The sequence below is a fragment of the Chlorocebus sabaeus genome, chromosome 13, assembly GCF_047675955.1.
Source record: "Chlorocebus sabaeus isolate Y175 chromosome 13, mChlSab1.0.hap1, whole genome shotgun sequence".
Taxonomy (NCBI): Eukaryota; Metazoa; Chordata; class Mammalia; order Primates; family Cercopithecidae; genus Chlorocebus; species Chlorocebus sabaeus.
Window position 1 is genome coordinate 57,161,325 of NC_132916.1, and position 71,518 is coordinate 57,232,842.

The 71,518-nt window shown below is 40.0% G+C and overlaps 2 protein-coding genes, 1 long non-coding RNA gene and 3 other non-coding genes across 14 annotated transcripts; 5 read left to right on the forward strand and 1 right to left on the reverse strand.

The window, feature by feature from the left end:
* Positions 1-553: 553 nt before the first annotated feature.
* Positions 554-30,628, reverse strand: SLC18B1 (solute carrier family 18 member B1). 9 transcript variants are annotated; one of them, XM_008007000.3, is made up of 14 exons: positions 30,428-30,626; positions 28,766-28,905; positions 21,415-21,510; positions 21,002-21,075; positions 19,300-19,447; positions 15,427-15,583; positions 10,716-10,852; positions 8,122-8,223; positions 5,745-5,836; positions 4,509-4,604; positions 3,652-3,726; positions 2,547-2,640; positions 2,401-2,450; positions 554-1,851 (listed from the first exon to the last, which is right to left on the reverse strand). In XM_008007000.3, the coding sequence occupies exons 1-14, from the start codon at positions 30,468-30,470 to the stop codon at positions 1,785-1,787; spliced, it is 1,371 nt and encodes a 456-aa protein (XP_008005191.3). In that variant the 5' UTR covers positions 30,471-30,626; the 3' UTR covers positions 554-1,784. The 9 variants fall into 9 exon arrangements, 8 of the variants coding, with proteins under 8 accessions (XP_008005191.3, XP_072878584.1, XP_072878583.1 ...); XM_073022483.1 differs by lacking the exon at positions 30,428-30,626 and adding exons at positions 22,027-22,107; positions 27,225-27,365 and having other exon boundaries at positions 554-2,450; positions 28,766-28,874; XM_073022482.1 differs by lacking the exon at positions 30,428-30,626 and adding exons at positions 22,027-22,107; positions 27,225-27,361 and having other exon boundaries at positions 554-2,450; positions 28,766-28,871.
* A 153-nt stretch (positions 30,629-30,781) lies between these two features.
* Positions 30,782-41,457, forward strand: LOC103240350 (uncharacterized). The gene is made up of 3 exons (XR_499935.3): positions 30,782-31,145; positions 35,789-35,892; positions 39,397-41,457. It is a non-coding gene; the product is annotated as an uncharacterized lncRNA (long non-coding RNA).
* A 3,860-nt stretch (positions 41,458-45,317) lies between these two features.
* Positions 45,318-48,485, forward strand: RPS12 (ribosomal protein S12). The gene is made up of 6 exons (XM_008006998.3): positions 45,318-45,579; positions 45,696-45,746; positions 45,937-46,053; positions 47,371-47,473; positions 47,875-47,976; positions 48,405-48,485. The coding sequence occupies exons 2-6, from the start codon at positions 45,733-45,735 to the stop codon at positions 48,465-48,467; spliced, it is 399 nt and encodes a 132-aa protein (XP_008005189.1). The 5' UTR covers positions 45,318-45,579; positions 45,696-45,732; the 3' UTR covers positions 48,468-48,485.
* LOC119625501 (small nucleolar RNA SNORD101) lies at positions 46,271-46,343 on the forward strand. Its single transcript, XR_005241693.2, has one exon. It is a non-coding gene; the product is annotated as a small nucleolar RNA SNORD101 (small nucleolar RNA).
* On the forward strand, positions 47,712-47,787 carry LOC119625530 (small nucleolar RNA SNORD100). Its single transcript, XR_005241723.1, has one exon. It is a non-coding gene; the product is annotated as a small nucleolar RNA SNORD100 (small nucleolar RNA).
* LOC119625519 (small nucleolar RNA SNORA33) lies at positions 48,135-48,264 on the forward strand. The gene has a single exon (XR_005241712.2). It is a non-coding gene; the product is annotated as a small nucleolar RNA SNORA33 (small nucleolar RNA).
* Positions 48,486-71,518: the final 23,033 nt, after the last annotated feature.

The window sequence follows — 71,518 nt, forward strand, 5'->3', positions numbered from 1 at the left end:
CCATTTACCATCCCTATCCCCACCCACTCACTGTCCACATGCAGACAGAATCAGATTCTGGCATCACCTCCAGTTTACTAGACTCCAGCCAGCAGACCAAGCCTCATCTTTGACCATGTCAAGCCCTTGTGCACATACTACGGACTGTCCTCTGTCAGAATGAATGAATGGTGGCTACATTCTCCTCCTTCAGATCTCAACTCAAAGGTTGCACTTCCATGGACTTTTTCAAATTAGGCACCCACATCTAAACAACCCTAGCCAACCACTCTATCACATCACCATGTTTTTTTTTTTTTTTCTTCCTAGCATTTCTGTAAGATAACTGGAGAGTCTGATATTTACTTGTTGTTTGTTTCTTTCACCAGTATAAGTTACATAAAAGCAGAAATTGTGTTTATCTTGATCACAGCCAAATCCCTAGCATCTGGCTCAGTGTCAGCCCAGAGAAGACATTCAAAAGATATTTTTGAATGAATACATAAAAGCATTTCTTCTTTTAAAACATTACTGTAAATGTGGCTACTACACCATGAAAATAGGTCAAGAAGCATGAGAGTTACACAATAGACATTTATTCACTTTAACAACATCACGGATTTCACACGAAGTTGGAGGAAGCCCTTCCCTAATAAAACAAGCATTTGCATTAGGGGAAGGAGGCTGACCTGCTCTAGGGATGAAATACATCTACCAAGAATATGGATAAAAACAAAAACAAAACAGATGGCAGAACCAAAAAACAGAGACATTAAAGGAAACGAACAACGTTATACCAAGGAATGTTTATAAATCCAGATCATAAGTGAACGTAAGTTACAAAAATGGAAGTTGTAAGTATTGTTATTCTTGTACTTTTCACACAAACAGAATTTTTTTTTTTTTTTTTTTTTTTTTTTTTGAGACAGAGTCTGGCTCTGTCGCCCAGGCTGGAGTGCAGTGGCCGGATCTCAGCTCACTGCAAGCTCCGCCTCCCGGGTTTACGCCATTCTCCTGCCTCAGCCTCCGGAGTAGCTGGGACTACAGGCGCCCGCCACCTCGCCCGGCTAGTTTTTTGTATTTTTAGTAGAGACGGGGTTTCACCGTGTTCGCCAGGATGGTCTCGATCTCCTGACCTCGTGATCCGCCCGTCTCGGCCTCCCAAAGTGCTGGGATTACAGGCTTGAGCCACCGCGCCCGGCCCACAAACAGAATTTTTAGAAAAGCTTAAAGCCAGGGAGTGCTAGAGAGTTTCTGTATGGCAGGCAAGAATTCTTCCTTTTGAACAAGACTGAAAAACCTCAGGACAAAGAGAACGTATATCTTTTAAAAACTGATTTCATAGTAATGTTTCTATATATTTTGAAGCACCTTTATACATTTAGAGCATATCAAATTAGTTCATTTATTTCCCTGTTCATAAAAAAGTACATTCACAGAATTAGTGTACTCAGACTAAAAAATAAACAGAGGAAATGAGAACTAACTCAAGTTAATAACAACATCTTCAAGGACAAGTTTGGTCACTTAAAAACTAAGTTTTGTTTTGTTTTGTTTTGCTTGTTTTTAATTACCCTTTTCATACTTAATATTTCAAATATAGCTAGTTCAGCAGGACTGCTTTTCAGTATCACAGTAAGTACAACCCCAATACAAGATCATCCAAAAACACGTTGACACTTCCAAGACACTGGCATGGGGTCCACGGAGTTTTGTGCGTAAAATTTTAGAAACCCTTCCTACAGTGATGTTTAAGGCCAGAAGCATTTATTTCTCAACCTTGTATCAATCCAGGATCCATCAGACTAGGTTTCATTAGGCAAGAGAGTAGTTCGTTCCTCCTCTGTGCTGAGGATGTTTTGAGATTTAGACCTACATTGAAGGAAAGAGATGAATATCAATATTTCTCATCTTAAAAACAAACAAACAAACATAAAACCAGTACCTGTATCTCCATCCAACTATCTTTTTAAAAAAGTATCTACTGCCTGGGCGCAGTGGCTCACGCCTGTAATCCTAGCATTTTGGGAGGCCAAGGTGGGCAGATCACTTGAGGTCAGTAGTTTGAGACCAGCCTGGCCAACATGGTGAAATCCTGTCTCTACTAAAAATACAAAAATTAACAGGGCATAGTGGCCCACGCCTGTAATCTCAGCTACGCAGGAGGCTGAGGCAGGAGAACTGCTTGAACCCAGGAGACAGAGGTTGCAGTGAGCTGAGATTGTGTCACTGCATGCCAGTCTGGGTGACAGAGCAAGTCAACATCTCAAAAAATAAAAATTAAAAGAATATCTACCAACTGATAAGCCTCAGAATGCCTAGAAATCCACGGACTGGAAGAATAAATGTAAAATGTTATTTATTTTCCACTTGCACTGGCTAACTTTTAAAGAGAGAAAAAAGCCCCCAAATTGACCATACCTTCTTCTCCTTGAATACTCCAGTAGATAAAACAAGCCCATGGCTAATCCCTTAAATACAATTAAAAGTACTGATTAATGTGAATTTTCCAAGTCAAGTTTTTCCACAAATATAAGGAAAATGAAAATAAAAGACTGATTACTCACACTTATCAGAGCCCATAGACCTTGTATAGCTGCTGCCCATTCAAAACCAATTTTCTCATACAGAAATCCACCTAGCGTTGGTCCTAAAAAAGCACTAACAACAGAAAGAAGAAAAAGTATTCAGTAGTGCAAAAAATAAATAATTACTTCATAAAAAGCTACATGATCCTTCAATTGTAAGTATTCATAAAATTGGAAGATAAGTACCAAAGAAAAAACTAATTCCTGGACACAGTATTCAGTAAAAGAAAATAATTCTACCTGATAATGACATTCAAAATTTTTTAACAATTGTGAAATTATTACTGCTTCTGAAAAGTAGATGGCTTATATAAAAATAAAAAAGATGAAACTGGTTTAAAAAATTCTTTATATTATTCTATTCTCAGTATTTGCAACTAATATAACTCAATTCAAAACAATATATTACATTGGTTAGCATAGTTACCCTTCTGGTAGAAGGTAAAAATAAACAAATGAATGAATAAATGAATAAACTGTAAAAATCAGAGACATGTTTCTATTAAAGGAACTTATAAATATCACTTAAATAAGATAAACTATATGAAAGCATTTTGACTAAGTATTAAACTGTTGGTATACGCATTGATTGTTGAGTGACAGGGTATGGATTAGAACTCTGGCTTTCCCCTAGAGGAACTGTTTGTCTTTGAGAAACTCATCTGATCTCTCAGTGTTTCAATTTCTTCATCAACTAAAATAGGGATAGTATTAATATTTTCCATCTTGCAAGTATGAATGAATTAAATGATGCTGGGCACAGTGGCTCATGCCTGTAAGCCCAGCACTTTGGGAGGCCAAGGCAGGCAGATCACCTGAGGTCAGGAGTTCAAGACCAGCCTGGCCAACATGTTGAAACCCTGTCTCTACTAAAAATACAAAAATTAGCCAGATGTGGTGGCGGGCACCTGTAATCTGAGCTACTCAGGATGCTGAGTCAGAAGAATCTCTTGAACCCAGGAGGCGGAGGTTGCAGTGAGCCAAGATCGTACCATTGCACTCCAGCCTGGGTGATGAGAGTGAAACTCTATCTCAAAAAAAAAAAAAAAAAAAAAAGAAAGAAAGAAATTAAATGACTACTCACCCGATTGACCACATTGCACTGAAAAGACCTGATACAAGTCCCAATGTACTTAATCCCTCTTCAAACCCATTTTCACTGCAAAAAGAGACATGAGTGTATCCATTATTAAAAGGAAAACCTGTGTGAAAGAAAAATTGTATGATAGATCAATTAAGATAAACCAAGGATAATCTGGAAAAAACCAACAGCAAGAACACTCCACTTCTAAGATAAAAAGCAAATCTAATTTAAAAGAATTTTCATAGTTACATTTACTCCATGGTTTTCTAGAAATAATTTTTCTACATATATATGATATTAAGAAGCATGGCTTGTTTGCATTAAATACTTATAAAAATATACAATTAAGAAATTCTTAAAATGAGATGAAGATGGAAAGAGAACAAAGACAACTTTAAAAAAACCGAGATAGCTCCTTATTCCCATGAGAACTATTGAACTGACCCAGCACAGCCATAGTACTTAGTGTTCTTCATCATCACACCTATTAAACAAAAGAACGATGACCAGGTGACACATGCTGGTCACTCTAGGCTCTCTCATGGACCCCCTCCATGAAAGAGGAACAATGCTGAGACCTATCTATTTTGCTTTAGCTTTTCAAAATTACATACATACTGAGGCATACATCAAGCCAGATATCTGTCCACAACCCATTTTAGCTATTAATGTACTATTATCATTTCTATTAGCATATTATTACTATTTATATCATGATATCATATGCTACAGAATCATGAAGATTTGACATTGGGGCAAAAATATCCAACATGCTGCAAAATTGAGAAATTCAAGAAAGCCTGTGATACTTACTACTTATTCACAATACAGCTCTTCAAGCAATGGAAGTAACTTACTGTGCACAACTGAGAATTTCCGGGAAAGTTGGAATTATACTCATTCCGGCAGAGATGCCATTTACAACTAGTATCAGCACCAGCAGCCAAAGCTGACTGCAAAAGGGTTTTGGAGAAAACAAATACAAAAAGAAAAACATTAGCATTTTAAGAAACACAAAGCTTAATGCTAAGGAAGTGAGGATCCCAGATACATTATTTTCACTGATTATGTGCCTAGTCTCATTCCCATTCCCATCTAACCCATTTCATTCAGTTGGAGTGCCTTTTAGCTCCTTACAGTATTTGTGGGGGCTGGGGGGAATTCATCCTGATATCTCCATCTTTTTGGTCCTTTGGTTATATATATCACATGTCTGGAGCCAACCTGGCTTCTTCTCACCAGACAAAATCCCTTCAAAATTAGTGAAAATGTCAGTACTAATACTCTTCTTTCAATCACTTGGCTTTGAACTTCAATTAATTTAAAAATGGCATAGAAGGAAAGAGGTAAAAGAAGAGTCAGGAAACACATTTGTTCCATATGAGGAGACTATGCCAGTTACTTAATATATGTTACCAGATTTAATCCTTGTAATGTAAGTACTATTATCAGCTCCTTTTTGTAGATGAGAAAACTGAGGCTCTTGGAAGTTAAGTGGTTTGCTTACTAGTACATGGCAAAGCCAAAACCTAAACTCAAGTCTGAAGGACTCTGAAACCCCTTCCTTTCCATATTACTATGTTTTATCCCAGAAGTACCTGAAAAGGTCTAAGAAGTTCAGTTTATTTTAGCAACTAAATTACATTAAGCAATTTAGTTGTAATTACATTAAGCAAGGTTTAATAGGCAGCTACTACATGCTAAGGATGATACAGAAACAAAAACAGATTTGGTCCCTGCCTCAAGGAAAAAGAATAGAAAAAAACAAAAATATATTCTAAGAACTATCAAGTAAAGGTAAGTAGCAACAAAATCTATTTTAAAAATAAAGTATAAACAAGTAGGTACAATTGAAATACAGGAGAATATGCATTTTTGTCATTTGAGACAGATTTTATGCATTTTTTTCTGCTTCTCCCACTGCTAGCTTCTAGTAGGGTAAAATATTGTCAGCCTAACAATTCAATAGAGTACTACAGTTAATTATTTAAATATTAATGTTCCAAATACTAACCTATACCAGTGTTAAAACAAAATTTTTTGAAATAATTCCTAATGTTATTTAGCCAAACATACAGAAGAAAAAAAACTACCTTTTAATATGCAAGACTGGGACAGGCCCTAAGAGTATGTAGCACCCAGCTGTGATTAAATTGCCAAACACCAGAAGCCATTTCCTTAGAGGCTGATAAGGAGAAAGAGAGTCAAAATGAGTCTTAGAGCCAAAGACCCTCCATAATCAAACAATATAAAACATTAGTAAAAAACACAAATCATGATATTAAAAAACCCAAATACAATGAAGAAAACAAAACTTTACATTTATTTATTTATTATTTATTTATTTTTTATTTTATTTTTTATGTTTTTGAGACGGAGTCTTGCTTTGTCACCCAGGCTGGAGTGCAGTGGCGCGATCTCGGCTCATTGCAAGCTCCGCCTCCCGGGTTCACGACATTCTCCTGACTCAGCCTCCGGGGTAGCTGGGACTACAGGTGCCCGCCACAACGCTTGGCTAATTTTTTTTGTATTTTTTTAGTAGAGACGGGGTTTTACCATGTTAGCCAGGATGGTCTCAATCTCCTGACCTCGTGATCCGCCTGCCTTGACCTCCCAAAGTGCTGGGATTACAGCAGTGAGAAAATAAGGAGATGATAAACTCGCAAGCAAGGACGATATATAACAAGACAGAAAGTGAACAAAGGACAAAGATTTCTTAGCAGGGGAGTGTATTGCAGATCAGATTTTGCACATGATGAACTATTACAAATATAACAACAAAAAAACTAACTCTAAAATGCAATGACCAGCCAGGCGCGGTGGCTCACATCTATAATCCCAACAGTCTGGGAGGCCGATGTCGGAATATTGCTTGAGCTCACAAGTTTGAGACCAGCCTAGCCAACATGGTAAAACCCAGTCTCTACTAAAAAAGCACAAAAATTAGCCAGGTGTGGTGGTAGACATCTGTAATCCCAGCTACTCAGGAGGCTGAGGCAGGAAAATTGCTTGAACCTGGGAGGCGGAGATTGCAGTGAGCCAAGATCATACCACTATACTCCATTCTGGGCAACAGAGCAAGATTCTGTCCAAAAAAAAAAAAAACCAGTGACTACAAAAAAACCCCTACCAGGTATTAATAGTTACAATACCTAGAAAAATCACATCATTAAATTACCTGCTAGAGACTGAATGCTTATATCCCCCCAAAATTTATACATTAAATCTTAACACCAATGTGCTGGTATCTGGAGGTGAGCCTTTGGGAGGTGATTAGGTAATGAAGGTGTAGCCTTCATGAATAGGATTAGTATCTCTATACAAGAGGCCACAGAGAGCTCCCTTGCCTGTTCCATCGTGGTGAGGTTACAGTGAAAGAAGACAATCTGTGCGCCAGGCAACAGGCCCTCATCAGACATCAGATCTACCAGTGCCTTAATCTTGGACATTTTGGTCTCCACAATTGTGAGAAATAAATTTCTATTGTTTATAAATCCTCTCAGTTTATGGTATTTTGTTACAGTATCCTGAATGGACTAAGATTGTATCCAGTAAAATTATCCCTTATAAACTACTTGAATCAGGACAAAAATTACAGGGGTACCATATCTGCTCAGTTATGTAAGATTATATCTGAAAACCAAGCTCCAAACACTGTTTAAGATACTTGCTTTTTGACATCTGGGTTACTAAGTATTCCACAAGTAAATCAGTTCTTGATAAATAAATATGCAAATGAAATGAAGGGAAATGCAAAATATAAGCCCTAAAATCACAGAAGTTTAAGATTTGACTAGCAGTGCTCTCATCATCTGTACTGAATGGTTTAAACCTGGTTGAAAGAGAACAGAAGGGTATTTTTTTTTTTAAACAGAAAGGCTATGAGATAACCAGTGCATATTTGTGTGGTCAATTTTTTCACTCACACAGAAAATCTAAATTATCTCCTCCTAAAGAAGAAATCTCTCAATTCGATCAAGTCTGTCTAAGACTTTGCCCTATTTATTAAGATCAATCCATTTTTTTTACATCAAGAGAGTTTTTTCCTTTGGAGAGTCTAATCCAGGAGCTGGATGTGGTGGCACATGCCTATAATCCCTGCTACCTAGGAGGCTGATGCAGGAGGATCACTTGAGACCAAGAGTTCAAGGCTGCAGTAAGCTATGATCGCGCCACTGCCCTCCAGTCTGGATGACAATGTTGGGGGAAGAAATTAGAAAAAGAAAGTCTAATCCAATTTTTTTTTTTAAGCATAAGACTCTTCCTCTTTTCCCAAGTGAAGCAATTTAAAGTGAATTGGTTTAGTATGATAGCTGACCCTTAGGGTGATAGAAGATACTGCAACCTCTCCCTAGTCCAATTGAATATATCAAGTCTAACCAGTGGACCCCTAGAGTTCCAAAGGAACAATTGGAAAACCACTGCTCTAAACATGCAAAAGTGACTCAAGTATAAATTAAGTGTACGTACTGGCATTTTATCACTTAGGAGACCAAATAGCGGTGAAGAGATGGCATACGACAGTGCCAGACCCAGGAATACTAGTCCCACATATCCAGCTGGTAAATTAAACTGTAAAAGAAATCCTATATTAAAGTTACATAATTAAGTCATTTTTAAGTAAACATCCCTCTTTTCCTTCTACCATTTCTTTAGCTCTTGTTATTACCATAAGTCTACTAATAATATTCTGCACTGTCCTAATTTTCATCTTACCTTTGAAAATGCGTTACTTTTTCTCTATGGGAGGACAACCTAACCAGAAGTCAGAAGAGTAGATTTTTTGCTTTGTAGCCTTTGGCATTAAACATACTTTGCTTCCATAACTCAGAGCATTTTTATATGTAAATTAATGTTTTGCAAACTTCAATGTGCATAAAAATTACCTGGAGAACTTGCTAAAAGAGATTCTTGGATTCCAACCATAGGGTTTCTGATTCAGAAAAAGAGGAAAATAAATTTCTAAAGATTTCTTAGGTTGGAGTTGGGTAATGGGATGGGCCACAGCACTTCAAACTGAAAAGGGGGCAGCAGTGGTGAGGCACCACCAATAGCCCTGAGGGAGTCAATGTCTGATATAAAACTGGGTGTGGTGGCGCATGCCTGTAATCCCAGCATTTAGGGAGATTGAGGCAGGTGGATCACTTCAGGTCAGGAGTTTGAGACAAGCCTGGCCAACATGATGAAACCCCATCTCTGCTAAAAAATACAAAAATTAGCCTGCTGTGGTGGCACATGCCTGTAATCCCAGCTACTCAGGAGGCTGAGGCAGGAGAATCGCTTGAACTTGGGAGGCAGAGGCTACGGTGAGCCGAGATCATGCCACTATACTCCAGCTTGGGTGACACAGCGAGACTCTGTCTCAAAAGCAAAAAAAAAGTTCTGATATAGTCCATCATCAGCCAGAAACAAGAAGGGCCTATACTACCTCCCATACCACAAATGGGTCGATTATAGTTATCTTCGAGGAAACCTCCTGTCTTCCTCATCTTTTTAAAATAAATTACATTTTCTTGAGAAACAACAACAAAAAAGATTTCTTATAAGATATACACAAACAAGTTAGATTTCCCAGAGATTAGTTATAGATTTTTTTTCATTGTTTAGACACAACTTCTTAAAAGCACAGAAAAACAGCTGAAAAATATAGGTTGTTGACGATCTAAATGGACTGTGTCAGTATAATCACAAAACATTTTTCTTATGGGCGTCACACGTATCCGTGTGAAGAGACCACCAAACAGGCTTTGTGTCAGCAATAAAGCTTTTTAATCACTTGGGTGCAGACAGACTGAGTCTGAAAAAGGAGTCAGCAAAGTGAGATGGGGTGGGGCGGTTTGATAGGATTTGGGTAACTAGTGGAAAATTACAGTTAAAAGTGGTTATCTCTTACGGGCAGGGGCTGAGGTCACAAGGTGCAGGGTGGGGAGATCATAAAACTCATTGCCCAGGGGAGGAATGTCGATTGATCAGTTGGGGAGGGGCAGGAACAAATCACAATGGTAAAATGTCATCTTTTATGGTTCTTCAGTTGCTCCAGGTCATCTGGATGTATACATGCAGGTCACAGGGGTTATGATGGCTTAGCTTGGGCTCAGAGGCCTGACATTGGGTAACTTACGGTACTCACTGGCTAAAGGCAGTATTATATTACTGTCTAAATCTTGGACCAGGCACTAAAATAACAGTCTCCATGTTTACCTGTGAAGTTCCCCAAACTGTCTTCAGTGATTTCAAGGGGTAGTGTAAAATTATAAGAAAAATTAATTTTAATCTTTACATTCTATGATCAGTAAATGTTCAGAAAGCATTTGAAATGACCATATTAGCAACTTTATTGATATTAGAAAGTATATTGAAACTTAAGTTTCTGTGCTATCTTAAATCCAGTACCTCAAAGTCATTATGGGCCGAAGTTAGTCATTTTTGCCTTTTATCAACACATATTAATTGTCCAGTGTAATTAACTACCACACCTTGTAATGGACTGTGTCAGTAATAATATTTTTTCAAAAATATCTAAGAACAAATTTCGATGACTTCAAACTTTTAGAATTCAACATTTTATTTTTTAGTTCTAGGGATACTTGGTTCCTTTCTCAAATCCCAGAATAATACAGTCCATAGTCATCTGATTATACAAAGTAGCCTAAAAAGTCAGTAGACCCAGGGGGGATCTGTTACAGAAGAAGCACATCTTACATCAAATGAGCTACTCTGTACCCCTAATGTCTCACTGCAATTCAAACAAACAGAGGAAAAGTCTCCTTGTTAAGCAGCATGGATGATGTCCAAGCTAGACCTACAATGACATGAGCAAGGTCTTAGAAAGAAGGAAACTAATGTTTTGGCCACTTAGTGAAAGACTTCTTTCATTTTTACTGAATTAGATCCCTAGTTCACAGGCACAGCAGAGACAGACAGGCTACCTCGGTGTGTAGTGCCCACTCTGCCTCCTTCTCCCAGCCACGCAAGGGTCTTTCCACAGAGCAGGGCCCAAGAACAAGCAGTTACATACATCCACCTGCTACAATGCAGCACTCTTCAGCAATCAGGCAACTTACCTTCTCCAAAACAAAGAGAGACAGAGTAGGATCAAGGAAGCCAAAACATGAGCTGAGTGAGTTGATGACAAAGGCTATAAGGCCAACTTTGGGTAAAGCAATCAGTTTCCAGAATGAGTGTTCACCTGGATCAGACTCTTTGGAGAAAAAAGAAAAAAAAAAAATTCAAAGCAATTAAAATCTCTTAATTTTAACTTATTTGGAAAACTGGTCAGACCATCTTTATCTGGTAATCAACACAACTCAACCTCTGAATTTGCCTAAAATTGTATACAATCTACACTTGCATATAAATTATTCAAACCTAGAGGCCACATTCAATTTATCAAAAACAATTTCCCAAATTAGAAAGAATCAACTGGAATCAGAGTGTGAGGGAAAGAAGGAGTCTTAGGTTACAGGTTGTAACTATTATACTCATCCTGGCCAGAGATAATATCAGGTTTAGACATTGTGTTAATCTGTTCTCACACTGCTAATAAAGACATGCCTGAGGCTGGGTAATTTATAAAGGAAAGAGGTTTAAGAAACTCAAAGTTCCACATGGCTGGGGAAGCCTCACAATCATGGTGGAAGATGAAGGAAGAGTAAAGGGACACCTTACATGGCTGCAGGCAAGAGAGCTTGTGCAGGGGAACTCCCATCTATAAAAATATCAGATCTTGTGAGACTTATTCACCACCATGAGAACAGTATGGGGGAAACCACCCCCATGATTTAATTACCTCCACCTGGCCCCACCTTTGACATGTGGGGATTATTACAATTCAAGGCGAGATTCGGGTGGGGATATAGCAAACTCATATCAGACATGAAAGCTTTTTTTTTTTTTTAAGAGATGGTGTGTATTGCTCTGTCACCCAGGCTGGAGTGCAATGGTGTTCTTATAGTTCACTGCAGCCTCCAACTCCTGCACTCAAGTGATCCTCCTGCCTCAGCTTCCCAAGTAGCTGGGACTACAGATGTGCACTACCTCACCCAGCTAATTTAAAAAATTTTAGAGATGGGGTCTCCCTACGTTGCCCAGACTGTTCGCAAATTTTTGGCCTAAAGCGATCCTCCCACCTCAGCCTCCCACTTGTGGATGTGGAAACACTTTGATGGCCATGACAGCCTTCATTTATCCCCATTTCTCCCACAATATCCTGTACAGTTCATTAGTCTATAAATACTTGTTGAATCACGATCAAATATGGAGCAAAGTGCAAAAACATCATGAAGTGTGGTTCAACTATTTTAAGTGTTATCCTTAGATTTTTTTCAGGATATAAGAGATAAAGTGAAACCTTGGTGTTAGTTTTTGTTTGTTTTTGTTTTTTGTTTTTTTGTTTGTGTGTGTGTGTGTGTGTGTGTGTGTTTTTTTTTTGAGACAGAGTCTCACTCTGTCACCCAGGCTGGAGCGCAGTGACGCGATCTCGGCTCACTGCAACCTCCACCTCCTGAATTCAAGCAATTCTCCTGAGCCTCAGCCTCCTGAGTAGCTGGGATTACAGGTGCACGCAACATGCCTGGCTAATTTTTGTATTTTTAGTAGAGACGGGGTTTCACCATGTTGGTCAGGCTGGTCTCGAACTCCTGACCCCCGGACCCATCCACCTTGGCCTTCCAAAGTGCTGAGATTACAGGCATGAGCCACCATGCCTGGCCGGTGTTAGTTTCTCAATTATGAACCAAGTATTCAATGGTGAAATAAATCTGAGCACATCCTTGATGCTCAACTACAGAAACTGCAGGATGTAGTTGGACTTAGAAAGAGGAGAAACACCACTGTGTGGCTCAGTGAGGTATTGCAGGCAGGGAGACAAGTTCGTGTGATTTTTGAATTGTATATACTAAGGATATTAGTCACTTTTAAAATAAAAATTATAAAAGATTCCAATTTTAATTGGTTACATTTATTGTGAAAGTAAGAAGTATTATGTATTTATGGTAAAAAATAAATCATTATTGCATAATAGTCCCTGTTCCTAAAATCTAGGGTGAGAAAAGGAGTTGTCATAGTGAGAATACATTAAAACATCCATGAAAATGAAACATAATTAGTATAATTAAGCTGTTGAAGACCAAGTAATGAAAACTTGGGGTACTTGCTTGAAGGGACATGACTCCCTGGCTGACAAAACCTGACACAGGAAGTTACTGTTAGAGATGGGGAATAGGGTTGTCCTCAAGTGTGAGGGGGCAGGAAAAATGCTGAGCACTATGGCACTACCTATACCAAATCTAGTCCAGTGATCGAGAAGGTTTAGAAAAACTCCCCAGAAAAGGGCTGGGCACAGTGGCTCATGCCTGTAATCCCAGCACTTCGGGGGGCCGAAGTGGGTATATCATGAGGTCAAGAGTTCGAGACCAGCCTGGCCAACATGGTGAAACCCTGTCTCTACTAAAAATATAAAAATTAACCAGGTGTGGTGGCACAGGCCTGTAATCCCAGCTACTCTGGAGGCTGAGGCAGGAGAATTGCTTGAACCTGGGAAGCAAAGGTTGCAATGAGCCAAGATTGTGCCACTGTATTCCAGCCTGAGCAACAGAGCAAGACTGTCTCACAAAAAAAAAAAAAAAAAAAAAAAAAAAAAAAGAAAGAAACCCCTCCGCCCTGCAAAAAGGTAATAAAATCAAGTTTTGCAGGATAACTAAGAGTTAGGTAGAGTGGAAGAAAGATATTCCACTCTTCTACTTAAATCTAACAATAGGCCAGGCACAGTGGCTCACACCTGTAATCCCAGCACTTTGAGAAACCAAGATGGGAGGATCACTTGAAGTCAGGAGATCGAGACTAGACTGGCCAACATGGTGAAACCCCATCTCTACTAAAAATACAAAAATTACCCAGGTGTGGTGGCATGTACCTGTACTCCCAGCTACTTGAGAGGCTGAAGCATGAGATTTGCTTGATCACAGGAGGCAGAGCTTGAAGTGAGCCAAGATTACACCACTACACTCCAGCCAGGGTGACAGACTCCGTTTCAAAAAAAAACAAAAAATCTAACAATAGCTCCCAATGGCTTTCAGGATAAAGTTCATATTTCATGGATTTAAGGATTTTTTATTTTAAAAAATAAGTAAAAATTGTCTCTATTTATGGTATAAAACATTATATTTTGATATATGTATACATTGTGGAATAACTAAATGAAGCTAATTAACATGCTTTGCCTCACATACTTTTTTTTAATGGTAAGAACACTTAAAATCTACTATTGACAATTTTCAAGTGTACAATATGTTGTTATTAACTATAGTCGCCATGATGTACAATAGATCTCTTAAACTTACTAGATTTAAAGATTTTAATAAGATAATTGACACGTCCATGACTCTATTTTAGAAGTATTTTTTTTTTTAGAGCAGTATAGGAGAGGGGACCTGGTGAGCAGATATAATGAATGATTCTTAGCCACCCAATGCTAAAGCCACATTGTCTATGGGTCTAAAAGGTGGTAAAGAAATGGGCAGAACTTATAAAATAAAAAATTCTGCCAATATCAGTAATTTTTAAAATTTATTTGATTTTTTAGCATCTATCTATAAACTCTTCTAAAACAATAACAATTTTTTTTTTTTTTGAGACAGAGTCTCACTCTCCTGCCCAGGCTGGAGTGCAGTGCCGTGATCTTGGCTCACTCAACTTCCGCCTCCTGGGTTCAAGCAATTCTCCTGTCTCAGCCTCCTGAGTAGCTGGGATTACAGGCATGCACCACCATGCCTGGCTAATTTTTGTATTTTTAGTAGAGACGGGGTTTCACCAGGTTGGCCAGGCTGGTCTCGAACTCCTGACCTCAGGTGATCTACCTGCCTCAGCCTCCCAAAGTGCTGGGATTACAGGCATGAGCCACTGTACCTGACCAAATAATAACAATCTTTAAAAGTAGTACTAATTGGGAATACTTAAATCTACATTTACAGCCTTAATATTATCAATACTAGAGATTTTTTTTAAATACCAGTTTATAATTTTTTTGCGGGGGCGGACACAGTCTCACTCTGTCACCCAGGCTGGAATGCAATGGCACAATCTTGGCTCACTGCAACCTCCACCTCCTGGGTTCAAGCGATTCTCATGCCTTAGCCTCCCGAGTAGCTTGGACTACAGGTGTGCACCACCATGCCCAGCTAATTTTTGTACTTGTAGTAGACACAGGGTTTCACCATGTTGGCCAGGCTGGTCTCGAACCCTTGGCCTCAAGTGATCTACCAGCCTTAGCATCCCAAAGTGCTGTGATTACAGGCATGAGCCACTGTGTCCGGCCCAGTTCATAATTTTTTAAAAACACTATTAAAAGAGAACACCTGAATCTACATCCTTGTATCTGAGCTACTCTGTGAAGACAGCTGCAAGGACCACTGGGAAAGAAGGATGGGCATTATTCTCTTAGCTTATAGCCTTCTAGGAACATTGGGCTATGTGTGGCCCACAGAAACTTCTGGCTTTGATATTTAGTTCAGTCCAAGAAAATCTCTCATAGACACAGCATATGGTAATGGTTTATGATCAGAAGTTAAATATTTGCTAGCTCTAAAGGTTGGAAAGAATTTTTAATTTACAGAAATTCATATAAACTAATTGCCTGCATTACTGAAAAAATAATCAGTTATTTTTAAAAGCTACTTTTGATTATATAAAATAAAACAATATCTGGTAAACTGGTCCCTTACAAAGGTATAAACATATATTTAAGGTTCTTAAAATGAGTCATAAGTGTGGACTTACCATAATTGGGTAAAATATACATATTCAGTGGTACCATCAGCAAAACGATGCATCCCAGAACAATAAAGGGCACTTCATAGCCAAAGGACTGATATAAAAAGCCACCTAGAGGAGGACCTAGTATTAGCCCCAGTCCAGAAAATGTCTCAAGACTTCCCTTAAAATGAGAAAAAGAAAAAATCAGTTTAAATACTTCATTTGAAGAATTAACAAGGTACTATCTAAAAAAAACGAAATTCTGTCTTCTTCATAATTTACATACACACACTCCCAAGATGGACTCAAAATTTAAATGCACATATTGAAATCATAAAACTATTAGAAAAATAAAATATGGGAGTATTTAAAAAATTGTTATCATAGGGAAGGTATTGTAATTGTGACATAAAACACCAGAAGATAAAAAAGATTGACAAATCTGATTACGTGAAAATATGAAAACTATGCATAAAAAAAATCAAAAGATAAATGAAGAACAGAGAAAAAAATGGCAAAGAACTAATTCCCCAAATACATCATGAGAGCTACAATGAGGAAAAGAAAAATGGGCAAATGCTATAAATAAACTGTTGACACATAGAGTGGAATACAAAGATATTTTGGAAGTTCACCCTCACTTTTTAAAAGAAATGAAATGAGCAAATTTAAACCACAAGATACCAATTTTCACCTATTTCCTATCGAATGCTCTATGCTAGCAAGTGAACACCAGTAGGCAATTTGGCAATTTGGCAAATTAAGGCACATATCTCATGACGCAGAATTCCACTTGTAAAAAATTAACTTACAAGTATAGACATGCAGATGTGACATGGTATGTATATAAGCTTATGCACTATAGCAGAGTTTTGCAATAGCAAAAGATGAAAATAATCTAAATATTGATCAACGATGTAAGTAAACCAGGTTATATCCACACAGTGAAATACTATACAGCCAGTAAGAAAAGTAAAGAGTAAGAAAGTTCCTTATATGTAGGTACAGGAAGATCTCCAAGATGATTTCATTGTTGGTGTAACCAGTGAGGTGCTGAATGGTACATATGGTATGCTACCATTTGTGTAAAGAAAAAAGAGGGATAATGCAATAGTCCTGTCCAAGTAAAAAAATAAAAAGAAAAAAGGGGGAGGCAAATCATGCTCTCTCGCTTGTGCGCTCTCTCTCTCTCTCAGTGTGTGTGTGTGTGTGTCAGTGTGTACATACATATATGTGGAATTTCTCTGGAAGAAACCTACAATATCTGTTGCCTTCCCTAAGGGGATGGAGGGCTGGGCACCTGCACAACTGGTGTGTATAAAAAGGCTGAGCAACAGTTATATGTAGAATATATTTACTATATTCTATGTTCCCTTCTGTAACTTTCGAATTTTGTACAATATAAAATTATTTTGTTTAAAGTTAAACAAAACAATGCTATGGAAAAAAAAAAGGGTTTACCACTATAGATATTGTAACATTTTAAATCAATCTAGTTTTTAGGGACCTTAAACAGAGATCTGTGGCTTGCAACCTTATATCCTCAGACCTTACAGAGTACACAAAAATATTCTATTAATAACTTTCAACACTTCAAAAAGAAACTGAAATTCTTTAATCACAATAAGGCCATCCAGATCAATTACCATGTTAGTGTGTTAGCTGTTGGCTGCAATTTTATACAGAAACTTGGTATAGCAACACTGGTGTCTCTTGCTGATCAGAAGATCCAATGGACTATTATCATTATCGTAGGAATTTATTAGGTAGCGCTTTCCAGAGTGTTCCACAGAATACCAGCTCTTTAAGAGATCAACAAGTCTTGTTTGTTTGAAAAAATAGTTCCAGCCAGGCGTGGTGGCTCACACTCGTAATCCCAGCCACCTTGGAAGGCCAAAGTGGTAGGATTGCTTGAGGCCAGGAATTGAAGACCAGCCTGGGCAACTCAGCAAGACCCTGTCTCAGAAAAAGAAAGAAAAAGAAAGAGAGAAAGAGAGAGAGAGAGAGAGAGAGAGAGAGAGAGAGAGAGAAAGAAAGAAAGAAAGAAAGAAAGAAAGAAAGAAAGAAAGAAAGAAAGAAAGAAAGAAAGAGAAAGAAAGAAAGAAAGAAAGAAAGAAAGAAAGAAAGAAAGAAAGAAAGAAAGAAAGAAAGAAAGAAAGAAAGAAAGAAAGAAAGAAAGAAAGAAAGAAAGAAAGAAAGAAAAGGCCGGGCGCAGTGGCTCAAGCCTGTAATCCCAGCACTTTGGGAGGCCGAGACGGGCGGATCACGAGGTCAGGAGATCGAGACCATCCTGGCTAACACGGTGAAACCCCGTCTCTACTAAAAAATACAAAAAACTAGCCGGGCGAGGTGGCGGGCGCCTGTAGTCCCAGCTACTCGGGAGGCTGAGGCAGGAGAATGGCGTAAACCCGGGAGGCGGAGCTTGCAGTGAGCTGAGATCCGGCCACTGCACTCCAGCCTGGGCGACAGAGCTAGACTCCATCTCAAAAAAAAAAAAAAAAAAAAGAAAGAAAGAGAGAGAGAGAAAGAGAGAGAGAGAGAGAAAGAAAGAAAGAAAGAAAGAAAGAAAGAAAGAAAGAAAGAAAGAAAGAAAGAAAGAAAGAAAGAAAGAAAGAAAGAAAGGAGGGAGTGAGGGAGGGAGGGAGGGAAGGAAGGAAGGAAGGAAGGAAGGAAGGAAGGAAGGAAGGAAGGAAGGAAAGAAAGAAAAGATAGAAAAAAGTGGTTCCATAGTTAAAGTGCGTTGTAGAACATCTAATAAAGTAATCCTACTCCAAGATTTTCAAGGTCTGAAGACATTAATGTGAACTAGGCATCTCTAAGTTAGAGGCAGCAGATAGCACTCTCCAAACCTGCTTAGCCATAAACCCTTATCTTATAGGGCATATCAACAGACTAGTGTTCTTCTGAGCCCTTTCTCAGAAAAACATATTTTTTTTCCTCCCTTTCTAGAGAAATATATTTTCTGGAAATGTAAATTGTATACCTGCCAAATGGCAACAGAATCTAACATAAACTTATCCAGCTATATACATAAATGCTTAACAAAAAGTGGGAATAAGTATTTACACAGCAAAGCGTTTACCTGATAGTAAAAATTTTCAAACTACAGTATTAAATGAGTAAATAAGGGAGTCCTTGTTACTAAGCTGATTAGATTCTGAAGTCTAAGAGAACAATTAAACGCTATAAGGGCACCATACAGACTCTGATATGAGTCTTTCAGAAGCGCATGGGCCCAGAGAGAGAGAGCTATAATAGAAAAGACTTCTTGGGGGTCAGAGAGGCAGCTGCCTATGGATGGGATGGGAATCTAATATGTCACTAATACCAGTTCTATAAGCATCTAAGCAGTATACAAAAGCACATGTCAATATGATGCCACCATTTTACATCAAAATGCAAAAGCATCCTCAGATAGACAGCACAGAAGCACTTAAGGACTTTGAGATGATTTCTAAGATCCCGTGCATAAATCTGGGGAAAGTAGAGGAAGGACTTTAGTATGAATTGATTATTTTGCCACTAGGGATAACTCTTTTTCTAAGGCAGAGGAATACTTCAGGCAGCTCAACCACAATCTACGCTGTAGGTAGACAGCAAAAAAAACTACCAAGGAATTTTTTTTTTTAAGTGGTAAAAAGAATGACTGATTTGGACCACATTTACCTGTCAAACTGCCCATTCAGGGAATTCTAAAACCAGGAAGAGCACCTAAGTAACACCAGTGTTACATTTATTGACAGGCTTGCTGCTAGTCGAACTCGGGGTGAAAGGCAACAATAATACAGAGAGTACAGAAATGCAAGTATAGAAGAATGGATCCCAGCTTTAACTTGGAAGGGCAAATATGTTGGCCTACACTCAAAGGAAAGTGGGAAATACTTATAAAATACATACCAATACTGTAGCCACGTTATTTGGAAAAGCCTTTGCCAGGATAGAAGAAGATGCAGTCACTGCTGCAGCAAAGCTAACTGCATCCATTACTCTCACTAGAAAACACATAGCAATAAATACTGGTCCATCTGGGACTCGGTCCAATACACTAAAAAGGAATAAGACAATTCTCAAATGCCAAGCTAGTTTTCATTTTTTTCCTTTTTAACTGTACTCACTAAAAAGAGTAGTACCTCACCCATAGTTATTAGAATAAATCACTTTAGAATACAATTTTTTTTTAAAAGAGTTGCTTTGCTGTCTTTTCAGTAGGAGAAAATTACCCTTTTTCTTTTTTTGGTAACAATTTGAGTCATAACAACAGCTTAGTTGCCCTGTTCTGCGATATAACTGGTCCCCCAGGTGATAGTACCAAATAAACCTTTCTAGAATATGTAGAATCGGTGTGGTGACTTATGCCTGTAATTCCAGCACTTTGAGTGGTCGAGGCAGGCATATGCCCCGAGGTCAGGAGCTGGAGACCAGCCTGGACAACATGGCGAAATCCCATCTCTACTAAAAAATACAAAAATTAACTGGGCATGGTGGCAAGCACCTGTAATCCCAGCTTCTTGGAAAGTTGAGGCAGGAGAGTCGTTTGAACCTGGGAGGCAGAGGTTGCAGTGAGCCGAGATCGCACTACTGCACTCCAGCCTGGGAAACAGGGCAAGACATCGTCTCAAAAAAAAAAAAAAAAAAAAGAAAAAGAAAAAGAAGAATAACACGTAGAATCACTCTGACAAGACCCATATAGAAGAGAGAACTCAGTTTCAGATCTCTCCCATGGTAGGACTCAAACTAAAAAAAAAAAAAAGGAATAAAGAAAGAAAAAAAAAGACCCTTCCAAAAAATTTTTAACCCCATTTCATTTAACAGTTTTCTTGAGTTTACTTCATTATAATCTTACTATACTGTTATTCCTCTGTGTTCCCATGTACTTATATAAGCTCTTCCATATTATTTGGCATTACGCTGCTGGTTTAAGAACTCTAAGCTTAAGAACTTTCACATCTGTTTTGTCACTGGCACTCATTTTTCCTTTTTCGGGAAGTAGCAATGGGGGAAACCATTCTATTCCATGCTCTGAACTGAGCATGTGACCTGGCCTGGTCAAGCAGAACATTCTTTCCCCCTGGCTACAGCCATCAGCAAAGGTCAGGTCAGTGGGGCTTCCTTCTGTGACTCTAATAGGAACTACTAGGCAACTGGCACTTTCTACTGAAACTGCTAGGGGTCACCTTGCCATCTAAAGGGGAGAGCTTGTTCAAATCACAAGAGGAAAAATTTCTCATGACATCGTTTCAAATCTGTATTCTGATATTTTTTGAGTTGACACTTTATTAAAGAAATTCACTTTTTTACTAAAACTAGCACGTTTCTGTAACTCAGAAAAGTGAGTTAAGTTTCTGTCACTCACAATCACAGGAGTCCTAATGAATAGGCTCAGTAGCAAGCATCAAGGAGATCCCCCAGAGGCCTGTTGCCTTAAAATCAATGCCATTTATCCCTGTTCTCTACTTACTCAACTTCTGCCATTAGTCACATGCTATGCATTTGACAGACAATAATGGAACCATTGACTTAAAGAACCTTTAACAATTTAAACAGAAGATGGATTACAAAATCTGTTCAAGCTCCCAAATATAATCAGAAAATGACTTACCCAAAGAGAATTGTAACTCCTCCTGAGACAAACATTCCTGCTACAAACATAAATTTTGCTCCAATATGTACAAGCTATAATAAATGTCAAAGAAGAGTGGTAAATTTATGACTTCTGAAAGTCTATACTGATAGAAACAAATCCACTGTATTGGAAAATATAGGATGGGGGAAGACATGTACAGTTAATATATTATAATAATTCTTTAATATAGTGACAGTGCTCATTGCTTAAAAACATGGAAAGAGTTAAAAATCAATCAAATCTGAGGAAGGAACTGTCAACAGTGGCACAATTTATAAAATTATAACCATGGTTATTTCAGTATCGATGCAAATTCTAGATTAGTAAACTAAAATAATTCATCATATAATTTTTAAAAATTAAGATGTGCATATGAACTTTATACTTACATAGTTTCCAAATACCAAGCATGCCAGCAACTCGAACAAAGCAAAACATCCAAAGATCATACCGATAATCGTGTTGCTGGTTCCCTTCTTTTCAGCCTTTAAGTAATAGAAATGGAAACAAAGTTTCAAAGAAAAAATAGCATCAATATGGAAAAATGGGAATAATAGATCAGAGCATCATCTTCTTTTGAACTTTATCTGCATATCAGTTTCAAAAAGATTATTCTTTTAAAATAAATGGGGTGGGGAAGGAAGGGAAATTAGTAATAGTTTAGATAGTAAACCATAGTCTCTTACATGAAAATAATTCACTCACCATGCCTATAAAGAATTGTTAGCTTTAGCTGGCAAAAGTCAGAATTAGAGTGTATAAACAAACACAAAAAATGCCTTGGTTAAGGAAATTTGGGCTCTATTGCATAGTCACAGGACCGAGGAAACAGCTGATTTAGACACACTTCCTTTTGGGTATCACATTCAATTATAGGAAACAAAACAAAAATCACTGGCCAGTCTTCAAACTCAAGAAGAGGAAGTTCCATGAGTTGGCACATGGGTCAGACCAAGGCCCAATCAGTCTAGGTCTCTGTTTCTGACAGTAATACCAATTACCTGACAGTTTGGAGAAGACAGTTTTCCTTCCTGTCATCAACAACACAGGTGAGAGATGCTCCCCTGACATTCTACGTTCTCCTGAAACAGCCAAGGTAGTTTATCATCCATCAATTACAGTTACTAATGTTTATAGCCTATTCTATCAGTGAGCTCCTAAGATTTGCTACAGGTAATGTTTATCCTAAATCTACTTCTTTTGAACTTCAAATGCTACCACTGTGATACACAACTACATTCACATATAAAAATAGAAAGTTTAAAAAACTTTGTCAAGTCCTGGAACTACGGCAGATCCTTAAATCAGATTCTAGCTATAGAAATTTAAGGAATCAATACGAGTTTAATTTCTTTAAGATAAGACTGGCCACTTAGCATACTACAAAGGCAAAGCCTGAACTGTCATATATTGACCATCTTGTGTATATATAAGGCATTGTACCAGCAGTGAATATTTATGGTCAGAAGAGTCCAGTTTAGATCCATCCTTTAGGCAGAGCTTTGGATTTTTGCAAATAACTTCATAATTAATACAGAAATGCACACATGCACACACACTTTTGCACTCTTCAACATCCATTCTCTACAACCATGATTGCCTTTCTTTACCTTTTCTCTCTAAGTACAATTTACGATAAAAATTTTCTCCATCCCTTCCCATGTAAAGATACTATCATCATTCAATCTTTGTCTTTTTCAAGGATGTCTTTTTCCATGTCAGACTGTGCCTCTTTAAATAAACCATACATTTCTCATAGCGTCATACCACAGGAAGCCAGAGAAGTGAACTCTGTTGTTCTAAGCTAAATTTTAGGAAGGGCTTCCCTCTTACTCTAGGAAGTCCTCAGAAATGTCCCTAAGCAGTTGGTGGTGCATGAAGGCAGAGAGGATGGGCCCACAGCTCCACAGTAATGGCTTGGGAAAGATTTAAGCCCCTAATTCTTGGGCTTCATAACTAGCCATTCCCTTTCCATGTACTAATAACCATAGGAAATAATGGTGTGGATACGAGAGAGTTCATTAAAATACCTTTAATGGCACTGTAACAAATGGTTATGCTGTACATTGACTGGAGCATGAGGTCTACATTTCTACTACACATGGATCAGGTTCCTCAAAAAGAAAATGTTGTGAAAGGAGTCAATTAAGGCATAAGAAAAATATTCATGTTGGGCACAGTGGCTCACACCTGTAATCCCAGCACTTTGGGAGGCCGAGGTGGGAGAATCACTTGAGGTCAGGAGTTCGAGACCCACCTGGCCAGCATGGTGAAACCCCGTCTCTACTAAAAATACAAAAATTAGCCAGGTGTGGTGGCACATGTCTGTAATCCCAGCTACACAGGAGACTGAGGAAGGAGAATTGCTTGAACCCAGGAGTCAGGGGTTGCAGTGAGCCGAGATTGTGCCACTGCACTCCAGCCTGGGTGACAGAGCGAGACTCTGTCTCAAAAAAAAAAAAAAGAAAAAGAAAAGAAAAGAAAAGAAAGAAAAAGAAAGAAAAAAAGGAAAGAAAGAAAGAAAAGAAAGACAAACATTCATTAGTCAAGTTACATTATCAATGCATAATAGTTCCAATAAGTACTTAATTTAGAATCTAGCAGAAAATATATAAATGCCTATAGCAATTAATACTTACTAGACCCTCATTATGAGCCAGGATCTCTATTAAGTGCCATTTTACATGGTATCTAACAACAATTAAATAAGGGATGTATTTTTAGCTGGCCTCATTTATAGATGAGGAGAGGGACTTGCAAAGGTTACAAGGTCGTAAGCCATTACAGCTTCCATCGTGTGCATGTTCCCATATTCACTGTAGAAATGGAATGCTGACACAGGATGTGCTAGAACCACATGCTACGGCAGCAGCCAAATGCCATTTTTGGAACACGGATCCTGCTTCACATTAGGAAAGCAAAAACAGCTATTAAGAGCAATTTCTAGGCCGGGCACAGTGGCTCATGCCTGTAATTCCAGCACTTTAGGAGGCCAAGGCAGGCGGATCACCTGAGGTCAGGAGTTCAAGACCAGCCTGGCCAATATGATGAAACCCCATTTCTACTAAAAAATACAAAACAACTAGCTGGGTGTGGTGACATGCACCTGTAATCCCAGCTACTTGGGAGACTGAGGTGGGAGAATCACTTGAACCTGGGAGGCGGAGGTTGCAGTGAGCCGAGATCATGCCACTGCACTCCAGCCTGGGCATGACGGAGCGAGGCTCTGTCTCAATAAATAAATAAATATATAAATAAATAATTAATAAATAAGCAATTTCTGGTTCTCTGACCAAGGATGAGGGTGGCAAGAAAAATTATGACGAGAAGTAGGAAGCCCACACCAGAATTTAGGAAAGGCACTGTTTTTCCTTTGCCCAGTTAGTTTAGCTAATAAGAAAGATGGCAGAACATGCAGGAGGAAGGGTGAGGCTTCACCAATGCATTTGTTGACCGTAAGATTTTAATCAGAAATGAAAAGTCAAAGCCTGCTCTTCATATTTACAGCTTTTAAAATTAGAATGTTCTCTCTCCTGCCTCTGTCTCCTTTCTTTCTGCCTTCCCTCTGCGCGGCGAGACAAAGTAGCAAATGTAAGAAGCCACACTTTGCTCACTTCTGCTTGCCAGCACAATGTCACAAAACCCCTGACTCTGTGACAACATGCAGCTCTTGGGAGGGATGAGTTGAAGACAGAGCAGGATAGAGCACATGGCCCCCCACATCTCTTGCCTGAGCTATTACATTCCTTAAATGATAAAGGCCCCAGCCTTGCCTTTTCCTACACATAAGATAACATCTAACAGGGTTGTGATTAGGCTTTTATAAACTATTACCAAAAGTACGTTCGTAATCTATAACCAGATATACTCCTACACCTAAACTGTGATGTGATCTTGCGCGTACTGAATCTCCACCACCTGTATATGAACTGGGAACTAAAATACTCAGCCTGTAGTTCTCAGTAAGACTCCTGAACAAAATGAACTTTAATTCTTTAAAAGCTTGACTTTTTTCTTTAGTCAACATTTTCTATAAGCAAAACACTCAGTCAAAAGCTTAAAAAGCACACACCCATAGCCTGGTTTTCCTTTGTCCCTATTCACTTAGAGGAAACTAACGTTATTTGCACTCACTGAATTCCAGCTGAGCTAGGAAATGCCCTTCCCACTGGTTGATTCACTCACTCCAATTCTTCTCCATCTCAATTCCACAGGCTCTTATTATTTAAAAAAAAAAATTTTTTGAGACAGAGCCACACTCTGTCACCAGGCTGGAGTGCAGTGGCACGATCTCGGCTCACTGCAACCTCGGCCCCTTGGGTTCAAGCGATTCTCCTGCCTCAGCCTCCTGAGTAGCTGGAACTACAGGCACGTGCCACCACGCCTGGGTAATTTTTGTATTTTTAGTACAGACAGGGTTTCATCATGTTGGCCAGGCTGGTCTCGAACTCCTGACCTCAGGTGATCCTCCCGTCGGCCTCCCAAAGTGCTGGGATTACAGGTGGGAGCCACTGTGCCTAGCATTATTATTAATATTTACAAATCCCAAGTCTGGCCAGACTGCTTTGTCTTGCTCAGACACCACTGATGACTGCCCACTGACTAAGTCCTTGACAAGTGCCCTTCTTTCTATCTCCGGCCTGCCTCCTCAGATCCACTGTCTCCTATTAGACCTCACTTCACCCCAGGCTCGAGCCACATCAAGAAGCTGTCTGCTCTTCCCCAGGAACATGCCATTCACTCTGCAATTCCTGTGACTATACCTAGAACACCTCCATCTCTGTTGTTCACGATAAGAATTAACATTTCTTAGGACCCACCTTAGGCCAGGTGCCGTGGCTCACACCTGTAATCCCAGCATTTTGAGAGGCCGTGGTGGGCAGATCGCTTGAGCTCAGGAGTTCAAGGTCAGCCTGGGCAACATGGTGAAACCCCATTTCTACTAAAAATAGAAAAAAAATAGCTAGGCGTGGTGGCACATGCCTGTGCCCCAGCTCCTCACGGGGCTGAGGCAAAAGGATCTCTTGAGCCTGGAAGGTTGAGGCAGCAGTGAACCCTGATCATGCCACTGCACTTCCAGCCTCAGTGACAGAGTGAAACCCTGCCTCAAAAAAAAAAAAAAAAAAAAAAAAAAAAAAAAAGGCCCATGTTAAATTTATCCTGAGAGTTCCTTTCAGTACCGCCCTTTCTTCTCCTATCCCCACTCCATGTATGACACAATTAACCATTCTTCTTTCGAGGGTCTTATAACATTAGTATGGATAGAGGGAAGCCAGAAGAAAATGATAATGTAAAAACAGAAAAAAACCCCAAAAACCAGTCTTATAACATTCTGGAAATCCTTTTCTTAAGGGATATCCAAATCATTGGGACCTTTTCTTTTCCCCATATTTTTTCACTCCCAATGGGTGGACAAGAGAGAACCATTTCCCTGATTTTTTTATTCTACCCTAACACATCCCATGCTTTGCCTGCTCTAGAGAAGGAACTCATTAAACCTCTACTTAATAGAAGTGAATTGGGCAAGTCACAACTTCTGAGACTGTTTCTTCATTTGCAACATGCTGAGATTCTCAAGATTCTGTATGCGGTTGTTGCAGGGATCAAATGGATAAATGAGGGGTAATGTGTACTAAAAGCCAGAGAGCACTGTATGGGTATATGGCAATATTGTTCCTTTAGCAGAGAAGCCACTTTATCTTCTTTTGTATCACACAGAATGAAGGACTACATGTTTTAAAGGCAGCTGGAGGACTATGAAGCCGCCACTGCACTGTGAACCAAGGATCTGGCAAAAAGAACAAAATAAAACACATGGATATGTTGTCTACACTCCAAGCCAGTCATATTCATTTCATACTATATCCTATTGACATCCAGAATCCAGCTGGACTTTCTAGGGATTATTATCTTTGAATCTGTGTCAATAAATCCTAACACCACATAAAAGGCTATGCCTAGAAGGAACAAGCCCTATTAATCAGAATTCCTCCCTTGCATAAACATTGCTGCTAGGATCCATAGAAATTCAAGTTAAAAGAGGGAATATGGAGTGGGGCAGGGGCTGGGCATGGTGGCTCACACCTGTTACCCCAGCACTTTGGGAGGCCAAGGTGAGCAGATCACCTGAGGTCAGGAGATCGAGGCCAGGCTGCCCAACATGGCGAAACCCCATCTCTACTAAAACTACAAAAATTACCCAGACGTGGTGGTAGGCGCCGGTAATTCCAACCACTCAGGAGGCTGAGGCAGAAGAATCACTTGAACCAGGGAGGCAGAGGTTGCAGTGAGCTGAGATCGCAACTTTGCACTCCAGCCTGGGCAACAAGAGCGAAACTGTCTCAAAAGAAAAAAAAAAAAAAGGAAGTGGGGGCAGGAATCAAAACGTCCTAATTCTAAAATGTGGATAAAACCTCAAGAAAATAGTTACTGTCTTAACACAGACCTATTGCAGTGATACTTGAATCTCAGTTATTCAGTGCACTCCTTTTTTTTCAGCTGCAGAAACCAAATAAGGATTAATCAGACTACAGGGTAAGCAAAGTAATTCTCAGAAGATCAACTACTTTTAGGTGAATTACCTCCCAAGAAGATGTTCTTTCTGACTGGATTTTTTTTTCCTGGTATCAAGCATTCTATAAGAAGTATTCTGTTGGCTGGAGTTCTATATACCATCTGTCCTATATGTAGATTTTTACATTTTATATACTATAAAATAAAATAATTCAAACGGCTTAAAAAAAAAAAAAAAGGAAAAAGAAAAACAGAGCTCCTAGGTGAAGGGGTGGCCTGCCCCTCCACACCTGAGGGCGTTTCTCATTAGGTGGAACGAGAGACTTGAGAAAAGAAATGAGACACAGAGACAAAGTATAGAGAAAGAAGTGTTCAGCATACAGAGGACCCGCGCCGGCACAGGTCTCTGAGTTCCCTCACTATTTATTGATCATTATCTTTACCATCTTAGAAAAAGGGAAGTGGCAGGATAATAGGATCATCATAGGGAGAAGGTCAGCAGTAAGACATATGAATAAAGATCTCTGTGACATGAACAAGTTTAAGGAAAAGTGCTGTGCCTTGATATGCATATGCAAACATCTCCATAAACCTTTTTAGTGCATAAAGAGCAGCATTGCCTCTAACATATCCCACCTTCAGCCCTAAGGCGGTTTTCTCCTTTCTCAGTAAACAGAACAATCCGGTTTTACACCGAGATGTTCCATTGCCCAGGGACAGGCAGGAGACAGATGCTTTTCTCTATCTCAACTGCCAAGAGACCTTCTTTCCCCTTATACTAGTCCTCCTCAGCATAGACCCTTCACGGGTGTCAGGCTGGGGGACAATCAGGTCTTCTCCTTCCCATGAGGCCATATTTCAGACTATCACATGGGGAGAAACCTTGGACAATACCTAGCTTTCCTAGGCAGAGGTCCCTGTGACTTTTGGCAGTGTACGTGTCCCTGGGTAGTTGAGATTAAGAGAATGGTGATGACTTTTCACAAGCATACTGCCTTCAGGCACTTGTTTAACAAAGCACACCCTGCACAGCCCAAAATCCAGTAAACCTTGAGTCACCACAGCACATGTCTCTTCCAAGGACAAGGTTGGGGGTAGGGTCACAGATTAACGGCATCTCAAATACAGAACAAAATGGAGTCTCTTATGTCTACTTCTTTCTATATAGACACAGTAACAGTCTGATCTCTTTCTTTTCCCCACACTAAGGATTTAAAAATGTCTTACCTCCTTGGGGAAAAAGGGTCCAAGTATAGAATAGCACATCATGGAACCCAAGTTCATCGAAGCTGCCGATATCAGTACAAAAACCTGTTCTCTCGAAAGCCACCTGGGAGTCTCTCCTGCACTTCCTGCAGGATCATCACCTTGAATGCAAACATGCAGCAATTAGGTATATAATTGAGACTACTGATCAAAATACACAAATGTGATTTCTGTGCACATATGTTGCACTCTGAAGATATCATTTGCTGAGCTTAGGGCTATTTTGAATATAGCACATTTGATCAAATGGAACACAATCCTTGTACATTACTGCAGTTTTGAAAACATACTGCTTTTATTTACATACTATTCTTTACTAGAATTTAAATGCAGAAATCATCAAGCTATCTGATCTGTTTCACCTTCACTTTAAAGTCTGTTTCTCTGGTCTTTAATAACCCTTCAAGAAAGATGAGGTGGCAGGGTGATCTCCAAAGGGTGATGCTCTCTGAAGCATAATGTCCTTATTTTCTCAAGTTACTTGAATCATATGCTACATGAACTCAATGTTTCAAGCATGTAATGTTAACTTATTAAGATTTCTGGCCGGGCGCAGTGGCTCACGCCTGTAATCACAGCACTTTGGGAGGCCGAAGCAGGCGGATCATGAGGTCAGGAGATAGAGACCATCCTGGCTAACACGGTGAAACCCGGTCTGTACTAAAAATACAAAAAAATTAGCTGGGCACGTGGTGGCGGGCACCTGTACTCCCAGCTACTCGGGAAGCTAAGACAGGAGTATGGCGTGAACCCGGGAGGCCGAGCTTGCAGTGAGCGGAGATCCCGCTACTGCACTCCAGCCTGGGCAACAGAGGGAGACTCTGTACCAACAAACAAATAAACAAACAAACAAAAAACCCACAAAGATTTCTAAGGCAATATTGAAGTCAAATGAAGTGTAAATAGGAGAAAATAAGCGAAATCATTCAGCTGGTGAATTAATGTTTACAATGGTATGCTTCTGGATAGACAAGTCCCAAAATTCACAAATCAATACTTTTCTTACCCTAATTACTAGTCTTTTGCATCAGCTAATTTAACACATTTCCAGGGCTAAATTGTCATTTAAAAACACTAAATCAATTACTCAGAGTTCCAAATATCCAAGCAAATCTATCAGCCACTTATAAATTAAACTGTTTTTAGGAAAAACTTAAGAAAAATATATTTGCTTTGCTCTATTTGTCAGAGGTTGCCATTGCAGTCCAGAAGGGGAAAAAAAATCTGTGCAATATGAGGAAGTCTTATGAATCTTTGTAAATTGTTTGTAGTAGATGAGAAAGGGAAATGAAAGTTAAAAACAAAGGCAACAACACTGGGTACTTGAAAGGTAACGTTTTACATTTGCCTAATGGCATACTTATTTGAATGCATTAAACACACAGTACTTAAAAGCAGAGGCATAGGTTAGAATGTCATTAGATACCGTGACACACATCCAGTCCTGGAACTTTGCCCCGTCCAGAGAGAAAAGAAACGCTGGCCCGAACCCCACGATCAGGCCCCAGCCTTTTCCAATCTCTCGGAAACGAATCAAGCTAAAAGCAATTCAGTCGTTGCTAAAGAGACAGGCCCGAAGCCGCCGCTGGGCTCCGGGCTCCCGGCCACTCAATTCATGGTCACCTCCTGGTGCGCGTGGGCCCTCCAGGTCACCCGGCGCGTCCATCCCTGGTGCGTGGAGTCCTGAGCCCCACCTCCCGAGTTCAAGCCACGTCCTTGGACTCGACCTCCAAGGAGCCACTGGCACTCCGGCGGGCGACCGCTGCTCAGCTGGAACCTGGCATTCCCGACTCCCTGTGGGCAGCGATCCGCCCAGCCCGGAGCTCCGCAAAGCCTTCCAGGACTCTGCGTCCCCCGGAGGCGGCCGGGGGCGGGGCAGGGGTGGAGCAAGGCTCCTTTTTTTTTTTTTTTTTTTGCCCCCCCCATTATCTTAATCCACCACCTCAGCTGCTATATCATGGTGTCCTTTTTCATTCTGTGAGAGAGAGAGAGTGAAAAAAGATGAATCTATATTCCATACAGTTGTACCCCCCTCTATCTTAAAATAAGTTCAATTTATTCCTACGAAACGAAAGAAAGGAAGCTTACGTAGAAACAGAAAAGGTAGGGAGTACGTCAACTGAAAGACACAAAAGTGAATTAGAAAATTAGGTTTATACAGGACCTTTGAAAGAGTGAATTATTTTTCACAGTGGGTAAATGCGGTAGTGTTCGTAATTATTGAAGCCAGACACTATTGAACTGGAAATGAATTAACCAATATGAAGCACCTGTAGTCGAAAAATATTTGCAAGAATACTAACGAAGCATGGTGAAGTGGCTAGGAGTGCGACCTCTGGAGGTAGGTGCCGGGGTTTCAAGTCAGAGCACTTACTGGCTGTGTGTAACTTTGGATGACAAGGTCAGTTTCTCTATCTGTACAACTGAGATTATAATGTTTATCTTGTAGAGTGGCTGTGAGCATTGGCGATAAAGTGTGTTAGTAGCTAGCACATGAACATGATGGCTACTACCTTACTCTCACACTCACAGTTTTCTTGCACAAAAAATAGGTTTCACTTATTTTCACCTTTTTTACCATTTGGGAAGTGTTAAATCTTGAGGACTAGGACTAGCTGGGCGCAGTGGCTCATGCCTGTAATCCCAGCACTTTGGGAGGCCAAGGTGGGCAGATCACCTGAGGTCAGGAGTTCTAGACCAGCCTGGTCAACATGGTGAAACTCTGTCTATACTAAAACTACAAAAAAAAAAAAAAAACAATAGCTGGGCGTGGTGGCGGGTACCTGTAATCCCAGCTACTCAGGAGGATGAGGCAGGAGAATCATTTGAGGCAGAGGTTACAGTGAGGCAAGATCCCAAAGAATTGTGTGAGGGTGGCTTTATCAACTGAGAATCTGCCTCAGATCCACTGTACAAGGTTGATTCCAATACATGGGATGGTGGATAGTAAATTTGTAATTACTGGGCCTCTTCACTCCAGCCTGGGTGAAAAAGTGAAACTCCTTCTTAAATAAATAAATAAAAAGAAGTTTAAGGACTGGGAAATTCTTGATTTGAAGCCAAACCAAAACAAAAGACTGAATTAGCACTTTGTGCCAGGCATTATCAATTTAAAGATGAATGAACCCATCCAGACTCTGCCCTCAAGTAGCACACCTTCTAGCAGATGAAATTCACACTAATAATCTATTATAATGCAATCGGTTGTATATAAACATATTGCAAGAACCATTTACTTTGGCAAATGGGTCCTGGATGACTTCCTGAGGAAGTGATGTTACCTTGGTTCTTGAAGGTTATGTAAAAATTCCCCAGTGGGCGAGTTGTGAAGGAGAACCTAGAGAACCACTCTGAACAGAAAGTTCCACTCTAGGCTGGGCGTGGTGACTCATACCTGTAATCCCAGCACTTTGGGAGGCCCAGGTGGGCAGATCACGAGGTCAGGAGATCGAGACCATCCTGGCCAACATGGTGAAACCCCATCTCTACTAAAATACAAAAAATTAGCCAGCGTGGTGTTACACGCCTGTAGTCCCAGGTACTCAGGAGGCTGAGGCAGTGGAATCGCTTGAACCCAGGAGGTTGCAGTGAGCCGAGATCACACCACTGCACTCCAGCCTGGCAACAGAGCAAGACCCTGTCTAAAAGAAAAGAAGAGAAAAGAAAAAAGAAAAGAAAAGAGAAAAGAAAAGTTTCACTCTAGCAAAGGTTCCCTAAAGTAGCCTTGTGAAATCTTTATGCTCTAACCCCTGACAGTTTCTCCAATCTCATTTAACTCTATGCTTTCTCTTCAATCTAACATCTGTAGAGGGAAATTTTCTTGAACGATTTATTTGATGATTACATTTCCTCTTTTATTTTCTTTCTGGACTGTGCTTTATGTGGATATTGGCTCACCCAAACTGGTCCTCTTATTTCCCTTTTTCTTCTCTCTCTCTCTTTTTTTTTTTTTTTTTTTTTTTTAGACAGGGTCTCACTCTGTTGCCCAAGCTACCACTACCATGACACTATCATGGCTCTCTCCAGCCTCAACCTCCTGGGCTCAACTGATCCTCCCACTTCAGCCTCCTGAGTAGGTGGGACTATAGGTATGTGCCGCCACGCCTGTCTAGTTATTATTTTTTCTTTTTTTTCCCCTCCATCTTATAGGAAGTATCCCTAATTGTACCTTGCCATCTGAATTTTTGCCAACCGAATCTTGCCAACTGTATCTTGCCAACTGAATGTTTCATTTCTGTTGCCATCTATTTCCTTATATCTCCATTCTCATTCCTCTCCCCATTTGCAATCATTCTTGCACGTTTAATGCAAATCTTGTTCTTTATGTTCTCAAAAAGAATCTGTGTTCTTATGTGTCCATCTATTTTTAATTTACATCAAGGCTATTCATATCCCTATCCTCCTCTCTTCCTCTAATCTCTACCTGTCATTCTCCCTTCAGATCATCAATTTTATAATCAAATATTATTACTGTGTTCGTTTTCTGGGGCTGCTGTACAAATCACCACAAATTGGGTAGCTTAGAACAAGGTCCTGGAGGCCAGAAGTTCAACATCAGTTTCACTGAGCCAAAATCAGGTGTCAGCAGGATCATGTTCCCTCTAGAGGCTCTAGGGAAGAGTCTGTTTCTTGCCCCTTGAAGCTTCTAGTGACTATTGGCATTTTGTGCTGCATCACCCTAATCTCTGTCTCTGGGATCACTGTGCCTCTTCTCTTCTGTGTGTCATCTTCGTTTGCCAGTCTCTTGTAAGGATATTTTGAATTAATTTAGGGCCCACCTGGATAATCCAGGATGATCTCTTCATCTCAAGTTCTCCAATTTAATCACATCTGCACAGACCCTTTTTTTCATATAAAGTAACATTTACAGGCTTCAGGGATTAGGATGTGGATGTATCTTTGGAATCCATTATCAGCCTACCACAATTATCTATTCATAGACATATATACACATATAGAGTATTTTTTTTCTTTACAAACTAAAACGGAGTAATATAGTCTTTGTTTAAATGCCACCTCCTCAGAGAAATTCAATCTTTATTATTTATTTATTTAATAATAGAGACGAGGTTTCACCATGTTGCCCAGGTTGGTGTCAAACTCCTGGACTCAGGCAATCCATCTGCCCTGGTTCCCCAAAGTGCTGTGATTACTGATTACTGCTGTGAGCCACCACACCTGACCAAGACATTCATTCTTTTTTTTTTTTTCTTTGAGATGGAGTTTCACTCTTGTTGCCCAGGCTGGAGAGCAATGGTGCCATCTTGGCTCACGGCAACCTCCGCCTCCTGGGTTCAAGTGGTTCTCCTGCCTCAGCTTCCCGAGTAGCTGGGACTACAGGCATGTGCCACCATGTCTGGCTAATTTTGTATTTTTAATAGAGATGGGGTTTCTCCATGTTGGTCAGCCTGGTCTTGAACTCTCGACCTCGGGTAATCCACCTGCCTCAGCCTCCCAAAGTGCTGGGATTACAGGCGTGAGCCACGGTGCCCAGCTAAGAAATTCATTCTTATCCCCTTATCCAAATACAGCCCCAGTCATCCTTTGTCCTTTCACCTTTCTATTTTTCTTCCTAGCACTTCTATCAGTCAGGGTTCTCTGTTGCTAATTTAAAAAAGCAACATTGGCTAATTTAAGCAGAAAATGAATTTATCATTGATTATTAGGTAACACATAGTATCATCAGGAGGATCACGCATACCACTTAGAGGCTAAGTGCCTAAAGTCACACCACCTAAGTGGTCCAGTATGCATAGCACTGCAACCCTGCTGGACGTACATCTCCAGCACATGCTGCCAATACCACTGGAGCCAGGTATAAGACATTGTAGTTAGAATATCATCCCCACTCCTCAAGAATGCTGCCACTCTCACCAGAAGAGGTTTTAGGTGGTGCTGGCTTCTTCCACTCACTTGCTTCCATTGCATATCAAGACCCGACATGTTTGAAGTCAGGCAGTAAAAAGTGTCCAACTACGTTCTTCTTTTCAAGAGTGGTTTGAATATTTTGGTTACTTTGAATTTCTAGAGAAATGTCACAATTAGCTCTCATATTCTCCAAACAACCTGGTGGAATTCTTACTGGTATTTTTTTTACTCCATGTATCAATTTGGGGAGAACTGATATTGAATCACTATTAAGCTTTTAATCCATGAACACAGTATATCTCTCCAATTATAAAGATATTTCTTTCATAACATTTTCACATTTTTCATGGTGTAGGTATTACATGCTTCATGTTAAATTTATTCCAAAATACCTTAGTTTTAGAAGCTACTAAAAATGGTATTTTTACATTTAAATTTCCAACAATTTGCTGATTATATATAAAAGTAAATGAACTTTTGTATGAATATGGTATCCTGCAATCTTGCTAAATTCCCTAATTAGTTCTAGTCATTGTTGTGTAGATTCTATTAGATTTTCTACATAAACAATTATGCCATCTGTGAATAGAGCTTTACTTCTTCCTTTTTGAAATGTACGCTTTTGTTTCTTTCACTTATTCTATTGCACTCACTAGGATGCCCAGTAAAATGGTGAATAAATGTGGTGGGAATGACAGCCTCACTTTGTTCCCAATCTCACAGGAAAAACACTTGGTCTTCCACTATAAAGTACGAAGTTAGCTGTAGATTTTTCACATGCGCCTTTCAGAGGATTAAGGATGCTATCTTCTATTCCTAATGTGTTGAGAAATTTTAAAATGAATTTGTGTTAAATTTTATCCAATAGTACTTCTGCGTCTACTGTACATGATTTTTCTTCTTTATTCTGTTAATATATTAAATTACACTGATCAATTGTCTAAGGTTAATTGTCTAATGTTAACCTTGCATTCTTGAGATAAATCTTGCTTGGTCAAGAAGTAGTCTCTTTTTTATATATTGCTGGATAAATTTGCTAATATTTTGTTAAAGATTTTTTTGTGTACGCTTATGAGTAATGTTGATCTGTAATTTCTTTTTATTTTCTTTTGTCAGGCTTTGGTAGTAAGTAATTCTGCACTCATAAAACAAGTCAAAAACTTCCCCTCCTCCAGTATTAACATGTATTAATTTGAGAAGATAGTCTACTTACATATAAGGTAAGTATTGATGGGATTGGGTTTATGTCTACCATTTTACTATTTGTCTTATATCTTCCCATCTGTTTTTTATTCATTTGTTTCTTTTTTTTTTTTAACCTTATTTTGGCTTATTTGGGAAAAAAATATTTTGAAATTCCATTGCAATTTATATGTTATCATTTTAACTATATTTCAACTATTTTTAGTCATTGCTTAGGGATTACAATATACACATTCTTAACTCTCCTGGTCCACTTAGAGCTAATATTGCAGCACTTCATGTAAAATGTAAGAACCTTGCAGATTGTTAGACTCATAGAGACGGCCTTACCCAGCAGCCACCTCTTCTCCCTTCATCCTTCATTCTTAGTTGTCATACGGATTATATCTATGAAGACACAAAGTTCATCATGCAATATTATAATTTTTACTTTAGCCATATGTACTGTTTAATCAAAAAGAAAAATATTCTGAAATTTACTCACATATTGACCATTTTCAGTGATCTTCATTCCTTCTGGAACATCTAAATTTTCCATCAGGTATCATTTTTCTTCAACATGAATAACTTTCTGTAACATTTCTTCAAGTATGAATCTTCTGGTGATTAGTTCTGTTAGTTTTTGTTTAGCTCTGAATGTCATCATTTTGTCTTCGTTCTGGAAGGGCCTTTTATTGAATATAGAAATATGGGTAAAAAGTTGTCTTTCAGCCCTTTCAAGATGTGATTCTGTTATCATTTGGCTCCTATCTTTTGAGAGAAATTAGTTGAATTTTGTATTATTGGTTTCCTGTATATGTCTTTTTTCCCCCAAATACTACTGTAATTTTATCTTTGAGTTTTAATATCTCACTTATGATATGCCCAGGTGTGTATACCTGTGTGTATTTATTCTTCTTGGGGTTCACTGGGCTTCTTGAATCTGAATTTATGTGTTTCACCAAATTTGGGAAGGTTTTGAATATTATTTTCTCTCTCTCTCTCTCTCTCTTTTTTTTTTCTTTGAGATGGAGTTTCGCTCTTGTTGCCCAGGCTGGAGTGCGGTGGCGTGACCTCAGTTCACTGCAACCTCCGCCTTCCAGGTTTTAAACGCTTCTCCTGTCTCAGCCTCCTGAGTAGCTGAGATTACAGTAATGCTCCACCATGCCCAACTAATATTGTATTTTTAGTAGAGAGGGAGTTTAACCAAGTTAGTCAGGAGTTCAATTGGTTAACCAAGTTTAATCAAGTTGAACTCCTGACCTTATGATCCACCTGCCTCAGCTTCCCAAAGTGCTGGGATTACAGGCATAAGCCACCGTGCTACCCTATGTATGTGTAGTTCAGGGTTCAGCCAGAGATTGAGGCAGAGTATACATGGAAAATTCTGGTTTTCCCCTCTCTGGCTCTCTCCTTTCTAGGATTTCCCCACTTTCTTCAATTTCCAGTGCCATGGTTATTCTAAACTCTTGTGATGGATAATACTGGGTGTCAACTTGATTGGATTGAAGGATACAAAGTATTGATCCTGGGTGTGTCTGTGAGGGTGTTGCCAAAGGAGATTAACATTTGAGTCAGTGGGCCAGGAAAGGCAGACCCACCATTAATCTGGGTGGGCATCATCTAATCAGCTGCCAGTCTGGCTAGAATATAAGCAGTTAGAAAATGTGAAAAGAGAAACTGGCCTAGCCTCTCGGCCTATACCTTTCTTCCATGCTGGATGCTTCCTGCCCTTGAACATTGGACTCCAAGTTCTTCAGTTTTGGGACTCGGATTGGTTCTCCTTGCTCCTCAACCTGCAGATGGCCTATTGTGGGACACTGTGATTGTGTAAGTTAATACTTAATAAACTCCCCTTATATATATGGTTCGGGTGCGGTGGCTCACGCCTGTAATCCCAGCACTTTGGGAGTCTGAGGTGGGTAGATCATCTGAGGTCAGAAGTTTGAGAGCAGCCTGGCCAACATGGTGAAACCCCGTCTCTACTAAAAATATAAAAATTAGCCAGGCATGGTGGCACATGCCTGTAATCCCAGCTACTCAGGACGCTGAAGCAGGAGAATCGCTTGAACCCAGGAGGCAGAAGTTGCAGTGAGCTGAGATCATGCCATTGTACTCCAATCTGGGCAACAGAGCAAAACTCTGTCTCAAAAAATATACATATATATACAAAATATATATATAATATTTTATATGTTATATACATATATAACATATAAAATATAATATATAACATATATAATATATAATATGCACAACATATAAAATGCAATATATAATATGTTATATTTTTATATACATATAAAAATATATATATTCCATTGGTTCTGTCCTTCTAGAGAACCCTGACTAATACAACTCTGTTCTCTGGTTTTTAAGGTATTACAACTGAGGAACTCTATTAGTTGTTCCATGTAGCACTGACTAAGGGTGTCCTCATGCTAACACTCATAAAAATGGAAAATAAGCCAGTGTCATTCCTTCCTCTCAGTGTTGGTCCCCACATCTATCCCCAAATTCCGTCACTCTCCAGTGTCTTCAGGTAGTTATTTTTTGTTTTGATACATTTTCAGAGTTACATTAGTTATCTGCAAGAAGGATAGTCTTGCAGAACCTCCTACTAATTAATATTTGTTGTATTTTATTAAACTAATAATCTGTGATGAATTGAGTGAAAAATCCTCAGATAGATAGTCATTTTGTAAAGCACTGCCTTAAGAGACTTTTGATGAGGTCCTATAACCGAGACCCCTGGAACTATTACATTCCTACCATTCCCTAGACCTGACTGCTCAAACAAACCGTTCTATTCTTACTATTCCCTAGACCTGGCTGCTCAAACAAACTGTTCTATTCTCTGGGCCATCCAGTACATTTCCAACGAATTCATTTTAAAATGTTGGCCACAGCTCATTCTGCTGCTTGGAAAGAATTATCACTGACACAGTATTATTCAAATCTCCTACAATGAACATGCTTACTTATTCTAATATTTAAAAAGCAAGGCCGGGCGCGGTGGCTCAAGCCTGTAATCCCAGCACTTTGGGAGGCCGAGACGGGCGGATCACGAGGTCAGGAGATCGAGACCATCCTGGCTAACACGGTGAAACCCCGTCTCTACTAAAAATACAAAAAACTAGCCGGGCGAGGCGGCGGGCGCCTGTAGTCCCAGCTACTCGGGAGGCTGAGACAGGAGAATGGCGGGAACCCGGGAGGCGGAGCTTGCAGTGAGCTGAGATCCGGCCACTGTACTCCAGCCTGGGCAGCAGACCGAGACTCCGTCTCAAAAAAAAAAAGCAATAGCTGTTATTTACAAATGAAGACATCATCTGTAAGTTGGAGACATAGGAGGGAAGCGGGCATTAACTACAGCTCATAGTCATGTGGATAAAGTCAAGTGAAATCAGAAAACTAATATAGCAGACAGCATAGATGTTCAACATTTACTAACAGTGAAAATTGTTTGAAAATAATGATGTAGAATACTGAAACCGAAAAAGTGCTTAAAGGGATCTCGTATAATTGCCTACTTCATTTTGCAGATGAAGTACCTGAGATCCAGAGATTGGAAGTCTCTTGACCAAGGCTACAGAGTCAGAAAATGGTAGAGAGGAGGATCTACATCGAGTCCTGGAATCACCAGTCTGCCCTTCACATTCATTTGTAGTGTTAGAACCAGTTATAAAAATAGGACTTTTTTTTTTTTTTAATGTAGTTTCAGTTATAAGGATAGGAGTGGTACTGACTTCATTATAATGATTCCCTAATAAGAAGTGCAGGCATCAAATACATTTTAGAGCATCAGGACCCATTTTCAAAAGAAACGTTGCACAGATAACAGCAGAGGAAGCAGCAGAGAGGGCTGGAGTCTCAACCACACAAGCCCTCTTTGTATCCTAAGGGAATCAATTTAATGTTAATTTAAGCTTTGCTCTACCCGCCACTACTCTTTATTTCATTTATAAATTACGGTGTAGTGGCCAGGTGCAGTGGCTCATGCCTGTAATCCCAGCACTTTGGGAGGCTGATTCGGGTGGATCATCTGAGGTCAGGAGTTTGAGACCAGCCTGGCCAATGTGGTGAAACCCTATCTCTACTAAAAATACAAAAATTAGCCAGGCGTGGTGGCAGGTGCCTGTAATCCCAGCTACCCGAGAGTCTGAGGCAGGAGAATTGCTTGAACCCGGGAGGCGGAAGTTGCAGTGAGCCGAGATCGTGCCACTACACTCCAGCCTGGACGACAAAGTGAGGCTCTATCTCAAAAACAAAAAACAAAAACAAAAAAAAATAAAACTGTGTAGTTGGTTTATAATTAGTTTATTTATAAAAATCAGCCAGGTTTGGTGGCAGGCGCCTGTAATCCCAGCTACACGGGATAATACTTATGAAGTATTATCTCTAATTATATTCCATAGTATGTTTGTTTAGTTTCCTTGAACTCTAAGTCAGCCCTGTAGTGTGCTGTTACAGTACCCAAGAGTTCTGGGTAACATCTGGTAGCAAAAAAAAAAAAAAAAAAAGTGGATGGTTGGGCACAGTGGAGTTCAAGATCGGCCTGTGCAACAGAGCAAGATGCTGTTTCTAAAGAAAGAAAGAAAAAAAACCACCAGATAAAAACTACAAAACAAGCATGTGAAGATATATTCTTACTAAGACTTGTGAAAACTTAGATGATAATTACACAAAACCCTCCAAAAATATAAGCTATTGGCACAGGCTTCATACTTAGCTATATAATCATCTAACCCCATTCTCCCCTACAACCTTGTTTTCACTTAACAAACATGTTAACTTTACAAGCTACTACCGACAGCCTTTATTAGTCTATTCTACTCTTGCTAATCCATCTGCTTTCTTATTTTCTGTTTTTTTCTCTCTTTGCTACTTCTCTTTTTCCTTTAATTCTTCCTTCGATGTAATGGGATTCTATTCAAATCTTTCTTCAGCTATGACTAATTTTTCTTCATTATGTTTAAAACTACATGGTATAATAAATGAGAGTTAAGCCTATATGTTCCTGAGTTGCAGCAGTAGAGTATGTTTTAATTTTTTCTCCTATTTCTTATCACTCATCCATTGTATTTAGTTTCTACTCCCTACCCCAAAGGTAGGGACACTTGAAGTTTTCAAATTAAAAGTGATTTCCTGGGATGCTCAAAGCTTCCAACTAACTCACAACAGATGCTAATTTATTACGGTAGTCCTCAACATGGCTTTCCTTTAAGTATGACATCTACTCAAGAGGCTTTTTAAAATTTTGTTTATTTTTTTTGAGACGGAGTTTTGCTCTGTGGCCCAGGCTGGAGTGCAATGGTGTGATCTCTGCTCACTGTAACCTCCGCCTCCTGGGTTCAAGCGATTCTCCTGCCTCAGCCTCCTGAGTAGCCAGGATTACAGGCGCCTGCCACCACACCTGGCTAATTTTTGTATTTTTAGTAGAGACAGGGTTTCACCACGTTGGCCAGACTGGTCTCAAACTCCTGACCCCGTGACCCGCCCGCCTCAGCCTCCCAAAGTGCTGGGATTACAGGCTGAGCCACAGCACCTGGCCCCAGGAGGTTTCTTTAATCTTATTTCACTCAGTGAATTCATTCAGTACACATGTGTTTAGCCTCCAATATGCAATTCACTGTACTAAGTGCTGGATGGTTTCGGACAGGAGAAAGGTAATATTTAAGAACCTTTCCATGTATTTTCATGTGAAGTTCTTTATAAGGTAAATTACTTTACAGGCATAGTGGTAAACACTTTAAATGCCTATCTCATTTAATCCTCACAGAAATATTATAGCATTACCACCATTTTACTAGCTCAGAAAGAAAATAACTTGCCAAAGGTCACAAAGTAAGCTGGAATTTTAACCCTGCACAGTTGGGTCCTCCTGACCACTCCATGATATAAAATCATGATTATGTCTCAGCCCGGTTTTTCTCTCCAGCTCTGGTCTTCCAAGTAAGTTTTTTTGCAGTTCATTTCAAAAATGCTTTCTTTCATTTGATCATTCTATATCTCCTCCTTCTTTGTCATCTGTTATGAGTTGAACTGTGTTCCCTCAAAATTCACATGTTGAAATCCTAACACCTTCTACTTCAGAATAAGACCTGATTTGGAATAGGTTTGTTGGAGATGTAATCAGTTAAGAGGAGGTCATACTGGAGCAGGTGGGCCCCTAATCCAATATGGCTGATATTCTTATAAAAAGGAAACATTCGGACGCAAACTCAGACATGCACACAGGAAGAACATCATGCAAAGATTGGAGTTATGCTAACACAAGTCAAGGAACACCAAGATTGCCAACAAACTTCCAGAAGCTAGGAAAGAGGCGTGAAATGGATTCTTCCTCACACCCACAGAAGGAACCAACTCACCCAACACTTTGACTTCAGACTTCCAGCCTTCAGGACTATGAGATAATAGATTTCTGTTGGTTAAGCCACCCAGTTTGTGGTACTTTGTTATGGCAGCCCTAGTAAACTACACATTTACACTTAGATAATTCAGAAATCCAAATGCAAATTTTTCTGCCTAACAGCAATATTCCCTTCGTCCATCTATATAGTTTTTAGCACAGCGGGATAGAACCAGTTGTACTGTTGCCAAACCAGAGATGAAAAGAGTAATTTTTGAATTCTCAGCAATCTCCTTTCCACATTCTGGCAATCAATCAAATGACTGAAGGGTTAGGAGCACAGGCTTTGAAGTCCACTGAGCTTAAATACCAGCTTCCACATTTATTAGCTGTGTGATCTTGGGCAACTACCTAAACCTTGGCTTCCTGACCTGTTAAAGTGGGCTAATACCATCACTACCAGATACAGTCTCTATAACAATAAAGGGGAAAAATGCCTGAAAAGAATTTAGCACCTTACCTGGCATATAGAAAAAGTGAAACAAGTTACCTGTTACTATCAGTATTGTTCCTAAAACAAACTTTAGAATACATTTGGTTTCCATATGTGTGTCAGATTCATATTTGTGCACATGATGTGTTATACTCTGCTGGTATAAGAGTGACCAGTCACTAACCTCTGTGTAGTCTCCCACCTTTACCAGTCTCAGAAATTGAGAGGAGGTAACCTTAAAAATGTGAACTAGGAGGTTGGGCGCAGTGACTCACACCTGTAATCCCCGCACTTTGGGAGGCCAAGGTGGGCGGATCAACCAAGGTCAGGAGTTCGAGACTAGCCTGGCCAACATGGTGAAACCCCTGTTTCTACTAAAAATACAAAACTTAGCCAGGCATAGCGGTGGGTGCCTGTAATTCTAGCTACTCGGGAGGCTGAGGCAGGAGAATCGCTGGAACCCGGGAGTCAGAGGTTGGAGTGAGCTAAGATCCCGCCACTGCACTCCAGCCTGGGTGACAAGAACAAAACTCCATCTCAAAAAAAAAAAAAAAAAAACACAACAGTGAACTAGGAAAATCTATATTAAAGAACCCCTGTATCACCAGTGTGCCCTTTGACTTCATTTTGGGGGTTAGAGCTGGTTTTATAAGTAGGACTTAAAAAAAAATGTAGCTCCAGGTCTAAGGAGGGAGGTTTGTGTGAAAGGACATTTAGTGCAGTGAGATATTAAAGCAGAGATCCACGATGTCTGAGTCAACAGAACAGATTAGCAGCTGCTAAAAGATAGAGACCAAGTCTGAGTTGGCTGGTACTGGGAACAACTGCTTTAGCTAACAAGACACTTGATCATTTCCCCCCATGTAAATATGCTGTTTGCCAGTGATTGTTTTCACATTTAGGTTTCCCAAATTCCCTGCTTCTTCCTTAAAAACTTTTTTGGGGAAGGAATCTAATATGCTTAGCATATTAACTTTACTATCTTTAGATAATAAGAAATATGCTGAAAGATTATTTGCCACATTCTCCTTAAAAAATACAAACGTGTTAACTATAACCTCCAAAATAGGCAAGAAGGCCTTCACGCCTTTGCCCCTACACTTTCATCCATTTAGAATACCGTGTCCTCTCCTTCCATGCTCGCCGATTTGGAATCCCTTAGTTTTTGTTTTGCTGCCAGAAGCCTGAGGTCCTCTTCTTACCTTTCCACACCATCCCCCACTCCCTAACCCCCTGTCACTTTTATCTCCTCTGTGGCCCTGAGGTATTCTGATTTTTGTCTCAAATCTTATTCCCACCACAAACAAACCAGGGCAGCAGGAATGAATCCTTATCTTTATAAATTCCGCGTTTTCTTTTTTTTAATCAAAAGCTCAATAAACATTTGCCTGAGTTACTGACAGAGAAGCAGCTTGAACGCTTTAAAAATGAAACTGAAACCAACGGAAAATCTAAAACTGAACTCTATCAGTTTATTAACATTACAGCAGGTCTCTGTTATGATGAACTCCCTGGCGCTCTTACCGCGTTATCCAGTTTTGTTTTTTTTCGCCGCACTCACCAGTCTAACACTATCTGTTCACTGGATTCACAGCGCTGGCACGTGCCAAGCGCCTAATAATTGCTCACTGGATTGGCGGCTGACTACTCAGGAGAGGAAATTAAACACAAAGGCAGTATTGATCATATTCAGTAGTGTTTCGTGCGTTTGCTTTGGAAGTGGGGATTGGGGAATGGTCAATCATTTCCAAATTTATAATGTTGCTTCCCGTAAGAAAATGGATTCCTCCAAGACCGGATATTTCATGTCTATAGTCCTGGCCCTGCGTCAGGCACATTGTAGGTGTTGAAAATGCACCTAAGGAATTCTGATTTGCGCGGGACTGTGTATTCCGAGCACAATCCATTCTTAAAAACCAAACAAAGCAGAACAAACTTCGTTCAGAAGCGACTCCCCCTATATTTAGAAACTAGAATTGAACCCCTGACTGCAGGGTCCCCCTTTACCAACACACCGCAGGGAAAGTGCTTAGAAATAGTGGAAGCAGCCGGGGGCAGTGGCTCACGCCTGTAATCCCAGCACTTTGGGAGGCCGAGGCGGGAGGATCACCTGAGGTCAGGAGTTCGAGACCAGCCTGGCCGACATGGTAAAATCCCGTCTTTACTAAAAATACAAAAAATTAGCCAGGCGTGGTGGCAGGCGCCTGTAATTCCGGCTACTCGGGAGGCTGAGGCAGGAGAATCGCTTGAAACCGGGAGCCAGAGGTTGCAGTGAGCCGAGATCGCGCCGTTGCACTCCAGCCTGGAATAGTGAAAGCATGTTGGTTCTCGTTTCATGAAGACAAAGATGACGATCACACCCACAACGACACAATCATGGGGGTCTCTCAGGGTGACTTAGGAGCGAAGGAACAAAATGCGCTGCCGGGGAAGACTGGGTCTTGTGGAAGCGCGGGGAAAGTAGAACGTGGTGTGGAAAGGGTTAAAACTGGCGCTCGGCGGGATACAAGGCTCCAGGTGCCTTAAAGACCACGCGGACCAACTTGTTTGTCTGCTGTCGCGCTCCGTAGAATGAGTTCCCTGGGCCTCGGTGGGCCACGCCCGCTCAAAGAAGGACAACGCGAAGCTGCCCACGTAGTGCCTGTTGCACTCGCCAAGGACTGGCCTGGCAGACACAGAAAACTCGCAGTACTCTTGCCTCAGAACAGCCTGAATCCGGAAACAGAAAGTCCCCAGGCCCGGCACCGCAGGAGCCACCTCTTTCGAGGGTGGGAGTGCACATGCGCACAGGGGGCCTGAAAAACCCTTAAATACCGTCATGCGGGCTGATGAGGCCTCTTTCCCTGCCGCCGCGGAGTCGCGCGGAGGCGGAGGCTTGGGGTAAGTTTAGCGAGGCGGCAGGGGTGTATTGGTTGTGATTCGTGGCTCGTTGTGTTTTTACAGGGGTTGGTTATAAGTATCTGGTTCTCTAGCAGGTCAATGCTTTTGTTTTTCAGTGCGTTCAAGATTCCGCTTCACCCGTAACCCACCGCCATGGCCGAGGAAGGGTGAGTCCAGGGGCCGGGTTTGGAGTTGGGGTCGGGTTTCGGCTGAGGCGTGGGCCTGGAGTTGGCGGAGCAGGACTGGGTCGAACGGGTCGCCGTAAGCGCATCTGTTGTACACTTAGGCCTTTTCTGAGTTCAAGGCCTTATGTGGTGTGAGGATTTTAACTGATGGTTCTGATGTGTCGTGTTTCAGCATTGCTGCTGGAGGTGTAATGGACGTTAATACTGCTTTACAAGAGGTGCTGAAGACCGCCCTCATCCACGATGGCCTAGCACGTGGAATTCGCGAAGCTGCCAAAGCCTTAGACAAGTACGTGTATCAGTCTCAATACTGTGGGTTCTTGCAACCGGAACAAAACTGCCACCCAAGGGAAGAAGGCGTGGAGTTCATGGTGTTAGCGCAAAAGTTCTGAATGGCATCCGTCCTACAGGAAACCTAGGAAAAGGTATCACAACTTAGATCTATAAAGCCCACTTAAAATGTGTGGGTTGCTGTTGGAATGGGGATAAGCACTCAAAACTACAGTGTTTGAATGATGACTTAAATTGTCGGATACCCCTTCACTCCTTTTATGAGTGAAATGTAAGAGTCTGACAAACCTGTAGGTTGTGGGGCTAGTCAGTTTTATACTTAGGCGGACAGATGAGGTGGAGAGCCACATTACGTTTGGCAGTTTGCAAAACAAGCATTACATTAATGGAATTTCAAACTCAGGTTTCAGAAGCATTTGGTCCTAGGTGTAGGAATACCTGTGATTTATTTGAATTTGGGATGTTTATTAATGTATTTTGGATGGATCGAGTTAATGTGTTTTTTATGGTGGTTGCATTGACAACGTACTCTTGAGCTGAATTTAAATGCAGTTTTAAGGTTTTACAGGACAAGTTCAGTTCGTTTTGGTGTAATCTAGCTAGTTGAATCCGATGGAAACGGCATTATTGTTTAATGTATTTAGTAGATTCTAGTATGAATCTTATGTATTCTACTTCGGCAGTATTGCAAGGCATTTCATAACTGTTTCATTAATGCCACAGCTTTTTTTTTTTCCTTTTGAGACAGTCTCGCTCTGTTGCCCAGGCTGGAGTGCAGTGGCGCGATCTCATTGCAACCTTTACCTACCAGGTTGAAGCAATTATTGGAATTACAGGCACATGCCACCACGCCCAGCTAGTTTTTGTACTTTCAGTAGAAATGGGGTTTCGCCATGTTGGTTTCTGGCTGGTCTGGAACTCCTGACCTCAGATCATCTGCCCCCCCTTGTCCTCCCAAAGTGCTGAGATTATGGGAGTGAGCCTCGGCGCCCGGCTTTTCACATGTTTCTTAGGATATATGAAGCTGGCTTACAAGAAAGCCATTATGATTGGGATTTGGCCACAAGTTTTAAAAATGCCTTAATACCAATTCAGTGTGTCAGGGAAAGAGGTTTTACTGAAGACCAGTTGTAGGTTAATTGAAGATGTATGTGCTCCCTAGCAGGTTCTTCAGACGCAGGCAATTTTGTACACATTTATGTGTTTGCTGCTTATGTTTTGCAAGTGTTAGTGCAAAGATAACTCTCCTGAAATGCAAGAATGATGGATTTGGATCTGAGTTTTAGCTTCATTTTCATTGTAATTTGAATTTCAGGCGCCAAGCTCATCTTTGTGTGCTTGCATCCAACTGTGATGAGCCTATGTATGTCAAGTTGGTGGAGGCCCTTTGTGCTGAACATCAGATCAACCTAATTAAGGTAAGGCTGCTAAGGATTGAGTTGGGACTAATGTTCAGTGATGCTTGTATACCAGGGTCAATTTTGTGAAGTCTCAAGCTCTTCATTTTGTGCAGTTGTAAACGTTACGCGCACCTGATATTATTGTTGGCCATTTTAAAGATGATTGTAGGTAGAAGCATTTTATACCTGCAGAATTGAATGCTAATTTTGACGTTGGTATACAACAAAGATTAGTAGGCTTGTAGGTGATCTTTGTGCTGTACATGATGACAACTGGCTCCCTCTACTGAACTGCCATGAGGAAACTGCCATGTCACCCTTCTGACTACAGCCACCTTTTGGGTTGAATTTATTTTTGGTAGTGTTAATGTCTATTAATGTGATTTTTTTTTTTTTTTTTTTAAATTTTCTCCCAATAGGTTGATGACAACAAGAAACTAGGAGAATGGGTAGGCCTATGTAAAATTGACAGAGAGGGGAAGCCCCGTAAAGTGGTTGGTTGCAGTTGTGTAGTAGTTAAGGTAAGTCACCATTTATTTTAGGAATGAAGGTTGTGCTGGGTAATCATATAACACCTTGTATTGAAATTAAGTTGAGGATCTTAAAAAAGGAAAAAACGGATTCAACAGGTTTAAAGCATTTTCTGCATTTCAGAAAAAAAATAAAAGCTGTAATTTACAAGCCAGCCAATGAATCTGCTTACCTGATTGTGTTTGTGCAGATATACTTTAAAAACTGGCAATAGTAAAGCCATGTTACGAGCCTTAAGGACATTGAAGTCGTTAAGGTCCCTGAAAGTGGCTATAACAAATCTTAGTGATGAGAAACATATTTATAAGATGTAGCTAATTGTTGAAGCTCCGCTGTAGTTGATGATAATAACTTGGTGAAATTCCTAAATGTTAACAAGAAATGGCATGTGATTTTTTTTTTTTTTTTTTTTTTTAAGGACTATGGAAAGGAGTCTCAGGCCAAGGATGTTATCGAAGAGTACTTCAAATGCAAGAAATGAATAAATCTTTGGCTCACATTCCTCATGTCTGGCTTTTTATTTGGGGCAGTAAAATAAGGTCCCCGTTAGCAAAGTAAAATGTAACAGATGAACTGGAAATGTGCTCTCAAAGTCTTCTCCCCAACCAATGACTGCATCGTGGGGCGATTCAAATCTGAACAGCCCTAGCAAAGAGAGGTCTGCCATGCAGCATTGGTGATGGCCAGGGTTACTTAGCTATGGACATTTATCCCTGACTAGACTCTTCTAGAATCTGGAGAGAGAGGCTGTGTTTTTAATAGATTAAAGTCTATGAAAGGACAATGAGTAGATATACTGGGCAGGTTAGTAGAAAGTACACAGTTGGACCAGGATCAGATCTTGCCTGTAGGACATGTCTGTGATGTCCAGGAATGCTTGACTTTTTGAGATGGAGTTTCATTCTTGGTGCCCAGGTTGGAGTGCAGTGGTGCAATCTTGGCTCACTGCAACCTCTTCTGGGTTCAAGTGATTCTCGTGCCTCAGTCTCCCAAGCAGCTGGGATTGTAGATGCCTGGCAATTTTTTGTATTTTTTAGTAGAGATGGGGTTTCACCATGCTGGCCAGGATGGTCTCGAACCGCAGGTGATCCACCAGTTTTGGCCTCCCAGAGTGCCGGGATGACAAGTATGAGCCACCATGCCTGGCCTCTTGTTTTGTGCAGTAGCGAGGGGCTTGAATGCATCCCAGTCCCTAGGAATCTCCACAGTGAAAGAAGCCATGGCTGGTGTTCGGTGTATTTCAAACTTGGATGAATGTACTGTTAAAAGAATGTGAGGCCGTGTACTTTCTCTATCCTGGTTTTGAAAACTATACCAACGTTTTTCTTTGCATCTTATACGTTAACAGGCTGAAGGCCTTAATTGGGAATCAGAGTAGGGTCTCCCATACTGGTTGGTTTGGTAGTTACAGCTAAAGCTGGTTGACCTTAGCATGGTGGTGACATTGAGTGGCCTCATGGAAAGCAAGGAGCTCCAAGATACTTTCTCTGAAGTGTGTGTAACCTGGAAATGTGTTAACATTGAAATTGTCAACTTTATGTACTCTGGCTTTTCTGAGAAAAGTTCACTTTGAATTCTAGTTTCCATGTATCACCAATCTTTGCTGACATTTTTGAGTGCCTGTTGCATATATGGCACTGTTAGGGCTGTTACATACGTTCAATTAGAATGGAAAGCAGGTGAAGTGTCTTACATGTGTGGTTTTTTTTCATAGAGATGGGATTTCACCACATTGTCCGGGCTCAGATTTTTTTTGTTATTGTATTTCCATGTCCACTGTCACCTCAGCTGCAAAACACCAAAGTCAGAAGGAATGTTAATCCCAAGGTTTTGTTTTGTTTTGTTTTGTTGTCACCCAGGCTGGAGTGCAGTGGCGCAATCTTGGCTCATTGCGACCTCTGCCTCTAGAGTAGCTGGGGTTACAGGTGCGTGCCACCATGCCCAGCTAATTTTTGTATTTTTAGTAGATACAGGGTTTCACTATGTTGGCCAGGCTAGTCTGTAACTCCTGACCTCAGGTGTTGGATTGGCCTCTCAAAGTGCTGGGATTACAGGTATGAGCCACCGTACCTGGCCTAAAATCTAACCTTAACTCTGCATTTTCCCTTCTTGTTGCTCTGTGTTTGCTCCTCCAAGTCATTGAAACGTCTCCATCCTCAGACTTTTGTCTGTTTTCTGGCTGTTGTCCTCACTGGAGACTGCTCGTGTGCTTGCCAGCAGCCTCTGGTCAAATGCAGTGGCTCAATCCCAGCCTTTTCCTGACCTCCAGGATTTTAAGTGCTGTTGGCATTTTGACCGTTACATTTCAGTTCTTTCCCTTCTGCCTGTGCTTTCAGTTGTAATAGTTTCCAGAGTTCAGGTGAGCATCAGTTTGCTGCTCTGCAGCCTTCCTGGGACATTCTCCCACTCCCACAGCTTCCCCTGTTTCCCAAGTCTATTTTGTTTTCTTTGATTCACTCTCAGCTGTACCAGACAATTTCCCCAGGAACACCCACTTGCTCTTCAAATTTTGCATGCCTTGAAGTGAACTTTATCATCACATGTTTTTGTTAGAGGAAAAGAAAGCTGACCATGTGGTATGTACCAGACTGCGTTCATTATCACTTGTTACTACCTACCACCTTCCCATGCCAAAGGCCTTGGCATCCTCAACTTCTACCTGCGCTGTAAAGGTCTTACTACTGTCAGTCTCATCCAGATGATTTTCAAGACGTGAGTCACTCCACTCCAGTTACTCATCCAGACTTCTGAGTTGTAGTTATTGAAAAGTGATCATACCCATCTCTTCATAACTTTGGTTTGTTTGAAGTACCTCTGCTTTTCTCCATCTGGATATCTCCTACTCATTCTTCAAAACTCAGTGCAAATGTAGTGTCAGCTTCAGAGTGTGATTTGCCTGTGTAGCTTATATGGGATCACTGGGGAGCCCATTAAAGCAAAAGTGCCAGTACAGAAGCAGATGTGTTCATTGTTTTATGTGGGAAAATAGTTTTATGAAACCAGTTGCTGTGTGTGCTCAGAATCTTGGTGAGGACATCACTCACGAACCCAAAAGGAGAGCTGTTTGAGCCAAGCACTTGATGTTTTCTTGCACCCATGGACAATGAGACTTGTGACTCCCTGTGTACTTTGGCTGTGAGAGCCTCCAAATGAAAAACTCCATTTTCTTTCTATTCTTTATTTTTGCTTCATTCTGATTTTATTAAAGTGTATTCTATGTATTTCTGATAAACCACTTTAAATGCTTTAAAAAATGAATGAGAGGTGGGGTGCGGTGGCTCATGCCTTAATCCCAGCACTTTGGGAGGCTGAGACGGGCAGATCACAAGGTCAGGAGTTTGAGACCAGCCTGGCCAACAGGGTGAAACCGCGTCTCTACTAAAAATACGAAAAATAGCTGGGCGTGGTGGCAGGTACCTGTAATCCCAGCTACTCGGGAGGCTGATGCAGGAGAATCATTTGAACCTTGGCAGGTGGAGGTTGCAGTGAGCCAAGATTGTGTCATTGCACTCCAGCCTGGGCAACAGGGCGAGACTCCATCTCAAATAAAAAAAAATGAGAACAAAGATTGTAAAAAGCCTGTATTAGACTGCTATTATAAACAAGTATTGTCAGTCTTTAACTGGATTGTTGAGGCAACAGAAGCATTACATAGACAGGGCTTATAAACCCTAGGAAAGTGTGGAAACATCTACTAGTCTTAACTGAGGACTAATCTAGCCCTTAATGGAGTTTGAATTTCTTTGTTTTTTGAGACGGAGTCTCGCTCTGTCGCCCAGGCTGGAGTGCAGTGGCTGGATCTCAACTCACTACAAGCTCCGCCTCCCATGTTTATGCCATTCTGCCTCAGCCTACCCAGTAACTGGGACTATAGGCACCCGCCACCTCGCCCGGCTAGTTTTTTTTTTTTTTTTTTTTTTGTATTTTTTAGTAGAGACGGGGTTTCACCGTGTTAGCCAGGATGGTCTCGATCTCCTGACCTCGTGATCCGCCCGTCTCAGCCTCCCATAGTTTAATTTCTTTTTTAAAATGAGTTCATTATTTAAAGAGTTGTGCTCAAGGACTATGTTAAGCACAAGTACTCCTGAGAGCCACTGAGAAGGAAGAGACTAGTCAGGGAATAAGGTCACAGCCATCACCACTCCAGGACAAGGATGGGACAGGCTGATGGCAGAGAAGGGAACAGCGTTGTCTTCCCAGCCAGGCATGTTCAAAAAAGTCAATCCACGTGCTAGAACAACTTCAGCAGTAAGTCCCAGCAAGAGTAAAAGAGATGGTGTGGTTAAGGAGGTGATCTGGGGAGAGGGCACAAGACTCACTCAGGGCACCAGTCTGACTCACTGCTGGTGGCTTGGGATATAGAAGTATTGACACAGCAGAATGTTCAGAAGGATTGGGACCAAGCCGATCCCAGGCAAAAATAAATCATGAGTTCTTTTTTGAAAACATGGTTTGACACTTCAAATATAACAGTACATCTCAATTCAAATTGCTTTATCATAAGTGAGATGTTTCAGCCAGCTTTTGTCCCAGAGTTTACAGATCGTAATCTTAGTCTGTTGATAAATCATATTCAAATCTGGCTTTTACTTGGGAAGGCTTACAAATCAGGGTGGAGGATGAATCTTCTAACGTTTCTTCCTCTGTGTTGATGGGCAGTTTTCTAAGCTCTTCCCTACTTTGTGAAATATTCCTACAGAGTATTTTTGATCCTCTTTTCCACCCCCTCCTCTTTCTTCTTCCTTTCTTCTTTCCCCCCCCCCCCCCCCCGCTAAATGTTCAGTGACGGTTTTCATCACCACACTGTTAATTTGGCTTCCACAGTACCTTAGTTTTTGGAAGGAAATGTGCCAGAGAAGAGATAGAAGTGTCTTTTTGTTGTGTTTTTCTATCTCGTTTGAGTTTCTTTCTTTTAAATATGAATTAAGCAAACTGAACGACAAAGATTGTGAAGATAGAGACCCTGGTGATCCTCCTGAGTCCCTACCAATCAGTGAGGTTCTATTTGCCTTTCACTTTTTGATGATAAAGAGAGAGAAAAAAATTTTTGTTTTTGTTTATTTTGTTTTTTTAAGATGGAGTCTTGCTCTGTTGCCCAGGTTGGAGTGCAGTGGCACAATCTCGGCTCACTATAGCCTCTGCCTCCTGGGTTCAAGTGATTCTTCTGCTTCAGCTTCCCGAGTAACTGGGACTAGAGGCGCACGCCACCCTGCCCGGCTAATTTTCGTATTTTTAGTAGAGACGGGGTTTCACCATATTGGCCAGGCTGGTCTCGAACTCCTGACCTCGTGATCTGCCTGCCTCGGCCTCCCAAAGTGCTGGGATTACAGGTGTGAGCCACTGTGCCTGGCCAGGGAGAGAAAAAATTGTAAAGCATCAATTCAGAATGCTTTAGTTTAGAAAACATTTATTAGGCCAATTTCAAATAAAAGAATAGGCATAGCTATAAGTATATTCATCACAGAGCTACAATACTTTGTGTTGATGATGGAGGAGAATTGAATAAAATGTATGTTTACATAGTGGGATATTAGGATGCCACCAAAATGGACAGTATGGAAGGGCATTTGTTAATATACATTTTTTGAAAAGTAGTTGAATGTAAAATAAAAATTTTCTTAAAAAAAAAAAAAGGAAATACTAAAATAATATAGAATATAAAGAGGCCGAGTGCGGTGGCTCACGCCTGCAATTCTAACACTTTGGGAGGCCAAGGTGGGCGCAGATCACCTGAGGTCAGGAGTTCGAGACCAGACTGGCGAACATGGTGACGCCCTGTCTCTACCAAAAATACAAAAATTAGCCAGGCATGGTGGCAGGCGCCTGTAATCCCAGCTACTCGGGAGGCTAAGGTGGGAGAATCTCTTGAACCCGGGAGGCGGAGGTTGCAGTGAACCAAGATCGCATCACTGCACTCCAGCCTGGGGCAACAGAGCGAGACTCAGTCTCAAAAAAATAAAAAAATAAAGATAAAAGAATATGAAGGTACATGCTGGCAGAGAAGACAGGTGGAAAGGATATACATCAAGGTGTTAATGTTTCTAGGAAGGTTTTCCATTTGCTTGTTTTCTTTTTCGTCTAATCAACATGTATTGCTTTTGAAGTAAAATATTTATTTTTATTTATTTTTATTTTTTAAAGGAAAGTTTACTTGGAAGAAACCCAAGTGGGCTCTGAGAAAGAAGGTCAAGTGCCAAGAAAACATTTTAAATTAAAGAAATGAAATAATGATACAGTACATTCTTGGGGTTAATTTGAGTGCCATTAATATAATAATTTTTTTTTTTTTTTTTTTTTTTTTTTTTTTTTTTTGAGATTTTGAGTCTCGCTCTGTCACCCAGGCTGGAATGCAGTGGCACCATCTCGGCTCACTGCAAGCTCCGCCTCCCGGGTTCACGGCATTCTCCTGCCTCAGCCTCTGGAGTATCCGGGACTACAGGCACCTGCCACCACGCCTGGCTAATTTTTTTGTATTTTTTTGTTTTTTTAGTAGAGACAGGGTTTCACCGTGTTATCCAGGATGGTCTCGATCTCCTGACCTCGTGATCCGCCCGCCTCTGCCTCCCAAAGTGCTGGGATTACAGGCATGAGCCACCACACCTGGCTTTAGTATAATAATCTTTTTAAAAATTTATGTTTTGTGAATCAAGTGAATTTATACGTGTCTATACTTTCAGTTGTAAAAACAAAACTGCTTAAAATGAATGAATTCATGCCTAGCCAACAGAGGGCAGTAAGAAACTGATGCCAGCTGAGGGACAGGTCAGTGAAAAACAGGAAGACAAGGTAAGAAGCAGGGACTATAGCAGGTTCACCCTAGGAAAAGATTCTTATCCCATTCTCTGAAGATTTTGAGAATTCTATTTGTAGGAATAGAGATTATAGGATATTGTTGAGCTTAGTTTACTATTTCTGGTTGCATTTATTTGCTTTTTACAAATTGTTACCCCCATTTGGATTGAGTTTAATAAAAGCTTCCAATAACAATAATAATACCAAATTAGCCTTGCTCTTAGACCATTTACATTTAAACTCTTTAAATACTAAAGGACATTGGCATTTTCTAACTCACATAACATTATTTCAATTAGTTGTAATTTTAAGTAGTTTAATGAAGTTTTATAAATGATATCAATTAGAATTCTGTAACCACCTCAGTGGACACTGGCTGTTTTTTATCTTTCTTCCAAGGTTACTAATATTGCTCAATTGCAATATATATGTATGAAATAAAAATCAGAAATTATAAAAATTTAAACCGTTGATTTTCAATGTTTTCTCTGCCATATTGAGAATATGCCTAGAACTACCTGAAGAACAAGTTTCCAGAGAAAGCCTATTCTGGAAAATGGGCATAATTTGGAGATGATCAAGGCAAGGGGTATGCTTTGGAGATTAAATTCTCCACACCGTAGTTCCATGGGAGCATTAACTATGTTCTGAGCCTTTATCTCCCATGCCTAGGATAGTGCGTGGTATGGCAGGCACTCAGATATTTCACTTGTCTGTTTGTGAGCTTTCTTTTCAGGCTTAAACTCCTCAGCCTTTATTCACCCTCTATTTTTTAAGGTTCCTTTTCCTCTGGCAACAAAAGTAAGTCTCTCAGGTTGGGCTGCTTTGAGTCGAGTGTGGAGCCAAGCTGTCTCAACTTCCTTTCTCTCCAGCTCCACTCTAGGGAGCAGGGCATAGAAACATATCCTATCACAATATGGAGTACATGGCTCTAAGAAGCTGAAAAAATAACTTTAAAAGCCATTGTGAGACCTGGGAACAGTAAAAAGCATGTGAATTCAGGGAAACTATTTTTACATTGCAATAATTTCTTTTTGAAGCTTATTTATTGAGACATATGCCAACAGCACAGAATTATACGAGTGATGTGAATTAAACCTTATACAAATGTAGTATTTGTCTTTTTATTTTTCCTTCTCTCAACTACCCCCAACTAAAATTTACAAATGGATATAAAAATCCTGTTTGTACCTCGTTGGCTCGTTAGAGAAATACTGAGTCAAAGGTCTGTGATATTTCACAGTGCTGCCCCCAGGTGAAAAGAAGCAAAATGCACATAAAAAAATAAATAAATATGAGATGCATAAGGGGAAAATAAAATATTAGCAAATTAAAAAGCCCACCTTCTCTTGTAGATTTGATGCTGGATAAACTTGATGGATTCTAGGAGTCAGCAGATGTTTTGCTAAATGGGTACATGTTGTGTCTTGCAGGAGGTACTTAGCCCTACGAGGGTCATAACGTGATGCAGTTATGCCACTCTTTCAGGAGGAAATGCACATATAATTTAAGAATAAATTAAAACCTTTTCTACATTTCCTCACAAGCTGCATTTTGAAATAAAATTATCCATTTCAAAATATTATATTCCAAATTTCTATCATGTGAAGACTCTAGAAAAGTTTACTCCAAAATAATGAAAATGATAACATAATGTGAATGATGCTAAAGTGCAAAAGCAGAATTCAGAGTTGTATGTGAAGAGGAAATGATACACAATAAATCTGTTAGATATTTTTGGTAACATATCAGGGCATAAAAGGCGGAGTTGTCATATTACCTTTGTTGTTGTGTTGTCTTGTGAAGTGAGTCTCATTCAAAGTATTTTGGGTTGCACTGCTGCCTTCTAGAAGTGCTCAGTATGGAATACAGGACAGATGAAGTTTAACAGTCACTTTGGTTTGACACTATTGTGCTGGGTTGCAGTAAAAATAAAACAGATAAGAAGTGAACTGGTCTTCAAATAAACTTCTATATTGCAGTGAAACTGCTAAGGTGTTTCTCCTGTCGTAGCAATGGGCAACAACACGACCTTTTATGATCCAGAAACCTGTCTGGCCAATGAATCCAATACATCCCAGTACGAGACAATTTTAAAGTCCGTGTTCAAAGTTTATTTGCAGCAAATAGAGTTAATACTTTAAAAGCAGAAGTATTAGGCTGGGTGCAGTGGCTCATGCCTGTAATCCCAGCACTTTGGGAGGCTGAGGCGGCGGGCAGATCACTTGAGGTTAGGAGTTCAAGACCAGCCTGGCCAGCATGATTAAACCCTGTCTCTACTAAAAATACACAAATTAGCCAGGCACGGGACGCATGCCTGTAATCCCAGTTACTCAGGAGGCTGAGGCAGGAGGATCACTTGAACCTGAGAGGCAGAGGTTGCACTGCAGCCTGGGAGACAGAATGAGACTCCATCTCCACAAAAAGAAAGAAAGAAAAAAAAAAGCAGTATTTCTTGGTGGTGGTGGAGAGGTGGCAATGGGAAAAGGAGACAGAGAAAGTGAGGGAGGGATGGAGAGAGAGGGAGACAGAGGGAGAGAAAAATGTTCAGGTCACTATAAATTAGTACAGAGGATTCCCATTTTTTTTTGCCCCATGCTGGTGATTTTCTCAAGTTAAAAAATGAAAACGAAATGCCAGCATTCACTTTTTATTTTGGAAATTCAGCTTGATGCAATTGTTAGTTGAAAATAAATGTAAATAGGCCGGGCACAATGGTTAATGCCTGTAATCCCAGCACTTTGGGAGGCCGAAGTGGGTGAATCATGAGGTCAAGAGATTGAGACCATCTTGACCAACATGGTGAAACCCTGTCTTTACTAAAAATATAAAAATTAGCTGGGTCTGGTGGCAGGCGCCTGTAGTCTCAGCTACTTGGGAGGCTGAGTCAGGAGAATCACTTGAACTCGGGAGGCAGAGGTTGCAGTGAGCCGAGACTGCGCCACTGCACTCCAGCCTGGTGACAGAGCGAGATTCTGTCTCAAAAAACAAAACAAAACAAACAAACAAAAAAACAGAAAAAAAAAAAAAGAAAATAAATGTAAATAAACGGAATATTATCTGACTGATTCTGCTTTCATTGCATTGGATAGAACTCAGTAGTTGTTTTCTCTGGAGATAACAGAAAGTCTCAATTGAAATAGCATTTTATTGAAGTGAAAAGAACTTATAATTAATTGTCAGTTCACGGATTTGTACTTGTGCTGAAAGTCTTTAAGGCAGCAAATAAAATGTTCCTCTACCTGTGCACTTTATTCTCCTACTAAGATATTCAAATTTGAAAATTAACAGCTAGTTTGGATGAGATATGCAAACTTCTATTTAAGAAAAGCAATATATTTAATAATATTTATATTGCCTTATCTGAATTGGAAGACAACCAAAAAATAATGTATGTGTATTATTTTATTTATTTGTTTTTTTTCTTTTGAGATAGAGTCTTGCTCTGTCACCTAGGCTGGAATGCAGTGGCATGATCTCAGCCCACTGCAGCCTCTGCCTCCCAGGTTCAAGCGATTCTCCTGCCTCAGCCTTCTGAGTAGCTGCGATTACAGGCACAAGCCACCATGCCCAGCTAATTTTTGTATTTTTTGTAGAGATGGAGTTTCATCATGTTAGCCAGGCTGGTCTCAAACTCCTGACCTCAGGTGATGCACCCACATTGGCCTCTCAAAGTGCTAAAATTACAGGTGTGATCCACTGTGCCTGGCCCCAACATATAAATAATATGTAAATAATAATAAAACTCTGTAGAGTTGAGTGGATGATCATGTAAATCAGCTCCTTTTAACCTTGTTCTGTGATTCCAGAAATCTATAGATTCTTTGATTTCTATTTCAATGACTTGATAATGAGAGTTAAATAATTGCGCAAATAAATATTGGGGATTTATGTTATAATAACATCTTGTTATATTAGGTGATTCCCAAATTACTTCATTTTTTATTTTAGTCTTTTGAAGAGGGTCTACCACGGTGGAGGGACTCTTACATAATACAAGGGTCTATTTAAGATTGACCATTTAGTATAAAACAAAAAGGTATATTTATATATTTATGATGATCATTTCCCAAAGTTAGCTTGTTGTTAAATGATGCAAAATTTAGGGAATTAAAGCAAACAACCCAAACTATTAAAGTATTCTTCCTAATGACATAAGTGATCTTCTTTAATTCTGTCACCGAAGGTAAATAAATATTAATGACAATTATGGTAAAAGTTATTTTCCTGAGTGTCAGCAGCCACCTTGCCTCTATTATAATGATTGGTTTTGATATTTTCTAGAAGTAATTATATGGCCAGACCAAAATATGACCTTCCTACTTTCTTTCCTGTGTTTCTGGAGAAGATGCTTTCTCTTGCCTCTAGAGAATTTAGGCCTGATGTAACAATATTTTTCCACTGCAGATTCTACTGGAATTGGAGTCCGAGGTTTTTTTGGTTTTTGTTTTCTTCTTGAGACGGAGTTTCACTCTGTCACCCAGGTTGAAGTTCAGTGTCGCAATCTCGGCTCACTGCAACCTCTGTCTCCTGAGTTCAAATAATTCTGCCTCAGCCTCCCAAGCAGCTGGGACTGCAGGCCTGCGCCACCATGCCCAGTTATTTTATTTTATTTTATTTTTATTTTTTGTATTTTTAATAAAGACGGGGTTTCACCATGTTGATCAGGCTGGTTTTGAACTCCTGACCTCAGGTGATCCACCTGCCTCAGTCTCCCAAAGTGTTGGGATTACAGGCGTGAACCACTGTGCCTGGCCAAGTCTGAGTTTTTAAGATGGAAGAGACTTGAGAAATGGTCTAGTTTGATTCCTTCATTTTCCAAATGAGAAGATAGAACCCCAAGTTCCAGGACATGACCCAAGAAACCTTTGAACATTGTGTAAACTGACTGATTATAGGATTTGCCATTTTGTTGAATATTAGAATAGTTTGTATTTAATGTATGTAGAAGGATTATTATTATTATTATTAGACAGAGTCTTGCTCTGTCATCAGGCTGGAGTGCAGTGGCATGATCTTGGCTCACTGTAACTTCCGCCTCCCGGGTTCAAGCGACTCGCCTGCCTCAGCCTCCCAAGTAGCTGGGACTACAGGTGCTCACCACCATGCCCAGCCAGTTTTTTGTATTTTAGTAGAGATGGGGTTTCACCATGTTAGCCAGGATGGTCTTGATCTCCTGACCTTGTGATCCACCTGCCTCAGCCTCCCAAAGTGCTGGGATTACAGGTTTGAGCCACCACGCCTGGCCCTGAAGGAATATATTTTATAAATTGGTAGGTAGCTTCCACAAGAGGCATGTAGAGATTTGGAAAAAAAACTGTTTATACAAAGCTAACTTTCAAATGTACAAACATAGCCTTCCATAAGTCATTCATTTGCAATGCTCTGCACTTTGAGTTTTGCTGTGCAAAAACTGTGCAATATTTTCCTGATCTCTACTTATTCCATATTATCCAGACCAACAACAGTGGTTCAGCATGGTGAATTCTCCAGAAAGAGGGATTTACAACACTGAGTCTTATCAAGTCCTCAGTAGGGGAGCAACACAGGTGAATTAATAGGGCCAAGGAGACACCTTTAAAGAAAAGGGAAGGGAAGGGGAGCTATTTGTCCAGAAAATAGTGATTTGAAGAAAACCAATCTGGAACTGTATGATGAGGGTATATTTTATAAAATATTACAGCTAGCTGCTTTGCCTTGCCATGAAATAAGCAAATGAGAATTAATTTTTATTTATTTATTTATTTATTTATTTATTTATTTATTTTGGAGGCGGAGTCTTCACTCTGTCACCCAGGCTGGAGTGCAGTGGCTTGATCTCGGCTCACTGCAAGCTCCGTCTCCCAGGTTAGCGCCATTCTCCTGCCTCAGCCTCCCGAGTAGCTGGGACTACAGGCACCCGCCACCACGCCCGGCTAATTTTTTGTATTTTAGTAGAGACGGGGTTTCACCGTGTTAGCCAGGATGGTCTCGATCTCCTGACCTCGTGATCCGCCCGCCTCGGCCTCCCAAAGTGCAGGGATTACAGGCGTGAGCCACCGCGCCCGGCCGAGAATTAATTTTTAGAAGAGGTTATAATAACTTTAAATGAGGAGTGTTGCTACCTATAGTTGATTGTAAAGGGAATTGGGCTTTTAAATATAATACTGGGTTAAGTACACTTCTTCTGAGACCCTGTCAGCAGAATGCTGATTTTGTAATTGGAAAAGAGAATATCTCTTAAGGATCTCTTTAACAAGTCAGCCTAAGACACAGATTCTCATCCTCAACTAGAATACTACTCCCATTCACAAAAACCTGGGGAATATGATCACATTAATGCCCAATAGATTTATAGCAAGAATAAGAGCAAAATAAAATCTATGTATTTTGAAGACATTGACTTTCCTAGTGGATATATTTTCAGATTCTAAGAGTTGGAGGTAAAAATGTTTTTTTAAAGTTTTTTTTTTTAGTTAGTGTATTATTTGTATCTGCTTTGGTAAAATTTCAAAATAAGACAGTGATTTCTATTGTTTTGGTTAACTTTTGCCTTCCTCATACTCTCTGTGAGTATTCTAAATTTGAGATTGTTGGTGATAAATCCATTTCCTGAGAACATTTTAGCTAGTATTAAAACTTAATATATGTGGCTATTATTTTTAAAGTTTAAATTTTTTTTGTTTACATTTTAAAAATGAACGACTGAAATGTAGGTAACATGAGGAGAGCAATATTCTGAAAAATGAGGTGAAGTACCAATTTAATGTTTAGATAAAGACCAACATTTCTTTAGAATAACTTTTATTTAAAGACATATCAAATTTGAAACATTATTATGACACAGTCAATTTGAATAAGATTGGTTTTTAATCTATGGCTAGAGAAAGTTTACAAAAGAACCAACAGTCTCTGGTTTGTAGTTTTATCCAATTTTACCTTTCAGTCCTTTTGAGGGTAATTTCATTACATTCTGTGCAGTAAACAGGAGATGGCAGCATTACTTCAGCCATTCAAAAAGACACTCAAATTAATCCCTTCTGAAAAGAGAAGGCTGGGAGCTGACGGAGAGTAGAGATTTAGCAGCAGGTGCTACAATGTACATAGAACAGAGGAATGTATGTTTCCTATGTAGGATACATAGGAAACAAATGTGAAATAAAACTGTTTAATGTCTCTGAATGCTGCACATTTTTACGCATATTTTCCAGTATAACCACCCCTTCCCTTGTAAAAGTGAAATGGGTCAGATGTTGAGATTTTTATGGGATTTAGAAAGCTGTGTATACATAACAAAGAGCTTGGCTCTACAGCTGCAGGATTTTTAATCTCTATTTTTTATGGAGTAGTAATTTTCTAAGAACACTAGACACTCATCTTCTTTATTTTTTCTCAAATTTCTAAGCATACATTAATAATAATATGGAACTTGGGTCTCAGGTCAAAAAAATACATACGTGATCCAAACTGATAGTATCTCTTACAACTGTTAATGCAGGAGATAAAATATTAGAGTGGTAAATCCATGGGCCTCCAGGCCTCAGCTCCTTTTTCACGTCTAATTTGATACCTCTTCTTGAGGACGCAGCTACTAAGGAGCACAGATCTGTAATATACAAACTGGGTATATTTTGTTGAATTTTTTTATATATCTGTAAATAAATTTACTTATGTTTTGTTTGTGAAAACTTTGTAACAGTTTTTCTTAGCTTCCTTCAGGAAATCTAACCAGCTATTGGAAAAATACTTGGAAAATCAAAAATTTTATTAACTTTAAGTAAAAGAAGAGAAAATGAAGGCCTAAATAGAAGTTTCCTTGATGCTGATGTTTGACCTTTACCCTGGTTAAGGAAGAAAAGATTCAAAGAATTGTTCAAAGATTCAAAGAAAAGATTCAAAAATTGTCTTCATTCAAAGAATGGAGACTTGAATTCCAACCTTTATCTTCATTTTAAAGTCTATATTCTTAGGAGTCTTGTTTAGGAGATATTTTGCCAAACCCTATTTTTAAAATATGGATTTTTGTTGCTCATTTTAACTAACGTCTGAGCTTTAATTTCCTCATATCTGCACATAATCTGCTTTAGGCTATGATTGCTTTTTTTTTCTCTTTTGAGAAGGCAACTTTTCCATGTTGGTATAAGTTTAGCTTGTATTTACTAAGCAGAACATTTTATTAATATGTTAACCATTTCTCCATTAAAATCCAAGTCTATCACATACATAAATATAGCTTTTATGGGTTCACCAGAGATCCAAACGTGAACCTGAAATTTAGTCTACCACTTGGCAGCTTATGTCAACTGGCAGGGCTTCTATATCAGAAATAATGACTTGAGTGTGAGTTTGAATAAATGAAAACCATAGATATTTAATCATAATGCAGTCAAGAGGTTTATCCTGGGCTCCATAAATAGTGGGGAGGGCATAACTGGTCTTGAAACACTTTTCACTTTTCTTTTTCAGTATGTTCTGTTTTCTCATTAAGTAATTGTGAACAAAGACACTGATACTAATTTTTATGCTCTTTGACATGCTAATGGCTTTAAAATGTGATATTTGACAGAGTCTTGGTCTATTTGGAGGGCCAACCACTGAGCATCAGATTGGAGATTCTTATGGTGTCCATACTAAGGCCTTTGAAAAGTGGTTACTCAGAGAGGTGAATGCAAGGGCTTTTAAGATGTCTGTGTCTGTACCCGTATCTGTATCTCTCTCTTTCTCTTTCTCTCTCTCTCATTTTGTGGTTGGTCAACGTACACTGGCTTTATAGTCAGGGGAGCTTGAATGTGAATCCTGCTTTGCCAGTTACTGATTGTGAGACAACAGAGAAGTCATTTCACTTATATAAACCTCATGTTTTTTCTCTAAAATAGGTATAATAATACCTGTCTTATAATGTTTTTGTGAGGATGAGATGATATGTATGAAGTACTTTTGTCCAATGTCTCAAACATAAATAATGGTGGTTGTTATTATGATACAGAATTATCAGAGCAAATTTCAATGTATATAATATTTTTAAAGAATAAAATTTGATGACTTTTTCTTTGCAAAACTCTACCCTATATAAAGATAGTTTTAAGATCTGTTAAAACTCGAATATTCCCTATGGAATAGGTTATAACTTTTAGTTGCATAGTGCTTGAGACAATATATTTGTGTAACCTTCTCTGAAAAGTTTTATAAATAGCTTTCATAGACCATGGACTTTATTAGGGTCCCAGTCCTAAGGGGTCTATAGAAGCCTGTCTAAAGATTATTTAGAAAGATTATAGAAAACTGTTCAGTCCAATGGGTGTTTATGTCTGTTCAGACCCTTGCTCTTGGCTTCAGCTCTCAGCTGTGGCTTTGTGCCCCTGGAGATAGCATGCTTGTTAAGCGCATTGGTTTTAGCCACTTAGAGCAGTTGCTGCTCTGAACAGAATTGCCCAAACAGAACACTCATTTTTGCACACTATTTACTGAGTGTTTAACACAATGTTTTATTTTTTATTTATGTAGAATTTTTTTTTGTTACCTAAGAAACAAAACCATTTTAAATATTTCATTTAAATATTCCCAAAGTCTAGGCCTTCAGCCTTGGAAGTTCTTTGATGTTGAATCCTTTGTGTTTTCTTTCAGTTACAATTCAGGTCTTTGAGCAGCGAGTCAGATAATCTTGTTCCTTGCTCTTCGTTCTTCTCTGCCTGCCCTTTCTTCTCTCTTCCAGCCCCTCGTTTGTACAGCCCAAATTAGCCTATAGATTGCATCTTTGGTTAAGAGTTTCTCGAAGGTAGGGAACACACTTCTTATGTGCTTTCCTCAGTGGCTAATAAGATATTTTGTTCAAAAGTACTTAAAATGAGGACATTAAAATGATCTATGATCATATTTTCTGTGTTGAGGATGCCAAATACTATTTGCACTGCCAAATATGATTAAGCTAAAATGGGGCTCTTCATTCTGGAAACAAGATAATTGAATATGGTGACAGAGATGATGAATAGTACAGATTGAAAAAACAGTCTCCCATTACCATTTAGGTTAATCCATCGGATAATTAAATAAAACAAAAAGCTCCTTTACATATGGAATAGACAACACATTACTCTAAGAGATGTTATGTGCTGAAAAGGGAAAGATTTGAATAAGTATAGAGGAAAGTTGTAGAATGAATAATCAAAGGAAGCTGCATATTTTGAGTGTATCTCTATACTTTAAGGCTAATATCAGTCACTGCCATCTTGGGATCTCTGCCAAGATTGAGCCTGCCTACTGGACTGGTAGGACGCTGGATTTGACAGTAGGGCTGTTATTATGCTTGTGGGAGTAATAGAGAATAGAATTGCAGTTTTAGGCCGGGCGCGGTGGCTCAAGCCTGTAATCCCAGCACTTTGGGAGGCCGAGACGGGCGGATCACGAGGTCAGGAGATCGAGACCAGCCTGGCTAACACAGTGAAACCCCGTCTCTACTAAAAACAATACAAAAAACTAGCTGGGCGAGGTGGCGGGCGCCTGTGGTCCCAGCTACTCGGGAGGCTGAGGCAGGAGAATGGCGTGGACCCAGGAGGCGGAGCTTGCAGTGAGCTGAGATCCGGCCACTGCACTCCAGCCTGGGAGACAGAGTGAGACTGCGTCTCAAAAAAAAAAAAAAAAAAAAAAAAAAAAAAAAAGGAATTGCAGTTTTTTTTTTTTGTTTTTTTTTTTTGTTTTTTTTTTTTTGTTTGTTTTTGAGACGGAGTCTCGCTCTGTCTCCCAGGCTGGAGTGCAGTGGCCGGATCTCAGCTCACTGCAAGCTCCGCCTCCTGGGTCCACGCCATTCTCCTGCCTCAGCCTCCTGAGTAGCTGGGACTACAGGCGCCCGCCACCTCGCCCAGCTAGTTTTTTGTATTGTTTTTAGTAGAGACGGGGTTTCACTGTGTTAGCCAGGCTGGTCTCGATCGCCTGACCTCGTGATCCGCCCGTCTCGGCCTCCCAAGAGAATTGCAGTTTTAATTTTAAAATTATTTTGTCTTTGTCTCCAGTACCCTTCATCATCCTTACCTAATAAAACCCCTATCCTGGTTCATACCACACTTCTCCTCATCCATTCCTGCACCGCACAGCTGAACATTATTGCAGAAAAGCATACAACCAAACCAACTTGTTTCCTCTCAGTGTATAAGGATGTAGGTAGGAGGTTAGATATGGAGGTAGCAACTTGGGAATGTTATTTTCTGATGGTTTTTATTTTCTCTCAGTGGAATAAGGAAGTAAGTTCATTACAGAAAGAGGGAGGAGGAGGTGGTGGAAATTTGAGATGAAAGGAGAGTGACAGAGTAAATAAACAAAGCATGTGATCCTATAGTTGCTTAAGCTGTGGTCCCCATTTCTTGATTCCTATTTATAGCAAAACCCCTCAAAAGAGTTGTCTGTTCTCTCCGTTGTTAGCTCCTCTTCCAGTTGATCTTGAACTCACTTCAATAAGGTATTTGCTGTCAACATTTCTCTGAAACTTGGCTTCTCAGTGTCACTGGTTATTTCCAGGTTCCTAAATTTAATGGTTCATTCTCAGCCTTTTAACTTTCTTGACATCTTGGCGGCATTTGGCAGTTGATCACTCCTTCCTCTGTGAAAGACTTTCTTTACTTGCCTTCTAGAATCCTCTACCCTTCTGTTTTATTCCTGCTTCATTTGCTTCTCCTCAGTCACATGACCAATTCCTCCCCCTTGTCTCTGTCCTAAATATTGCAAACTCAGGTTTCCTTCCTGGATCTCCTCTTTTTTCTATCCACACTCACTCTCTTGGTGATTTTATCCTTATGTATGTGGAAGGCTTCCCAATTTACATCTCCATTCCAGACCTCTCCCCTGATCTCCAGGTGCATGGACTTAACTGCTCACTTGACATTTCTACTTGCATGTCTAACAGGCTTCTCTAATCAAACTTCTGACCTTTCCTCAAAAAACTTACTCTATTCTTAATTCTTCCTTATTACACTAAGGACAACTCTATCTTCTTTTTCTTTTCTTTCTTTCTTTTCTTTTCTTTTCTTTTCTTTTTTTTTTTTTGAGACAGAGTCCTGCTCTGTCGCTCAGGCTGGAGTGCAGTGGCGTCTTCTCAGCTCACTGCAACCTCCGCCTCCCGGGTTCAAGAGATTCTCTTGCCTTAGCCTCCTGAGTAGCTGGGATTACAGGTACACACCACCATGCTCAGTTAATTTTTTTTGTATTTTTAGTAGAAACGGGGTTTTGCCATGTTGGCCAGGCTGGTCTCTAACTCCTGACCTCAGGTGATCTACCTGCCTCGGCCTCCCAAAGTGCTGGGGTTACAGGCGTGAGCCACCACGCCTGACCAACTCTACCTTCTTAATTGCTCAGGCCAAAAAATTTGGAGTCATTCTTACATCCTTTCTTTCTCTTATGCTCCATAGTCATCTCTGTCAGCAAATCTCATTAGTTTTGCTTCAACATTCAGTCAACATGTGATGATTTCTTACCACTGTTACTGCTTCCATTCTGGTCGAAATCACTATCATCTCTCTCCCTTGGGTAACTGCAATAGCTTTCTAACCCCTTTTCACCTTTGACCCTGACAGTCTGTTCTCCCAAACAGCAGTCACAGGAATCTTTTAGAAAACCTAAATTTATCATTTTACTCCTCTGTTCAAATCCTCTAGTAGCTCTCCATCTCATGCCGAGGAAAAGGCAGTCCTTAGAGTGGCCTACCAGGCCCTACATAATCCGACTGTCTGCTGCCTCTATAATCTTTTCCCCTACCTTCCTCCCTCCCTCACTTTACTTAGCAACACTGGCCTCCTTGGTATTCTTTGATAGTACCAACCATACTCCTGCCTCAGAACCTCAGGACTTGCTGTCTCCTCTGCACAGAATGATATTCCCTTGTGTTTCTGCATACCTCACTCCATCCCCCTCAGATTTCTGCTCAGATGACACTTTATGAAGGCATTCTCTTGATCATCCTGTCCTGTTGAAAATAGCAGCCCGTCTTTGTACTGACTCCTTTCTGTTCTAGTAATGAACTGTAGAAATGATCCCTGAAAGACTAGTCTTAAGGCTCCTTTCTTTCTCCTCCACTTATTTTATTTTATTTTATTTTATTTTATTTTATTTTATTTTATTTTATTTTTGAGACAGAGTCTTGCTCTGTTGCCCAGGCTGGAGCGCAGTTTCGCGATCACGGCTCACTGCAACCTCCACCTCCTGGGTTCAAGTGATTCTCCTGCCTTAGCATTCTGAGGAGCATGGATAGCATGTGCCACAATGGCCAGCTAATTTTTGTATTTTTAGTAGAGACAGGGTTTCACCATGTTGGCCAGACTGGTCTCCAACTCCTAGCTTCGGGTGATCCACCCGTCTTAGCCTCCCAAAGTGTTGGGATTACAGGCGTGAGACACCACGCCCGGCCTCTACTTTCTTAATTTGTCTCTGTACCATTCATCACCATTTGACACTCTGTATTTAAATTACTTACTTGTGTGTTATATGTTTTCCTCAGTTAAAACATAATTTTCATTTTTATAGATAGAGAGTTAAGGAAGGGCTTCCTGAAGAAGTAACTCTTTAATTGAAACATGAAAGAGGAGGAGAAATTAAATAGGCCCAGAGAGGATTCTTCCAGGCAAAGGGAAATACACATGCGTAGGCTTCCTTTTGTGGGCGGAAGCAGGGTGAAGACAAAAGAATAAATAAGGCCTCACTCCCTCACATTGGACTCCTCCATGATGACTGAAATTATGGCCACCAGGAACTCTCAGGCTCAGCTTGTCACACTCATGACCAGAAAGTAACTCAGTGCTAGTCTCTCTGCTCCTATGTTCATAAACTCTAGAGAAGGACTTGGATGAGCCCTCTTGTGTTAAGAGATGAATTGGAGGAGTGGAGCAGTATGTCTGGTTGAGCTTGGGTCACTTCTTCACCTCTTAGATAGATCTCTGTGACCAGGAAGGTGGCCACATCTATAAAAAGATGGCAGCTACCCCTCAAGCTTCATGTTAAATGGTGGAAAGGTACATTTCCCCCCACAAAAACAGGGATTAAGAATCAAGAGGGAGGCCGAGGCGGGCGGATCATGAGGTCAGGAGATCGAGACCATCCTGGCTAACACGGCGAAACCCTGTCTCTACTAAAAATACAAAAAATTAGCAGGGTGTGGTGGTGGGCGCTTGTAGTCCTAGCTACTCAGGCGGCTGAGGCAGGAGAATGGCGTGAACCTGGGAGGCGGAGCTTGCAGTGAACCGAGATCGCACCACTGCACTCCAGCCTGGGTGACAGAGCAAGACTCTGTCTCAAAAAAAAAAAAAACCAAAAACCAAAAACCAAACACAAACAAACAAACAAAAACTCAACATCAGCCCAGATGTAGCGGTTCATTCCTGTAATCCCAGCGCTTTGGGAGACTGAGGCCAGCAGATCTCTTGAGCTGAAGAGTTGGAGACCTAGTGAAACCCTGTCTCTACAAAAAATACAAAACTTAGCTGGACATGGTGATGTGGACTTGTAGTCCCAGCTACTCAGGAAGCTGAGGTGGAAGCAACTTGAGCAGTTGATTGAGGTCGAGGCTGCAGTGAGCCGTGATAGCACCACTGCATTGTAACCTGGGAGACAGAGTGAGACTCTGTCTCAAAAAAACAAAACGAGAACAAAACCAAAACAAAAAACAAACCTCAACATCATCTCAGAGGTATCTTTTTTTTTTTCCTTGCTTCTCTAAATCCATTCTCCAACTTTGTGGGGAGTGTGACTGGAATGAACTGCACTCATGAGCATCTCTTGTGTTCTACCAGTTAGAGGCACTATCAGGGTGGGAAGTGGGTGAGGCCAGGGTATTTAGTATCCAGGCTTCCTGCTGGTTCAACTTAGTCTTGTAGGGCTGTAGGGCAGCCCCTATACTCTCCAAGGGTAGGAATAACTTTTTTGCTGTTGCTAGTCCTGGAATCCTGTGCCATCCTGCTGTTTCTTCAAATCCTGCTTACTCTTTTTGTAAACAATTCTTTTATTAAAATTTGTTCAATTATCCAGTTTAAATATGCCATTCATTTCCTGTTTGGACATAGATTGATATAAAAATACGGGATATTCTAAAGGAACAATTTGGGAAAGCTAAAGAAGATAAAAGAGAATGTGCCTTTGTACAAATTCTATAAAACAAACTGCAGAGACAAATCAGAGGAGACTGAGGCTCTAATGCAAAATTCCCAGGAGAGAATTAAACTAGACATCTGCAGGTAGAGAATAAAGCAGGCTGGATTTCAAATGGTCCAAATCCATGCTGATCTATGCTGATGGTAAAGATGGAAAGATGAATTAGGATACATTTTGGGGAAGTTTATACACTGATGATGCCCTTTCTGGAAAATTCAGTTCCAGTCAATCAAAGGTTCATAGAAAGGTCATGATAATAACTCACTTTTTCTATTTCCTTGGCATGTACACCCTCCAGACCCAAAATCTCTTTCATTGTTACATTTATTTAGCAAGTGCTGTGATTATTGCATGATATTTATTTGTAAAATAGGATTAACAAATGGACCACCACTGGTTCACCCGTATCAAGAAATAGCTCTAAAGAGGAAGACATCTGTGGAAGATAAATGAGAGGACACTTAGATGGCCAAAGCAACCCAAAATAAACAGAAGGAAAAAAAAAATAAACCTGAGATATCGCAACATATGAGAACCAACTTGTATACCAACTCTGCAATGGTAGAGGAACTTTTGGGAGAAAAGTTGGCATTCATCTATGATGAAGAGAGCAGGCTGGTTACCTTCTGTAACCAACACAACTGAAATCAATACAGTCTTTAAACCATGGCATAGTTTTTTAAATAAGTGTGCATTAATCTTGCAAGTGTGCACAATGCTCATGGAAAGAAGAAATTATTGTAATGTTTTATCTTAGTGCTGTACCTAGCAAAGTGCTTTACATATTGAAAATGCAAGCATTAGTTGAATGAATAAATGAAAAAAATTAATCCACTGGAAAATGAGCACTGACCATTAGCATATCAGTAATTTAGCACTTTTGTTCTCAGTGTAATGTTTTGCTTATTTAACTTACTGTTGTTTTGATTGGGTTCTATTAATTGGTAGTAGTATTTATTGGACCTATTAAAGATATATGTTTAGCATCTATTTACATTGCTGAAGTTAATTGGTGGGAATTCAAACACCTTTTGGATCTATCCCTCTAGAAATTACAGACAAATCTATTAATTTTTTAGTCATTAGTATGCAGCCATTGGACATGTATATTTACATGTAAATATACAAACCAGATGTGTTGCCAAGTTATTGCTTGTTTCTAATTTGGATCCTGAGTTTTCTTGGCCACCTTAACCTGAACAAAAGTGTAGACAACAGAACAGTGAAAATCTAGTGCCTCTATAGAGTGGACAAGTACCAGAAGTAGCCCCAGAGGGGGCATCGCTGCCATCATCTTTATGTATTTGTAAATCTGCATATCAGAGGATTCCATTTTAAGTGGAATTATTACAATTTTATCAATGTCTCTATAGTTGCCTTAAAAGCCAATTTTATGACATTTGTGAGCATTGAGTAAGAGGAAAAGAATGGAAAAATGTATCCAAGAAATGTGATAGATATGTAAATTTGGGTGCAACTTTAGACTTGAGATTTAAAAATAAAACTGGGCTCCTATAGAATTTTTACATACTATATAATAAAAGTCTGCAATCTGATCCTCACACATCTCCATTAACATCTAACATTGAATTTGTTCTATTCTCATTGTTTTTCATTGATACAAGTGTTGGGTGA

Coding starts and splice junctions, on each gene's coding strand:
- SLC18B1 (XM_008006999.3), bottom strand. CDS start 30,470: ATGGACGCGCCGGGTGACCTGGAGGGCCCACGCGCACCAGGAG. Junction 19,448..21,001: donor GGAGTTACAATTCTCTTTGG/GTAAGTCATTTT, acceptor ATTCCTTTTTAG/TGTATTGGACCGAGTCCCAG. Junction 2,641..3,651: donor AGTGCAATGTGGTCAATCGG/GTGAGTAGTCAT, acceptor TTCTGTTGTTAG/TGCTTTTTTAGGACCAACGC.
- RPS12 (XM_008006998.3), top strand. Junction 46,054..47,370: donor GCTGCCAAAGCCTTAGACAA/GTACGTGTATCA, acceptor TTTGAATTTCAG/GCGCCAAGCTCATCTTTGTG. Junction 47,474..47,874: donor ATCAGATCAACCTAATTAAG/GTAAGGCTGCTA, acceptor TTCTCCCAATAG/GTTGATGACAACAAGAAACT.